Source organism: Eubalaena glacialis, chromosome 19 (assembly GCF_028564815.1).
Source record: "Eubalaena glacialis isolate mEubGla1 chromosome 19, mEubGla1.1.hap2.+ XY, whole genome shotgun sequence".
NCBI classification, from domain to species: Eukaryota; Metazoa; Chordata; class Mammalia; order Artiodactyla; family Balaenidae; genus Eubalaena; species Eubalaena glacialis.
In genome coordinates this window covers 50,304,189-50,376,277 of record NC_083734.1, presented here as the reverse complement: position 1 = coordinate 50,376,277, position 72,089 = coordinate 50,304,189, and the positions used below count along the sequence as shown (strand labels likewise).

The window sequence follows — 72,089 nt, the reverse complement described above, 5'->3', positions numbered from 1 at the left end:
TGGAGGGCTTGGGGTAAACCTTGGGCAGAAGGGCGCTGCCCCAGCTCTCCACATCCCATGCAGCCAGCTTTAACCTGGGGCGTGGACATGACCGGCCCACCAGGCTTCTGACCCCTCATCAGCCTGCTCTTGCTGAGGCAGACCCGCCCCACGTAAATCCCCCACCTCCACACATACAGGGAGGGGACATAGGGCTACCTGAGTGGGATCAGAGTGGTGGCCTGGCCTAGGCTGGCCTGCCCTGGGCCTCCCTTTGTTACCTTTGGGTCCCTCTGGGGTGAGACCTGACCCAGCGTCTGCAGCGTCAGTAAAGACTCTCACTGTGGACTTTCCTGAGACCACGTCCTCAGGATATTGGGACACAGCAGAATATATCCATTTGAGCATCTCCACCCAAGTGAACTGGGTAGGGGCTTCTCTGGAATGTGGGTGCCTAGTTACTCAGGTTCCAAGTTGTGTTGGGCTCTATTGCCAGGGAAGTGAGGTCGCTTCCTAGGGTCCCTTTACCCAGGCTTCTTCCTTACACAAAGCTCCCCAAGGGCACCTCTGGGCTGCTGACTGCTCACCCCCCACCCCATGCCATGTCCATGCACAGTGACACCAACACAGCCCACTCCACAGCCCTGGGGAGGCCAGGGTGCAGCCAGGACCCCGGCTGAGGACACAGCTGGTTTCAGACCTGGGTCCTCTTCCTCCCCAGTGATGTGACCCTGCACAAGCCATGTGCCTCTCAGGAACTCCCCAATCTCCCATCTGCACAGTGGAGGTCATTCTAGCAGCTACTTCCTAGGGAGTCCATCACGTGTATAGACCTATAAACACCTACAGTGCCTGTAAAACCCCCTGGGCTGGTATCACATGTAGCTCATGCAGAGACTTAGCAAAGGAAGGATTACATAAAGGGCTGGCGTAGCACAGAACATAACTGAAACAGGCCTGGGTCTGCTCTGGGACCTAGGGAAAGTCACTCCCCTTCCTGCCTGTTTCCCATCCCTCCTCCACCATGGGAGGGTTGAAATTAAATAAAATTCAGACATCGTCCCCTTTGGCATACAACCTTCCAGGTTCTCCTAGTATGGTTTTTTTTTAAATTTATTTATTTACTTATTTCTTTTTGGCTGTGTTGGGTCTTCGTTGCTGTGCGCCAGCTTTCTCTAGTTGTGGCGAGCAGAGGCTACTCTTCGTTGCGGTGCACGGGCTTCTCATCGTGGTGGCTTCTTGTTGCGGAGCACAGGCTCTAGGCGTGTGGGCTTCAGTAGTTGCAGCATGTGGGCTCCGTAGTTGTGGCATAGTTGCTCCGTGGCATGTGGGATCTTCCCGGACCAGGGATCAAACCCACGTCCCCTGCATTGGCAGGAGGATTCTTAACCACTGTGCCACCAGGGAAGCCCTCCTGTTATGTTTAGATTCAGGACCCAGTGTCTCATCTCGGCCTCTGTGGTGCCTCCTGGTCAAACGTCCTTGTGTAATCCCCACCCCTCCAGGGTGCATGGACATTGTGACTGGGTTCTAACATGAAGACTGATTTATGGAAAGTCTGTGACTTCTACTCGATCCCTCTCCCTTGTGTTCATTCTCTTTCTCTGTCTGTCAGTGCCTCTCTCTCTCTGTTTCTCTGTCTCTCTCTTTCTTGTATGTATGTATGTATATATTGTAAGGGCCCAGAGCAGGTCACTTCTAAATATGTCTTAATGACATATTAATTCTTTTGAATTAATGTTACTTAAGAAAAGACCCATGCAAGAGAGACACTTTCCATATTCTCTCTGTCTCCTGGAAAGCAGGAAATAAATCTCTCCTATGAAAGGTGCACCACCTGGGGACTGAGGGCTGAGGGCTGCAGGCATGCTGCCTCCTGCAAATCAGTTCATTCTGGGAATCATCTGTTGTGATTCCTGAGGTGTGAGTTAGCTTTGTGATAACAGTAGTCCTTATTTTTCTTTGTGGATTGCCTTTTTGTGTTGTGTGTTAAAACTCAAAGCTCATGATCTACATGACCAAACCCAAGCTCCTATTGATTTTCTTCTATGTTTTCTTCTATAATTTTGAATAGTTTTGCATTTTAAGTTTGTCTATGAATAATTTTGAATGAATTTGGTGTAAGTTGTGAAGTTTGCGTCATTTCATGCCATATGGTGTCCAATTAATTGTTCCTCAACTATTTTTAGAAAAGTTTTGGGACACTGTCTCCATTTCAGTTTGAATTTCCGCAGTTTAGTGGGTTCAGCAGTTCTGCCAGCAGGGAGCGCTGTCTCCAGTGAACTGTGAGTCAGGTGCAGCACGTCCCGCACTGACCACAGAGTGGGCTGAGCCCGCCTCTCTGACCCACAGCGCACGCGCGTTCCACCGGTCTTGGCTCTGCGCGCCGCTGACGGGAGTTCCGTCTCAGGCGCCGCCAGAGTTTGTGCTGGGATGCCCGGGTTAGCGTCTCTACTAACAGGAGCTGAGTCTCCTTTAGACTCGCCGGGGCTTGGACTTCAGGACAACACGGGGCTGTGTCCATACTGACAGGAGCTGGGTTTCCTGACGACCCAGGAGACGCCAGGAGGAAAAGGTGAAGAGAAGTGAGGAGAAGCTTCCTGTGTGTGTGTGACTTGACTGCTGAGGGAGGGGTGTTCGTCTTCATGCCACCCAGAAAGGGCTTGATGTGGAAAACTGTGATTTTAGTCAGTTTTGTGTGCAGTGTAACCGGCATGAGTTATGTGGTGTCCATTTTTCCCAGCACTACTTATTGTGGGGACTGGCCTTCCCCTTGGTGTGTCCTTGGCCCCTTTGTCGCAAAGTAACTGACCCCATCTGTGTGGGGTTAATTCTGGGTTCTGTTCTGTTCCTCTGGTCCCTGCGCCTGTTTTTGTGCCAGTTCCACACTCTTTTGGCCACTGTAGCTTCACAATATAGTGTGAAGTCAGGGAGCAAGATGCCTGCAGCCTGTTCTCCTTTCTCAGGGTCGCTTTGGCTATTTGGGGTCCTTTATGGTTCCACACAAATGTTAGGATGATTTGTTTTATTTCTGTGAAAAATACCATTGGAAATTTGGTAGGGATGGCATTCGCTGTGTACGTTGCTTTGGGCAGAATGGAAATTTTAACAATATTAATTCTTCCATTCCCTGAGAAGGGGATATCTTTCGATTTATTTGTGTCTTTTTCAATTTCTTCATCGATGTCTTAAAGTTTTCAGTGTGTAGGTCTTTCAAGTCCTTGGTTAAATTTATTCCTAGGTATTTTGTTCTTTTTGATGCAATTGTAATAGGGTTGTTTTCTTTCTCTTTCTGATGGTTCATTACTAGTGTTTAGAAATGCAATTGATTTCTGTGTATTGATTTTGTAACTTTACTGAATTCATGTATTAGTTCTAATAGTATTTTTTTGGTGTGATGATGTAGAAAATTGGAACTTGAAAATCCCACTGTTTCTATCGCATCCAGATCATCCACAACACCAAAGACATAGTGGCTCCTAATCTAATCTTCCCACAGTGCCTGTAAATTCCATGTGGACTTTGGGTGAACTGCATCTGGGTAAGTCTTGGCCTCTATATGGAAGTTTGATGTTTTCTCTGCTTTTCTGGCATGGTAATGACAGGGCGTTTTGAAAAGTAACTTACTTCCCAGTAATTTCGAACATACAAACAACTTTACATACATAAAAACAAGTCATATCTTGATCAAGTGTATTCCTAAATATTAACGTTGACATTATTTAAAATGGAATTGTTTTCATAAATTCTTTTTCAGATTATTTATTGCTAGTGTACACATATAAGATAGATTTTCGTGAATTGTTATTTTGTCCTGTAATTTTGCTGAATTAGTTGATAGCTCAAATAATTTTTTGTTGATATAGGAAGTTTTATATACAAGATGTGATCTGTGTTCTGTGAATAGACACAGCTTTAATTTTTCCATTCACACATGGATGCCTTTTATTTCTTACCTCAAGACTCTGGTTAGAACTTCCAGTACACTATGGAGTAACAGCAGTGAAGGCCAGCTTCCTGGCCTTGTTCCTGATTTCAGGAGTAAATCTTTCAGGCTTTAACACTGAGTATGATGTTTTCTGTGGCTTTGTGTACTACTCTTTTCCATATTGAACAAATTTCCTTTTATTACTACTTTTTAAAAAAAAAATTTATTGGAGTATAGTTGATTTTCAATGTTGTGTTACTTTCTGCTGTATAGCAAAGTGAATCAGTTATACATATACATATATTCACTCTTTTTTAGGTTCTTTTCACATGTAGGTCATTACTGAGTATTGAGTAGAGTTCCCTGTGCTATACAGTAGGTCCTTATTAGTTACCTGTTTTATATATAGTAGTGTGTATATGTCGATCCCAATCTCCCAATTTATCCTTGCCCCTCTTTCCCCCCTGGTAACCATAAGATTGTTTTCTATATACCAATACATCTGTGACTCTATTTATGTTTTGTAAATAAGTTCATTTGTACCATTTTTTTTGGATTCCACATATAAGCGATATCATACAATATTTGTCCTTCTCTGTCTGACTTACTTCACTCAGTATGACAATCTCTAGGTCCATCCATGTCGCTGCAAATGGCATTATTTCGTTCTCTTTTACAGGTGGGTAATATTCCATTGTTTATATGTACACATCTTCTTTATCCATTCCTCTGTCAATGGACATTTAGGTTGTTATTCCTACTTTGAGTGTTTGTATCATGAAATAGCACTGGATTTTGATTATAGCTTTTTCTGCAATAATTGATATGATCATGTGTTTTTACTTCACACCTTTATTGTGGTTTAATACATTGCTTAGTTTTAATATGTTGAACACGCTGAAATTTCTGGTGTAGAGCCGCTTATGGCATCATCCGTTTAATATTCTTTTGCTTTCATGTTGCTCTTCTTTTGTGGAGGATTCTTACATTCCTATTTATAAGTTATACTGATGTAGTTTTCTTTTTTATGATGTATTTGTATGATTTGATTAGATTTGGCTTGGTGTTAGTGGTTTGGAGGGTTAGTGTTAGGGCTGAGACTTGGGGGGCTGGGGCTGGGTTATGGTTTATGGTTATGACATATGTATGGTTAATGAATACATTTTATGGTTTCTGGTTTTGGTCACGGTTGTAGTTTTCTTTATTGGTTAAGGTTTATGGTTTTGGTCTCATTGTGTTAGGGTATGGGTTAGGATTAGGATACAGGTAGGATATGGGTATGAGTATGGGTTAGGTTTAGGGTATGGGCTAGGGTTAAGGTTAGGTCAGGGTTTAGGGTCAGGGTCCGAGTTTAGGATTAGGATCTGTGTCAGGATTAGGATCAAGGTTGAGCTAGGCCATTGTTTTTCTGCTCCTCCAGCCCTGGGATCTGATAGAAGGTGAATGTAATGTCTGCTCTGGTCACTCAACTGATTCAAATTGAACTCAACCTCAGTCAAGGGTACTTAGGGTCTCAGAGGTTATGCAGGGTTTCCCTCTACCCTCCCACCTGGGAAGGGATGCTGGCCCCACTCTGTCTGAGCAGCCACAGTCCAGCGCAGCCCTGACATGCAAGGTACTCTGTAGACACGTGTGGATTTATACAGGACTGGGTGCATCAAGCTGCTGGCCCATCGGTGCTTCTTGAGGGCTGGTAGGGCCCTCCTGGGACTGGATGGACCCTCTGTTCCATCTGCATGGGTGTAAAAAGAGTCAAGTCTCAGAACAGCCCTTGGCCTCTGAGCATCCAGGCAGGCATCCATGGTCCTCCAGCTCAGGTCAGCCTTTGCCCCTCAAGCCGCTGTGGCCAGTTGCTGAGCCGATTGTGCTGCTGGGTAATTGAACAGCTACCTGGGTATCCTAGACAGTTCCTTGGGATGTTTCAGTTCCCAATATCCATGTGGTTGAAACAAATGCCTCCTCCCTCATTGCCTCTTAGCCTGCCAAGAGAGGTAATAACCCTCCAAACATTGAGTGTGGCCCTGGTCATGACAACCATACACAGATTGTGGCCCCGCAATCCTTCAACCTTCTGGTTGTAACAAAGATTGACATTCATATCCACTGAGAATCAAAGGTATTGAAGCACCACCTAGAGGGGTGGGATAGGGAGGGTTGGAAGGAGACGCAAGAGGGAGGAGATATGGGGATATATGTATATGTATAGCTGATTGACTTTGTTACAAAGCAGAAACTAAAACACCATTGTAAAGCAATTATACTCCAATAAAGGTGTTTAAAAAAAAAAAGGGTATTGAAGCATCTGGGACTCCTAACAGACAGTTTCACATTGAGGCCATATTGTTGGGGAGATATGTGCTTCCCTGTCCCATACCCTGTGGTCTCTAGAAAGCCACCAACTGTGTTATCGTGGTATAGAATAATCCTTGAGACTCCCACTGTTTCATTGAGTAATAATTTCTCTACTTTTTGTAGAGAGAAGAGACTGGAAAATGAGCACATTTGTTCTTCGTGGGTGGGTAGTTAATGTGAACATGGGGCATGATGCCTGGGCTCCCACCTCCCAGGGACAGGAATGAGATCTCTGTGCCTTCCGAGGACACACAGGCTGTTCTTGACCAATCTCTGAGATGTGTGGACCCGATGCCCAAGGCAGGAACCCTGAGTTTCCCACCAACAACCAAGTTGCTTTTTCAGCAAGTGGAAGAGCTTCTTGCCATCCTGGGAGGACAGCAAGAGCACTGGAAGGGTGGCCACAGCCCCTGACCCTAAGTGAACTGTTTCCTTCCTTGGGCTTCAGATTCTGTGCTGTGCAGTGGGCTGTCAGTGCTGTGGATCTGCTGCTTCCCCCAGCCCAGCATCTGTTCTCAGCATCTCAGCTTTTGGGAATTACATCCCACCTGCTTCCAGTCCACACTTTTGCAGAGGGTTGATCCCATGTTCCGCTCACCTCAAAAGTGGGCATGTGATCCGTGTCTAGCCAGTCCCGTGTTCCATCCCCTTGTGGGTTCAGGGATGAGAATGGGACCCAAGCTGAGCAAAGGTCTTTAAAGCTGTGACTTTTCATGGAACCTAAAGAAGGAGAGACCCTTCCCAGTAGAATGGACATGAGTGGGTGTCAGCCTGGAGTTGCTGGAGGCCCCTGATGCAGAGATAGAGACTGTACCTATGGATGGGGCCACCACAAAGTCACTTAGTAGGACAAAGGGACCAGGTCACACTATGAGAGTGTGAGCCCCTGTCCCACCAGGCCCAAAACCACTGCTATAACTGCCTCTTGCAAGTACTATTTTATTTCTATCATTAAGAAATTTATTAGTTTACTTTTACATCAGTAAGTGTGTCCAGTCCCTTCGAATCAAAAAAGTCCTAGCTTACACATCAGAATCAGTAATCCCTGAGGCTCCCTCTCGCAGGGTGTTCTCATTCAGGGGGTCATGGTGGGTGGAGGTGAAGATACTGGGTGGGGTCAGATCGTAGGGGAGCCGCTGGACATCTCTGTTCCTGTTCCTTCCCTGTCCAGGAGAGGGAAACCCCAGCATAATGAGAGGAGAACCAGCAAGGGAAAGAGGTCCCTGGGTGGCTAATTGGTATGTTTGTATTTTCCTAATTTTAGAATCATTTTGTTAATGTGTTTTTATTACAAAATCACCCATTTCCTCTACATTTCCAGTTTGATACAATAGGTTTTTTCTTATTTGACTTTTAATTTTCCCTCCCTTTTAGCTTCCTACAGAACTGTCACAATTAATGAACACATATTAATACCTTTTTATTAACTGAAGTCCATATTTTATTCTGGTTCCCTTTGTTCTACCTTTTTTTGTTCCAGATCCCATCCAGGGCACCACATGACATATAGTCTTCATGTCTGTTTAGGTTCTTCTGGGTTTTGACAGTTTCTCAGACTATCCTTGTTTCTATGACCTCGACAGGGTTGAGGAAGACTAGTCAGGTATTTTGTAGACTGTTCCGCATGGGGATTTACTTGGTGTTTTTCTCATGATTAGACTGGGTTTATGGGTTTTGAGGAAGTTAGGTCAGAGAGGTCAAGTGCAGTCTCATCATTTTATGTCAAGGGAGCAGGCTCTCAAGGCAACTTATCACCTTTCACGTTAACTTTGGTCACACGGCTGAGGTCGTGTTTGTCAGTTTTCCATGTGAAGTTATTTTTCCCGTGTCCATACTGTATGTCTTATTTAGGAAGAACCCACACTTCAGAAGAGGGTTGGGTTACCTCCTTGATGGATGGCTGTGTATCTACATCAGTTATTTGGAATTCTTCTGCATAGGACATTTCTATTCAACCCAATTCATAAAAATGTTTGTAATCATTTATCTTACTAGTGTGGGCACCTGAATAGTTATTTTATACTTGTGGTTATAATTCAGCAGTACAGTATTTGGGTGCTTAATTCATTCTTGCTTTGGATATTGAGAGCTTTTTTCATTGTCTCGTGGAATTATGTCAAATGAAAACATCTTGTGGGGTTTTTTTTCTTGGTACTTCTTTACTTTCTGATAATTCAAGATTATCCTGGCTCATATATTTACTCTCTCAGTCCTAGTAGCAGCCATTTCTTCAAAGAGCCCTGATTCCTTTTATTAGAGGATGGTATTAAAAAACTTACTTTTGGGGACTTCCCTGGTGGTCCAGTGGGTAAGACTCTGCACTCCCAATGCAGGGGGCCCGGGTTCGATCCCTGGTCGGGGAACTAGATCCCACATGCATGCCGCAACTAAGAAGTCCTCAACCCGACGTGCCACAACTAAGACCCGGCACAGCCAAAATAAATAAATAAATATTTAACAACAACAAAAAAAGATCTCCCATTAAAAAAAAAAACAACTTACATTTGGAAGCTAAATGTACCCAGCTGACAATGCACTGAAATACGTATTCCAACTTACGCATATACACCTAATTATAAACTTTTTTTTTTTAATTTATTTTTGGCTGTGTTGGGTCTTCGTTGCTGCACGTGGGCTTTCTCTAGTTGCGGCAAGCAGGGGCTATTCTTCATTGCGGTGCACAGGCTTCTCATTGCAGAGGCTTCTCTTATTGCAGAGCACGAGCTCTAGAGCGCGCGGGCTTCAGTAGTTGCGGCACGCGGACTCAGTAGTTGTGGCTCACAGGCTCTAGAGCGCAGGCTCAGTAGTTGTGGCACACGGGCTTAGTTGCTCCACAGCATGTGGGATCTTCCTGGACCAGGGCTCGAACCTGTGTCCCCTGCATTGGCAGGCAGATTCTTAACCACTGCACCACCAGGGAAGTCCTATAAACATTTCTATGTGGAACTGTTTGTATCCATGTTAAGCTAAAGATGAGTTTACATAAATGCCACCAACCTGATCCATTATTACATGGATATTGTAACCTTCTTCCTTTGCTTATCTGTAACTTCCTACTCCAATGGTGAGAAACCTGGCTTTCACCATCTGTCATTTTTTGAATTCACCTCTTGCTCCATTCCAGATTACAAATACAGTGGTTTCAGCATTCTTAGCTCCTACCCCCAGGGAGAGAACTTTGTAACATAGAGTCCAGGGACTTCCCTAGTAGTGCAGTGGTTAAGAATCTGCCTGCCAATGCAGGAGACACGTGTTCGATCCCTGGTCGGGGAAGATCCCACATGCCGCGGAGCAACTAAGCCCGTGTGCCACAACTACTGAGCCTGCTCTCTACAGCCTGCAAGCCACAACTACTGAGCCCGCATGCTGCAACTACGGAAGCCCGCGCACCTAGAGCCCATGCTCTGCAACAAGAGAAGCCACTACAATGAGAAGCCCGTGCACTGCAATGAAGAGTAGCCCTCGCTCGCCGCAACTAGAGAAAGCCCGCGCACAGCAACAAAGACCCAACACAGCCAAAAATAAATAAAATTTTTTAAAAAAGAAACAAAAACATAAAATAGAGTCCACTGTTTAGGTAGAGTCCACTGTTGCCTTTAGTCTACAGATTCCATTTATTTCCAAAGTTACCGAGGTCAGCACTTTTTGTCCCACCACCAACAGTAAGGTTATTTTTTAATGCATTTCTAAATCAGTTTTTGTTAAATTCTGTAATGCATCCTGTGGCACTCCCATATCCTAAATAACTAAAATTAAATATATTATGATTTATTTGTTGGGCTGTAAAAATTTATGGGTTTAGACAAATGCATAGTGGCAGGTATTCATCACTAAAGTATCATATGGAATATTTCAGTCTCCCACCCATAACCCGTTTACCATCTCTCTCTGTTTTACTTGTTGCAGAATGTCATAAATGGGGTCATACAGTATGTAGCAATTCAGAATGGATTTTTTCACTTAGCAGTATATGTGTAAGACTCATGTTTTTTGCATGGGTTGATGGTTCATTCCTTTATATTTCTGAATGCTATTCCACTGCATGTATATGGGAGCGAAAATAATTTTCCCTCTACCTTTCTTTGTTCTTCATTGAGATCCCCTATAGAGTAATGAAAATGAAAGGCAGATGAACTGGAGAAAAACATTCAGAAGTTTAATAACGTGTGTACCTCCTATATGCAAGAGAGATATTCAGGAAAACTAAGTAACGCCCTGAAATGGCCCAAGCCATCACCTTAAATACCATCTTCATCTAAAGACAAAAAAAGGAAGGAAGGGTATGGTTGTTGTGCAGATTTAAGTCTTAGCTTCTCCATTGATAAGAGTTTCTTGAGATTTATTCATCCTTCCATTCTTGGTATGGAGAGAGAGAACCTTTCAAATGGAGACTTCCCTTATAAATGTCAACTTCCTTCACAAAAGGGCAATCTTGACTTGATTTTCAGAGATTCTTATGTGTCTTCTTTTTTTAAAAAAAGAAATCAGCTCAAAGTAATCCTTATGCCAACAGGCATATTTTGGGGTGGCATATTCTGCTCCACTTGAAATGAATGTACCCCAATTTGCTTATGCATTCTTCTACTGGAGGACATCCTGGTTTCTTTAAGTTTATAGCCATTATGAATAGAGTTGCTGTGCTTAATTACATCCTTGTTTGCATTTGGACATAGTTCTTAAAAGCAGTTGTCTAAATACTGGAGGCACGATGTTGGATCCTCAGGTGAGCCTTATTTAGCTTTGGAAAAAACTTCCAAAATGTCTTTTAAAGTAGCTGAATATGCATTTCACCAGCAGTGAAGGAGAGCTCTTGTTTTTCCTCACCCTCCATCAATCAGTAGTGTTTTTTTTTTCTTTTTCTTTTTTTCTTTTTTTTTTTTTGAGTTTATTAGTTCTAATAGGTGTACAGTGCTATCTCATTGTTGTTTTAATTTGCAATTCCCTAATGGTATATGATGTTATTTACTATCTGTATATCTTCTTTGGCCAGGTGTCTGTTCCAATCTTTACCCATTTTTAATGGGGTTTGTTCTAGAGTTCTTGGTGTAATTTGAGTACATATCTTTTATCAGTTATGTATTTTGCAAATATTTTTATTTCAGTTTGTAGCTTGTCTTTTGGTTTTCTGAATAAGATATTTCATAGAGTTTAAAGTTTAAAATTTTTTAAATCCATGTTCAAAATTTTATTTCTTAGGCTTTTGAGACTTTGTGTTAAAATTCATCACCAAACCCAAGGTTATGTAGATTTCCTTCTATGTTTTCACCTATAATTTTTACAGTTTTACATTTTAAATTTGTCTATGGACAATTTTGAGTGAAAGTTGTAAAGTCTGTGTCTACAGTCTTTTGATTGCATATGGTTTCCAATTTATTATTCTATAACTAACTATTTTTGGAGAAGTCATGGGATATTTGGCTCCATCTCAGTTTGAATTTCCAAATTTAGTGGTTCTGCAGGCTCGCCAGTTGTGAGCATAGGCTCCAGGGAACTGAGAGGTTGTGGCCTGCACTTCCCAGCTGGCCAGCAGGCGGCACCAAGCCCACCTCTCTGATCCTTGAGGTGCATGTGTGTTCCACTGGTAAACTTGGCTCATGAAGGAACTTGACTACTTGTGCCGCTGACAGAAGCTCGGTCTCTTCAGGCTCCGCCATGGTTTCAGCTTTGGGACAACACTTGGCTGAGTCCATGCAGACAGAAGCCCAGTGTCTTCAGGAACCACCAGGAGGCACCACCATGGGAGTAAAAGGTGAGGAAAAATGGGAGGAGAAGCTTCCTGTGTGCACCTTACTGCTGGGGGGGGGGGTCCATTTTCAGAGGACCCAGCAGAGGAAGGACTTGATGTGGAAAATTGTGGATTTTAGTTAGTTTTGTATGTGGTGTTGACAGTGTCCAGTTTTCTTGGCACCATTTATTGAGGGGACCGTCTTTTCCTCGTTTTGTGTTCTTAACTCCTTTGTCGTGAATTTACAGACGACATACAAATGGGTTTCTTTCTGTGCTCTCTATTCTGTTTCTCTGGCCCATGTGTTTGTTTTTGTGCCAGTACCATACTGTTTTGGTTACTGTAGCTTTGTAATGTAGTGTGAAGTCAGGGAGGGAGATGATTCCAGCTGTGCTCATCTTTCTCAGGATGGCTTAGGCTATTCAGAGTTCTTTGTTGTTCCACACAAGTGGTAGCATTGTTTGTTCTGTTTCCATGAAAAATACCATTTGAATATTGGAGGGATTGCATTGAACATGTACACTGCTTCTGTTGCTGAATTAAGTTGTATGGACCCCTCCTTGGAGGTCCATACGACTTGATTCTGTAGCAAGTTTTAGTGAGCCAGTCAGGAGGGTGGCCTTGGATCTGCCATTCTATCCAGTAACTCAGCCAGGACTTGCTTGCTGACCTAGGATTGACAAAGCTGGCTAAATAACTGGGTAGTTTGCCCCAATCCTTGACCTCTGGGCCAGTGAGGGCTACTGAATCCAGTCTGAGATCAAAAAGCAGCCAAGGGTTAGGTAGAGTGCTCCCTAGGTAAAGACCAGTTCCCCACCCTTGCGTATCTATAGCAAGGATGCTTGCTACACATTGGGGCAGTGTCCAGGGGACGGCTGGCACAGGGGGCCCTGACCCTACTTCAGCCAATAAAGCCAAGGTTGGTTGTAGGGGTTGGCTGGTTGAAGGAAAGAATCCTGGCCTGGCTAGAGCCAGACCTCTGTCTAGAGGACTGGACTGGGCAACTGGTTGTCTAAATATAGTCGATCCTCTAGTAGTGGGTGAGATTGGACAATAGGCTGTCTAAGTGGACTGGTTCCCAGCAAGGGGACTGGACTGGACGAGAAGCCCTCCAGAGGCCACCACATGATAAGAACATCGCTTTGTTTTCTGTGTGTATCGTAAGTCCTAGTCTCTGTTCTTGATACAATTGAAGCTTCAGTCTCTGTTCTGTGTGGTCTTATCTGTCCTAATGCTCTTGGAAACCCTTGCTGCAACTATGGGCACGGATCGAGCACATAAAAGCCACTAGGGCACTCACCACTGGAATACTCCTGTGAAAGGATAAGTAAGTCAGTCACAGGCCAGGGTAGATGAGCACTAGGCACGCTGCTGACTGGAAACAAATGTCCGTGTAAGTAGGCACACTGTAAAACGCTTAAGCTGCCCAGTCCCTGCTGTGTTCCCTCTATCCTTTAGGATATAGTCAAGAATCCAAGAGCACATCTTTTGTGTTGGTCTGTCTTACCCCAGTTTGCCATCCCAGGGCAGGGTACCTGTCTGTCAGGTAGGTCTCTCCCTACTACTGTCCATCACAGATCTCTTGGGATCCCTCCTCAGACGTGAACCCTTTAAAAATCTTATTTTTGTCAGGTTTCAGGAAAATCACTTTGCCTGGCTGGGAAAAGAAGAGGACCCCCAAATCGTCTGAAGTCCTTGGGTCCTTGTAGCTGGTTGTACAGAGAACTGGACACATGCCAAATGGGATTTGGCCTCCCTGCTCGATCACCTGTAACCAAGCAGGGACAAGCCCTCTTTGAACAGTCTCCTTGAATGCTGGAGAGGCCCTCTGGGTAATTTATTCGGCTAGAGAACCCTTATTTCCCACTCCACCTTCACCCTATCTATCTCCAGGGACTGCTTGCTGAAAGCACCCACCTACATCAGGTATCTCCTACAGCCCCACAGTGGATCTGGGAATGTCTAATTGCTGACTTAAGAGGGGATCTGGGGGCTTCCCTGGTGGCGCAGTGGTTGAGAATCTGCCTGCCAATGCAGGGTATACGGGTTCGAGCCCTGATCTGGGAAGATCCCACATGCCGCTGAGCGACTGGGCCCGTGAGCCACAATTGCTGAGCCTGCGCGTCTGGAGCCTGTGCTCCGCAACGAGAGGCCGCGACAGTGAGAGGCCCGCGCACCGCGATGAAGAGTGGCCCCCACTTGCCACAACTAGAGAAAGCCCTCGCACAGAAACGAAGACCCAACACAGCCATAAATAAATAAATAAAATTTAAAAAAAAAATTATCTTTTAAAAAAAAAAAAAGAGGGGATCTGGGACTTCCCTGGTGGCGCAGAGGTTAAGAATCTGCCTGCCAATGCAGGGGACATGGGTTCGAGCCCTGGTCTGGGAAGATCCCACATGCTGCGGAGCAACTAAGCCCGTGCGCCACAACTACTGAGCCTGCGCTCTAGAGCCCACACACCACAACTACTGAAGCCTGTGCGCCTAGAGCCCATGCTCCACAACAAGAGAAGCCACCGCGTTGAGAAGCTCGTGCACCGTAACGAAGCCCCAACTCGCCACAACTAGAGAAAGCCCGCGGGCAGCAACGAAGACCCAACGCAGCCAAAAAAAAAAAAAAAGAGAGGGGACCTCATAACTAAGGCCCTCTTAGACAGCATCTCCCCTCCCATCCCCCACAAAGATTGGTTCACGTTTCAGTTAGAGCACCTAGATCACTTGGTGTGGGCTAGATCTTGTGGGATCTGCATCGCCACCAACCCTAGGAGGACGCCACTGGAAAGTTGGAAACAGACTAGAAATAAGGACTCCCCAGTAGGGGTAACCAAGCCTCTATCCCAGCGAAATCGCCACTAGGGTGCATCCTCCATAACTAGAAATTACCGCCCACTAACAAACAGCTTGTTTTCTTTTGCAACATCACATGGCCCCAGTATTAACTGGTGGATGGAGAAAGTTGGCCAACTAATGGCTCTCTAAATTATAATATCATTTTTCAATTGGACTTCTATTGCCAGCATTTGAAAAATATGGGACAAGATCCCCTATGTCCAACTTTTCATGGTGCTTTGCGAAAACAAGCGCCTCCGTGAGAAATGCGAGGTTATCTCTCATCTCTCTCTCTCCTGGTATTGAATCTCAGCCTGAAGATTCTCTTGACTTCCTCTCTCTGCCAAGCGTAGCTTCTTCCCCTTCTGAGAGTTCACCCGAGACTCCTGAGTCATCTACCGCTACCTGACCTGGTTCCTGACACCTTCTACTCCCTCCAATTCACAACCACCCTACCTGTGCCCTTGCCACCTCCCCAACTCGCCCATCTCCATCTCTCGGCATGCCTCCCTTGGGGACTAGTCCAGTGCACACCCATAGCGGCATTCAGTACCAGCCCTCTGGAAGCAATAGGCTATTCCCCCTTTCGGAGGTCCCTAATGGAGAGGGCAGACTGACCACTGTACACGTACCCTTATCTTCCTCAGATCTGTGTAACTGGAAGGATCGATCCAAGGCCTTGAAGGAAGATACCAAGGGGGTCCTTAATTTAGTCTGGGGAATATTCCACACTCCTTTCCCCACTTGGGTGGATGTCCAAACCCTCCTGAACATCGTATTCTCTGTGGAAGAAAAGACACTGATTATAACTAATGCAAGTGAGGAAGCTGATAAGACCAATCAAAATAATTCAGGACACTCTCTATACCAGCCTTGAATCCAGGCCATTTCCTACATGGACCCTGGGTGGGACCATTAAGAGGAAAATGGTCAGCAGCACCTCACACATTTCAGGGATTTGATTCTTAAGGGCATTCAGTTGGCTGGGAAGAAACCCATAAATTGGAGTAGGGTTCAGGGAGTCATCCAGGGACTGAAGGAAAACCCCTTGGCTTTCCTGGAATGCCTAAGGGAGTTCCTTTGTGGGTACACGAAGGTGAACCTGGAGTCAGTGGAAGGGCAGGCCATTCTTAAGTCCCATTTCACTTCCCAGAGCGCCCCAGACATTAGGAGAAAATTACAGAAGTTGGAGATAGGCGCACTACGCCTTCTTCCTGGGGTGGAGTCAGCATTTCGGGTGTTCAACAACCAGGATCTGGAGGCAGATGCCAAGGAAGATAGACCAGCGGAACCAACTGCCAGTATTCTGGCTTCAGCAGTTCAGGGTCAGTCAACCTCCCAGTGATGATGGGGCCTCCCCCAAAGGGACCCTGTGACATCAATGAGGCACCCCAGGTTTTGAAGACCACACCCACAGTGGAGAGAAGGGCTCAAAGCCAGTCTGTGTGCATACTGCAGGGAGGAGGGCCACGGGGAGAGGGATGCCCCAAACGTCTCAGAAGGAAGCTAAAGGGACCACCGTGTCCTGGCCCATCCTTGCTGGTCGCACACATGAAAGGAGAAGAGGACTGAAGGGGCCCAGGGGCTCCTTGGAGAAGCCTTGGCTGACCCTGACTCTGGGGGTAAAACACACTTTCTAGTTCACTTTCTAGTCGACACAGGGGCCATCTACTCAGTCTTGAACACCCGACAAGGCAGAATGACCAAGAATAAATGTAAGATAATGGGAGTGGAAGGGAAGCCACAGGAACATAATTTTATAGAGCCCCTTGAGTGCGATTTGAAAGGGAGAATGTTATCTCACTCTTATATGTACCAGAATGCCCAATTCCCCTAGTAGGAAAAGACTTACTATACAAATTGGGAGCTACAATGTATCTCTGAGACAAAAACCTTACCACTGAAAAGCCCAGAATACCCAAGATGGATGATTAACAGTCATGGGCAGCTGTTCCTCCCATCAGCCACTGCACTGCAGGTCATCCTGGAAGCTCACCAGAGCACACATTATGGGCAGGAGGCCCTATATCAATGGCTCATCAGGGACTTCCCTGGTGGTCCACTGGCTAAGACTCTGTGCTCCCAATGCAGGGGGCCTGGGTTCCATCCCTGTCAGGGAACTAGATCCCACATGCTGCAACTAGGAGTTCGCATGCCACAACTAAAGATCCTGCACATTGCAATGAAGATCCCACGTGCCACAACTAAGACCCAGCACAGCCAAATAAGTATTTTTTTTAAAAATGGCTCATCAAATCCATGACTGCCCCCAATTTCCGTAGTCTCCTTAAACAGGTGGTTGAAGCTTGCCCTATCTGCCTCCAGAATAAGCCCAACACAAACCCCCAACCAAGGTCAAGGGAGTGACCCCCACCCAGTATATAGGCACATATCCAGGTTAAGACTGGCAACCTGATTTTACAGTAATGCCCTGGACATAAGGAAATTTTAGATAACTTGCTGGTTTTGACTGACACCTTCTCCGGCTGGATGGAGGCATTCCCCACCTGAACTGAGATTGCCTGGGAGGTCTCTAAGGCCCTGTTCAAGGAAATAATCCCTCGGTTTGGGCTCCCTAAGTCCATCCAGAATGACAGTGGGCCTGCCTTTGTTTCCCAAATTACTAAGGGAGTCGCTAGAGCTCTAGGAATTAAATGGGGTTTACACTCCACTTGGAGATGACAATCCTCAAGAAAAGCAGAATAAATCAAACCCTCAAAAGAAACTTAGCCAAACCATGTCAAGACAGTCATCAACCCTGGATCTCCCTTCTCCCCATAGCACTTTTGAGACTGCGAATAGCCCCTAAAGGAAAGCTCAGGTTAAGTCCATATGAGCCCATGTACAGGAGGACCCGGCTTCAAGACCAATCTTAGGGATATGGACCGGCAGAAATATACCTTACAGACAGGGGAAATAATCAAAGCTTTACATGCCTACGGGAATCCAGAACTGCCTTCCCCTTCGGACAGCGTTTTACATCCTTTCTCCCCTGAAAATTGGTTTATTTGAAAACCTGGAAGGCTGGAAATCCACAAGACCAGTTAGACCCCAAGTGGACAGGACCTTATCTAGTAATCTGGACTACTTATTCTGCTTTACAATTACAGGGCATAACTCCATGGGCCCACCATACCAGAGTGAAAACAGCACCTACACCTAAGGAAGAAGTTACTGAGCCGTCCACTCAAAGCACCTATGAACCTGTCACAGACCTTAAGTTACTTTTCAAAAGGACTAACTTACCAATAGATAAGTAATGTGGTGGGCAGGCTTAGTAGTTGGCCTTGTCATTGCTATTGCCTTACTTGGCTTCTGCTGTTCTGCCAAACTCCCTCCCTCTGGCAGACATCTCCTCTGTCCATGCTGGATATCGAGGATATTAACGTTGGAAGCAGGATGAGTAGCCATTATTGTTTATTCTTTCTTATCTTCTCTGCTCTCTTACAACTGTCCACATGGAATGGGAATTCAGTGCAATAGTAAATTTCTCACGGATTATAGCCCGTGGACAAAGTCTATCCCAATGCTGGTCTGTCACCCCCATCCACAAAGTGATGCCTATGGATTAAAGGTATTACATTTTACCCCTAAGAATGACAACCTCACTTTCACCTTGGCTAACGAGTCCCACTTGAAGTTCATATCCCATCCCTAATGCAGCTTCCCTGCTTGGACCTCACCCCTTACATTAACATCTCTAACAAATACAAAGCCCTCACTCTAAAGTGCCATCACTCTAACCAGTCTCTGTCTCGCTGCCACTGCCCCTGTCAGCAGCCCTTACCAAAGGGAGGGACGTGCAATAACACCCTGGGGCTGCTCTGGACCCTGTTCACTGCTTCTTCCATTACCCCACAATTTAAGTGCCCTGGGACTGACTCCTATGGAAATCTCACCCATCGGTGCCCTCTGCACTGACTCAATGAATACACACAGGGACCAGATGGGACATGTACTTATTGGGGAGGGAAGACACCGGTTGTCTGGGGTTTAGTAAGTGGCCCTCCTGAGGTCTGGGGAAAAGCCACTAGTCCAGAATCCCCCAGTGACCCCTGCTATGCAGGTGGGCTTCTCTCCCCACACTGCAAGGGCACCCCCTCTTGGGCTAGCCACTTACAGAGGTGGTTCAATTCCTCAGAGGTGCACCAGGCATGCACACCCCCTGGGTACCTGTTCCTTTGTGGCCTGAGAGTAAACCGACTGCCGCATCAGAACAACCCCAACGCCTTCCCTTTTCCAGGGTGGGCTCTAGCCTACCCTTGCTTAGATAATGCCGAATTTGTGCACAATGCATGCTAGGCCAGCTAAGTTCAAGGAACCTAGGTATAACCATTCATAATATCACCCAGCCCCAAGATACAAGGGCAATAGAACTCACTCTGGCAGGAGTAGGGATTGCTCTTGGACTGGCGGCCTCCGGAGGAGGTTTCGCATACGATGAAATCACGCTGCAAAATCTCACACGGGCCCTTGAAGACTTGTCTAAAAATACAGGGGATGCCTTACAAGGACTCTGTACTTCTCTGGACTCGCTAGCAAATGTTGTTCTCGACAATAGGCTAGCCTTTGACGACCTCCTGTCTGAGCAAGGGGGAGTCTGTGCAGTTATGAATGAAACCTGCTGCATGTATGTCAGTAACTCTGGTCAGGTTGAGGTCAACATAAAAGAGATATATGAGCAAGCTCAATGGTAACATAGATATAACACACAAAGTCCAGATCCAAGCTCCATCTGGAATATGGTCAAACAGAGCCTCCCCAGCTTCACCTGGTTTCCTCCATTTCCTGGCCCACTATGCTATTATCCTCTGCTCATCTTCGGGCCTTGCCTCCTTAACTGCCTTGTCAACTTCGTTAGCAGATGGCTTGAAGCCATCAAACTGCAGATGACACAAACACAAGGGTACAAGCAACTGGGACTACAGCCTGGTGACCATCAGACATTTTAGGCAACACAGGGAACAGTTCTGCTCCTCTAATCCAGGGGAAAACTATGCCCACGTTCAGCAGGAAGCAGCTTCAGAAGGCAGAGCATTGCCCTTCAGCGCCCCTCAAGAATGAGGAGCAGTAACAGAAAAGGGGGGATTTTGTTGCCAGAGCTGTGCCAGTTCTTTGCTCAAAACCCACCAGCCCCCGCTTGAACAAGAATTAACGTGTATCTTTAAGTCACAGGGTCTGGAGACAAAAGAAGGAAGCTATAGGAAGAGATAAACACCAGATAGAACCAGCTGGAACAAAGGTGGCAACGAATCTGACCTCCAACAGACCCTCAGTCTCATTCTACTGAGTTTACTACATTGGCTGCTAGATGACACACCTACTGGTGGCCCTGACTGGAAGATATGGACCAAGAAAGGATAAAAAGGGTGTGGCTCCCCTTTCCAGGAAAGTCCTGCCCCTTTCCTAGACTAATGCATGTGCCTCCCCATCATTAGCCTCACTCCTCCTGCATTTGTCTTTACTCTTTAAGATCAAATCCCTCTTACCACATGGGCAAGATGATCTGTGAACTAAGTTCCCAATTCTCCATTCTTTGGCCACAGAATAAAACTTGAGCTGCATCAATCTCAGCTTCGGTTTCATTCTTTGGCTATACAAACCCGAACTAGCATCTATTCTATACTTTCTTTTAATTCTTTTCCTTATACCAATAACAAGCATTATTGAAAACAGTCTCCTAAAAAGAAGACTCTTTGGGGAGTTCCCCGGTGGCCTAGTGGTTAGGAGTCCCAGCTTTCACTGCCGTGGCCCCGGGTTCAATCCCTGGTCAGGGAGCTGAGATCCCGCAAGCCACATGGTGCAGCCAAAAGAAAAAAAAGACTCTTTGCAGTCTATTTATTACCCTGGTTTTGTAAATCAGAGAAGGAGAGGGAATTCCCTGGCAGTCCAGTGGTTAGGACTCAGTGCTTTCACTGCCAGGGCCCAGGTTCAATCCCTGGTTGGGGAACTAAGATCCTGCAAGTTGTGCAGTGTGGGAAAGAAGGAAAGAAAGAAAGGAAGGAAGAAAGAAAGTTTTTAAAAATAAAATACAATAAGGAAGGAAGGAATTGAATCCTTGTCAACTGGTGTCAAGCCAATACCACAACCATTATGTCTTTCTCAATAAGTGAGATACCAGTAAAAAAAAATTACATAATGTTGTAAAAGTTAAGTCATAGGCAAAAATCCTGTATAGCACTATGGCGTATCCATTTCATCTAGGCTCTCAGGATGCAACATCACCTATTACGGAAGAACTTTTACATCTTCATGATCACACATTAATAATCAGTTTTTGGATAAGTTCTCTAGTCCTCTATATTATTTTACTAATATTGACAACTAAACTGACTCATACACGTACGCTAGATGCACAAGTAGAGATAACCATTTACCAGCCACCATTCTAATCTTAACTGCCTTATCATCATTACGAATCCTTTACGTGATACATGAAATCAATAACTCTTCCCTAACATAAAATCTACAAGTCATGAATGATACTGAAGCTACAAATACACAGATTATGAAGATTTAAATTTAGACTCCTCAGGACTTCCCTGGTGGCGCAGTGGTTAAGAATCCACCTGCCAATGCAGGGAACGCGGATTTGATCCCTGGTCTGGGAAGATCCCACATGCCGCAGAGCAGCTAAGCCTGCGCACCACAACTACTGAGCCTGCGCACCACAACTGCTGAGCCCACGTGCTGCAACTACTGAAGCCCCCGTGCCTAGAGCCCATGCTCTGCAACAAGAGAAGCCACTGCAATGAGAAGCCTGTGCACCTCAACGAAGAGTAGCTCCCACTCCCCACAACTAGAGAAAGCCCGCGCGCAGCAACAAAGACCCAACGCAGCCAAAAAAATAAAATTTAAAAAAATTAAAAAAAATTTTTTTTTGACTCGTCTATAATCCCCACATCAGATCTAAAACCACAATTATGACTAAGAGAACTCAACAACTCAGTAGGATAGAGATAGTCATCGAACATTAGTTTCATCTGAAAATGTTTTACACTCATGAGTTGTTCCTTCTTTAGGCCTAAAAAGCTATGCCAGGACGCCGAAATTAAAGACCACTGATACTGACAGGACCAGGCCTATGTTGTAGACAACGATCAGTAGAAGTCATTTTCCTGCATTCAAAGACAGGACACAGGGAGATGGCTGAGGCTCGGGGTAGATCTGGAGCCTAAGGCGGACGCACTCTCTCAGCTCCACAATAGGAACTGGGCCGCTGGGGTCCCAGACCACCCACTACTCCCTCCTGAGCGGGATCTTGGGAACATCCCATGTCAGTGATGAGGCAACCCGAGCACCTGTCACGACCTCGACGCTGTGTTCTGTGAGGGCCCCTTGCTCTTGGGATCACACCCCACACTCTGCGGGTCGGCCCTGCAGGGTCCTTCTTGCCGCAGGAGCAGAGACCATCTAACAAGCAGCCCCCTCCCCAACCGGCAGGAAGAGGGGTGGGGAGCAGGGGCACCAGAGGAATCTCACTCAGACACCAGCATCCTAGGGGCGCCAGCAGGGACAGGGATGACACAGATAAGGTACAGCCCAAGAGATGGGACCAGAAGGCACCACGGGCAGCTGGTCAGGTCCTGGCTCATCTGCACCCCAGATGCGCTGTCCCTTGTACACCCTCTCCTGAAATGCAGGTTCTTCAGATGCAAACAGGCAGAGCTTCAGACTGAAAGTCAGCTCTTCCAAACTGACCTGTTCACAGCAAACTCTGCAGGATTGCACTCAAACAGGTGCCTTGGAGTCGACAACTCATGGACCAAAGTGGACGTCAGTGCCAGGGCTGTGGGAGGGGGTGCGGAGTGAAACTTCCATGGTCATGGGATTTTGGTTTTACAAGATGAAAAGTTCTAGGGATGGTGTGATGACCCGACGACAAGGTGAATGTACCTGATGCCTCGGAAATGTGCCCTTAAAATGGTGACTATGGTAAAGGGTATGTGATGTGTGTTTTATTTTTTATTCTTTCCTGATTCTTGACTTTTAAAAGTTCTTTGTATGTTTTTTTAAATTAATTAATTAATTAATTTGGTTGCGCTGGGTCTTAGTTGTGGCAGGCGGGCTCCTTAGTTGTGGCTCGTGGGTCCTTAGTTGCAGTATGCTTGTGGGATCTAGTTCCCTGACCAGGGATCGAATCCGGGCCCCCTGCACTGGGAGCGTGGAGTCTCAACCACTGTGCCACCAGGGAAGTCCCTGATGTGTGTTTTAGTTCACTTAAAATTAAAATAAATTTTTTAAATGATGTCTTGTTAATTGAGATTCCAATTCAACTCCCCTTTATCACTAATGTGCGAGGCCCAAGCACCATCCCCCACCTCGGGGGCCATCATGGTACCCTCCCATGGCACGTGAGGGACCATTCTTAGGGGGGCTCATCTGTGCTACCTGAGCTCTGTCCAGGGGAACCCAGACAGTGTGACCCCCATGGATTAGATATGCTATGTGATATGCTGTGATATTAATATGGTACCACCAAGGGTTACTGATCACTCAGCAGAACACAGAGCAGCAGCCGGCTCACAGGTGCCTGTCCTCATATGAACACAACAAGGTCAAGAGAAAAGGGACCACAGGTTAATCAGGGCAACACCCTCAATTCAGATGGTGGAAATCTCAGAGGGGACGGACACGCTGCAGGCAAAGAGCAGATATGGCATCTCCCCCTACACGTGAGCCTGACCCATGTAGATGGGGTGAGACCCACACAATCCCCAGACCCTCACCTGGGGTCACACATCCACACCCACCAGGGTGACCCCACCATCCAAGACCCCACACCCGGGGTCACACATCCACCTCGGTCAGGACACCATGGCTGTGCTGGGTGGACCCCCAATGTGTGAACAAGCCGGGTCCCCAGGACCTCCTAGGACTGTAGAAAGAAGTGTAGGGTCTGTCTCCTCTCCCGACACTTGTCCCAAGAAGTCAGTCCCCTCCTGTTTTAACTTTGGTCCTGTGCTATTTTAATTGTTTTTAAAACTTTCATGCTAAAGTTGAACACACTACGTTGGTTCTGGCAGGCTCGGCCTTTTCCTTTCTCACTGAGGTGTTGAGAAAACTCACAAGACAGCAGGGCTGAAAGAGGAGGGGCAGGTCCAGACTCTGCTGAGTCGGGATGGTCCACCAGAAGGAGATCACAGCAGCAACCTCACCTGCTGCCAGTCGGCCTTAAGCCCAGATCCATGTGCCCAGCAATCAATTCACCGGGTAAACCTGCCTCCCTACTGGCCTGTGCGTGCTGGTGAATTGGAATAATTACCAGGTATCCCACCTGAGGAGTCTCTACGAGCCCCAGGGAAGGTGACCCTCACAGGGGGGTAAGAACAAGGCCCCTACCACAGCACTGACCCCAGGGAGGGCCAGGTAACCACACTCAGAGCAGAGGCTGTTACCCAGACAAGCCCACCTCAGCTCCAGACCCCAGACGTCTGAGCACTGACGTTCAGATGCAGGTACAGAGCTTCCCAGTATTGAGTCCAGGCTGGGTCTCTACCCAGGACCCCACGTCCCCCCCTGTAGCTCCCAGGACTGAGGCCAGGTCTCTACCCAGGTCTCCACATCCATCTTGAAGTTCCCAGGACTGAGGCCGCGTCTCTACCCAGGTCTCCACGTTCTAGTGTACGCAGAACACAGTCAGGTCTAAATGTTCTCATTGTAGAGAGCATATGGTCAGGTTTAAACGTACTAAGTGTAGACAGGGCATGGAGACATCTAAATCTACTGTGTAGACAGAATTTGGCCAGGTTTAAACTACCTTAGGACTGCTAGGACGCACAGGTCACACACGTGGGGTCTCTCATCTCTGGATGAGACAGGGGGCTCACCGTCATGCGGGAACTGGGATGTACATTTCTTGGAGAATAAATCAACATCAGGCTCCACACTTCACCCACATCAGGAAACTGAACAAAATTTTTCTGTCATTAAACATTTCAGCATGCAAAACCAAAACGTTACCAATTTCTCTGGCCACGTGATGGTCAGGATCCAAGGGTAAGCCAGGAGTTTCTTGTAGTGCAGCCCAGTCTTCTGCAAGGACAGACCAGAAGTGGCCTGGTTCCAGCGCCCCAGGCTCCCCGCAGGAGGTGGCTGCACCGGAAGCCCAGGCAGGACAGTCCATCCCAGGGGTGATTCCGGGGAGCGCGCTCACAGCAGCCGAGAGCACCGCACTCAGGTCCTGCTTCCCGGCGGTGGGGGGGGGGGGGGTGGGGGCGCTGACAGCTCCTACAGCACCCAGCCAGGTGACTGCATGCACCAGTGCTGATGTCTGGGACAAGCACCACACCGTCTTCAAGGGGAGAACAAGGGGAGAGGTTGGGGCGCAGAAGCCATCCGGGCGGAGAACCCACGGGCCAAGCTCCTCCGGCACCAGCCCGTCTCCACCTGCCTGGCCACCCGGGGGCCCACATCCTCCACCCCCACCCCCACGTACAGGGTGCCTGCTCTGTCAAAAGCACAGGGTCTCACGTGAAGGAGACCCAGCGGGGGCTGTCACCCCCCCCCCACTCCTCATGCTGAGTCTGGGGAGAATGAACTCCCTTGACAGGGCGACGGGACCCTCCGAGGAAAGAGGTGGTGGCCCCATCCTAGTCGGGGCCTTGCTGAGCGATCGGAACACAGGAGCTAAGTTCAGGGCCTGGAGGCCAGGCAAACGGGAGGGGCACCCCCCAGCCCTGGCCAGGCTCTCCAACTGTGATGTTGTAGCTTAAAGGGGACCCAGGGCAGATGACTGAATGTAATGGGAGCCTAAGCTGGACCTTGAATGGGGCTTAAAGAAGGTATGAAGGATGTTACTGAGACAGTGCAGTGACTGGAAGACAGACTGCATTAGGACATCCTGCTCCATCCATTTAAATGCCCGAGATTTGTGACCTTCACATGGCTACGTAGGATTGTTTGAGCAGGTAGGTACTGACATATCTGGGGCCCAATGCAGCCTGCACCCAACTTGCAAGTGGTTCTGGCAAACACACAGGTGTGCGCACAGGCACGCACAGCACACACACTAACATATGCACGTGCACAGCACAAATACACGCACACACTAACAAATGAACACACATGCACATGCATGCATAGCACACATATGCACACGCACACACTAACGTGTACACGTGCAAATGCACACACGCACCTACACGTGCACATGCACAGCAAATGTATACACACAGGCACATGCACACGCACACGCACAGCACACACACACGGACTAAAGTGAATACTGTAAAGCGTTAATTCCTGAACACAAGTGGAGCTCATATATATTCTTCCCTTTTTCTTAGCTTTGATGTTTTTCAAAATAAAAAGTTTAAGAAAAAAGTTAATGGTAAATGATTTTTGATTCATAGGACTTTCTGAAGTTATTCCTTCAGATAATATCTATATTATAATTATAGAAAATTATATCTATATTATATTATTATAATAATAATATCTATATTAATGTAGATATTACATGTGTCCTTTGAGGGATGAATGGAGAAGCAAAACACGGTCCATCCATTCAATGGAATGTTATTCAGCCTAAAAAAGGAAGGCAATTCTGACACAGGCTACAGCATGGATGAACCTTGAGGGCATTATTCTCAGTGACATAAGCCAGACACAAAAGAACAAATAATGTTTGATCCACTCACACAAGGCCCCTAGAGCAGTCAGATCCATAGAGAGAGAAAGTAGGAGGGTGGGTGCCAGGGGTTGAGGGAGGGGGAATGGGGAGTAAGTGTTTAATGGGGACAGTTTCAGTTTTGCAAGATGAAAAAGTTCTGGAGGTAGATGGCAGTCGTGGTTGCACAACAGTGTGAATTACTTCATGACCCTGAAATGTGCATTTAAAAATGGTTAAGATGGTAAATTTTATGTTACGTGCATTTGACCACAATTTTTAAAACTTAAAAAAAAAACAGTAAATAGTCCATGAATGCAACAAGATGCACACTTTACTAATAACCCAGGGAATTAAAACCATGAGAAAAAATTATGCGTAGACCTACCAGACTGGCAGACATTAAAAACACGGTATCAAATATCAGCAGGATGTGGAGCAATGGGAAGCCTGGTACATGGCGGGCATGCAACCACTTCTGAAACAATCTGGCCTCAGATAGCGAAGTCCCTGCACACAGACCCACACTGCTGCTCCCAGTTAAACACAAACCCATGAGCACTGCACCAGGACACACAGTCATGGACTCTGCAGCCACAGGAGCCAAACCCAAAACGAACCTGAAGGACATCACAAGCGGATGTAGAAATGAACTATGCACACTCACACGAAGCATGCTCGTGTTCACCACAGTTTTCCAGCTGCCTTCCCGTAACTTACTCCCCTCAAAAGAAACCCAAAACCCTTGGCTTCGTACAGCCCCAGATGGGTGACAAGCCGGAGTTCTATTCACTCTTGGGGTGACCATCAGTGGGTGCCCCCCTGCATATGTGCGACATCATGAATGCATCTGTGAACTAACATGATCCTAATGAACTTGTGTGTGCCTTTCTCTTGTTGATCTGTCCTTGGCCCATCTTGTGTATGGGGCCCCCGCCAGAGAACCCAAGATGGGCAGAGAAAAAGATGTTCTCTCCTCTGCAGCGAGACCCTCCCTCGATATGTGGTCACCCCAGAAACCTGGTCAGCCCAGGTACCTGGTCACCCTGGATATCTGATTGGTTCCTCATCCTCCACCGCCCCCCCCCAGGTGATGTCTGATTGCAAGGATCCCGGTAGATCAGTTTAGCCAGAATCCCTGCTGACCCCCAATGTATACTCTTAGCAAGAGTCCATCTCTGCCCCCTCATTCTGCTCGTTGGCTGTAAACCCCTTGCCCACGCTGAATTCAGAATGGAGCCTGGTTCTATACAGAGGCTTCTTTTCCCCCATTGCAGTAGCTCCTGAATAAAATCTGTTTTTGCTGCCTTCATCACCATCTGGCTCTAGTTCTCTTTGAGAGAGGACACAGCAGGAAGAGAAGACAGCGGTCTACACACCAAAGAGGGAGGCCGCAGGAGAAACCAACCCTGCCAACACCTTGAACTCGGAGCTCCAGCCTCTGGGACCCATGAGACAATAAGTGCCTGTTGCTTAACCACCCAGTCTGTGGTGTTTGTTACAGCAGCCCCAGGAAACACAGACACCGTCCTCTGTGAGAGGTGGTGAAGAGCTGGGTTTGCACCTGAGCTCCACCACCAGCAAGCCACCCTTGGACCAGTTACCCCACCATCCGTGCCTTGGTTTCTCATCTGTAAAATAGGATTGGTAATAATGCCCATCTCAGAGTGTCGTAGGGTGGATTCCGTGAGCTAAAGTGTATGATGTACTCAGAACTGGGGCCCACAATAACCATGCAGCGTGTTGGCCATCACCCCAACATTCTGGACCCTCTCCTCTGGTGAGGAAGTGTTCCCTCTCGTCTGGGGGAGGCCCACCCACCGGTACCCTTTCCAGCTGTTAGAAACTCTTTGTTTACAGCTGTGGGGGATCAGAACTTGCCACCCCAAATATGCCACTTTGGCATAAGGGTTACTTTGAGTTGAGATGATTGAGAAGCAGCAAAAAGTCTGCCCTCGTCCATCTGCCTGATCCCTTTGTGAGGATGTCCCCCTCCCTTTCCTGTACCAGGAAGGGGAGAAAGAATCTTATCATCTGAGAAGGTACCGGCTTCAGTCTGCATAACCTCACTAAATCAGCTCTGTCTTCCATGATTTTCCCCTGTTTATTTACCTTCCCACAACTTCCTGTCCCTAGAAACTGAAACCTGTTTTCCTTTGTCTCGTCAGTTCTCCAGAAACTTATCACCCTTTGTTAACAGGCACACAAGTCCTTAAGTCCTTAAACTGTCTCTTTGTGTCTCTGCTTCTTTTTTGTGAAGGGCTCTGTAAACAGACATAATAAACCTTTTGCTCCTGTTAACCTGTTGTTTGTCAGTTTAATTTGCAGATCCCAGGTACAGAACATAAGAGGGTAGAGGAAAAGTTTTTCATGTCCTACACATCAAGTACACCAACAGCCAACCCCCCAATGTTCTTGTTCTGCCTCAGCAGCAACAGAGACCAACCCTCTACCCATCTATGAGACACTCAGCTAGCACCCCTGCCTACATCTTCTCTCACAGCCTGTCCCGAGGCTCTCTCAGCTCATGCCTTGTCTTATAAACGTCCCCCCAGGTGTGAGCGTGGGACCCCAGGCCACCTGGGGGGCATGTGACATTCAGGCTGCAAGTGTCCAGGTGGCTGGAGCTGTACTCTGCCACGCAGCACACACGGGAGTGATTCCATCCCTGTGCCATCAGCTACGATGGCGCACCCATCCCCCACGCAGATTTCTGAAACGCTTGTGGATCAGGGCCAGGGCTCAGACCCCAAAACCCCACCCTCAGGACTCTGCAGTGTGGGATGGCTGCATCCTAGGGACCCTAAGTAGGAGTGTGGTCAGCCCCGATGCAGGGACACACACCTCTGCTGTCCTTATTAGGAGAACAGGGGCAGGTCTGCACCCCTCTAGACCACCCACCCCACTGGGTCCCCTTCACAGCCAACTGGAGTATTGACTGGCATCTGTGTCCTTCTGTATCCTGAGTTGGGCCAGGTCTCAGTGATCCCAGACGCAGGGGCTCAGGTAACTCCCGGGATCTCATGGGGATTCCCCATTTGCTTTTAAGGGAAAACCACTAGGTTTCAAATGAAGGGAACCAGAACTCACCAACCCAAAATGTGCCCGTTTGGCATAAGGATTATTGTGAGGGGAAGGCCACTGAGAACCAGGAGACTCAGGAAACGCTCTAAGAACAGGGCACAAGCATTCTGTATGTAAAGGAAATTCACATTGATAAAGAAAATGCTCGGGCTTCCCTGGCAGCACAGTGGTTAAGAATCTGCCTGCCAACGCAGGGGACTCAGGTTCGAGCCCTGGTCCGGGAAGATCCCACATGCCGCTGAGCAACTAAGCCTGTGAGCCACAACTACTGAGCCCACACACCACAACTACTGAAGCCTGCGCACCTAGAGCCCGTGCTCCGCAACAAGAGAATCCACCGCAATGAGAAGCCCACACACCACAACAAAGAGTAGCCCCCGCTCGCCGCAACTAGAGAAAGCCCGCGCACAGCAACAAAGACCCAACGCAGCCAAAAATAAAGAAAGAAAGAAAAGAAAAAGAAAATGCCCATTTGTAGGGCCCTCTCCTTCTCCCATACCTGGACGAGGAGGCCGCTTAACAACTCTCATCAATAAAAAAGTCACCAACTTGAATCTGCATCACAAACCCCACTAAACACCCTTGTTCACTGTGCTTTCCTGGCCACCTTCCCATTAAATACTCCCCCCCAAACCCCTTCCTTCTGTCCAGCCCATGATAGTATTTAACTCCCCAGTTCTCACTGCCTCCTTGAGTAACATTGCTTTATAAACTCCCGCACCTACATACGTCATTCAAAAATTTTTTTTCTCTTGTTAGTCTGTCTTTTCTCATTTTAACTTCTGGGTTCCAGGTACTGGACCTGGAAGGGGAGAGGGCACCGGAGATGGCTGCCATCCATTGTGAAAGCCATACTGGCATCTTCAGGAATGGCGTGCGCCATTGGTAACCACAGCTACTGTTAGAAGTTAACTTACAACCTTACACTGCATAAACTATATTCACAATAAAGGCAGCAAATTCTCAAAACTCACCACTACTACTGTAGACCTCACTGGTTATCGTACTGCATGTACCACCATCCCTGCTTGCTCTTACCCCCTCCCACCCATAGTGTGTGTGGTGGAAACGCTCTCTGGGGTTCTTCCTGACTCCAAGTTCAGGAACATCACGTTGGAAACCTGAAACTGGCCACTGTGGAAATACTTGGGAACATCTACACCACAGAAACGGCAAATGCCACAACCCAGCCTCGGGTGACTGTTTTGTTGATGGTCTAGACTTAGAAAGTGATGGGGAAAGTGTGACTCGTGCAGACCAGGTGCACAGGTACGTGTCTGCGGTGCTGCACTGTAAAGACCGAGAGAACACTCTTCCGCCTCCGAAACACAGGACGCGATTCCACAGAGGCTGCTGACGTCAAGGAGGAAGGAGTGAGGTTCTACACACGTGGAGTTCTCCTTAATTACAAGAAAATACCAGGCAATGTCAGAACCACTCTCGTGTATCGACTACGGGACCATGGGTGATGGGGAAACAGGAGCCGGGCAAACATCCACAAAAGCATCCCATGAGGCCCTGGGCTCTCTGGAATCTATACCAGAGTCCTGTCCATGAGTATTTTTTGTGAATTGTGTGCTACACATCCTGTATATCAGTTTAGCTAATAAACGTATGTGCCCATATGTGCACCTTTTTGGGGAAGACCATTGATAATAGAGGATTGTGTGTTACCTGTTATTACATGATATCAGCATATTATCATCTCTGTTATCTGTGTACCACTCTCCTTCACATCAACTTATTTCATAAACTGTGCACGCATGCTGCCTCCTCTTTCCTTGGAGAGCGGGGTCCTGAGCATTGGCCAGCACGCTCCTGCCCCCGACCCCGTCACCAGCCCCTGGCAGAACCCGGACCCTGAAACATCGGCTGGACTCACACCCAAAACTCAGGTGTCCAGGGGTTTGGATTTTCCAGACCTTTACCTCAATTCCACAACTTGCCAAATTGGATAAACACGGCCACTTCGAACACTCAGATGTCAGCGAGGGCAGTGGGCAGAGCTCCTGTGAGATGGAGGAAGAGGAACACAGTGTGTCCGACCAGCAGGTCCACAGTTACGACCATGGTGAAGCTGGGCACCCTCACGTGAGAACAAGACAAGGATGCTGTTACTCCAGGATGTCTGCATCCGGGCACTGTCACCACAGGAGAAAGGGTCACCCCAACAGACCTCAGCCTCACTCATGCCTGAGTAAAGGAAGGAATAAAGGAAGGAAGGAAGGAAGGAAGGAATGGGTGGTGACCCGGCAGGGTGTCCACAGGGACCCAAGCCCTTCCCCCAGAGAAATTCCAGAGTCCCTCCCAACAGGGAGCTTGCCTGACACCTGCATTGCAGGCCCTCGGCACACTCCTTGACCCCAAACACAGGTTTGTTGAGTGAATGAACAAACGTCACCCCCACGTACAGTCACTAGAGCCCCTACGTTTTAAGACTGCCCCTGCACCTTAGAGGCACACAGACATTTCTGTCTACAGGGTCCAGTGTTCCTCCAGGAGAATCCAGCTAAAATGTGAACTTGAAAGTGGAAAGATCACCCCTTCCCTGTACCTACCTTGTACCTCCCTTAGGCCTGCCCACCTGCTCAGCATCCTCAAGTGCACACACCTGATTGATCTGCCTGTGACTAATATTAGCGGCAGTTGTTCCAGAAGTTGGGGGGTGGGGGTGACTGTTCTATCACTACACGTTGCTTTGCAATTTTAATCCTCAACTGAGTGAAATAATTCCTGGGGCCTCATCTATCTTGAGACAGAACAGAAAACATCCATCCACAGTGCAGACGGATTTGCAAAGCGGGCAGGAGAGCTCGGTTTCTACACAGCCCACCTGGGACTCACACTGGGCAGTGTAAGGGCAAATCTAAATTCAAACCTCCGGGCTTCATTCTCCGAGAATAAAGGACGACTTCCCCCTTTCCTTTCCTTAGGACACTTACTTTAGAAAACGTGGGAATTCCTTCTCTGTCTCTTTGAAGTGTGTGCACATCTTTTAAAGACGGACATGCCTCTGACACTCTCACATCTCAGAATGTTTCCTGCAGAACTGGGCGTGTCTCAGAAATGTAATGGAGGAAAAAACCCTGACTCCCAGCTCCAGGGAGGAGAATCTGATTCCAGCGGGGCCTGGCTCCAAACACAAACTCGCCTCCATCATGAAGAAATCAGGGATTGTTTTATCTGGAAACATGGATGGAGCAGGTGGTCTCCGCTCAGCTGCATAGAGGGTAAGACTCTTCCTTCTCTGCAGCCTCTCAGCGGGTCTGCCCCTGATGCCACCTGTGAGGCGCGCCCCACTGTGGTTTCATGCTGGTTCCAGAATAAACAGGGTCTTCTCTCCTATGTTTGTGGAATGTCCTCTCCCTCCTGGCACAGGTCAGGGTCTGAGTGACCCTCCCCCTCCTGTCACAGCCTAGGATCTGAGTGTCCCCTTCCTCCTGTCACAGCCCATTGCCTTTCGACAATGTTGAAGCTGACCTGAAGGTCCAGAAATCCCCTCACCCTCTGTGTCCGGGAAACAGCTTCCCGCAAAGACCCTTCCCCACAAAGACTCAGCTGAGACTCAGGGTCTCCCCTTTCCTGACCAGCCACACAGACCCAGTCCCTCCCTGGGCTCATCAGCCATCAGCCAGGAACTGACCCACTCCTTCCGAGGGTCAGTCAGAACAAGGGCTGGTTACACACACAATTCCATCCTCCCCGTCCCAGACTGCAGCCAACCACTGTCCTCTGCCTGGCAGAAGCCCTTCTCAGAGCACCTCCTGAGTCGGGGTCTCTGATCCACGTGCCGTCAGGCTACCTTTCAAGCCAACCTCACACCCGGGCCTTTATACTTGTGTTTGCACCCCTCCATGGAGAAATCTCCTTTGTCCCAACTATCCAGATGCTTGCAAACCTTGTTGGGAGTTATCCCTATTGTCATAGTGCCTGCTCGACAGCAACAGTCCTTCTCTATTCTTATATCCCCCCTCTACAGTAATAATCCTCCTCTATTGTTATATCCCACCTCTATGATAACAACCCCTCCCCAGAGAGTAATAATCCTCCTCTATTGCCATAGTCCCCCCTCTACAGTAACAGTCCCCCCTCTAGACTAACAGTCCCCCCTCTAGAGTAATAGTCTTCCTCTACTGTAATAGTCCCCCTCTACTGCCATAGTCCCCCCCTACAGTAACAGTCCCCCCTCTAGACTAACAGTCCCCCCTCTAGAGTAATAGTCTTCCTCTACTGTAATAGTCCCCCTCTATTGCCATAGTCCCCCCTCTACACTAATAGCTCCACTCTAGTGTCACAGTCCTCACTCTACAGTAATAGTCCTCTCTGTACTGTCATAGTTCCCCCTCTGCAGTCCTCTATTGTAAAAGTCCCGCTTCTTTTGTAATAGTCCCCTCTGTACAGTAATAGTCCCCCCTCTACAGCAATAGACCTCCATCTATTGTGACAGTCTCACCATACTATAATAGTCCCCTCTCAACAGGAATAGTTCTCCACTAGTGTAATAGTAAAAGTCCACTCTGGTAAAAGTCCACTCTCTACCGAAACAGTGTTGCCTCTACTGTAATAGTCGCCCTCTACAGAATGGTCCCCCTCTATGTAACAGTCCCCTTTATTATAAGTCCCCCCTCTATTGTCACAGTCCCTCCTCTACTGTAACAGCTCCCCACGTTATCATAGTCCCACCCATTGTAGAATCCCCCCTCTACAGTAAGAGTCCCCCCACGACAGTAGTAGTCTTTATTGTAAGAGTCCCCTCTTCACAGTAATATCCCCCCACATGGTCATAGCCCCCATTGATTGTCATATTCCCCCCTCTATCATATTAGTCACCTCTTTACAGTAATATTGCCCCTTGCACAGATACAGTCCTTCCTCTGCAGTAAGAGTCCCCCCTCTATTGGAATAGTCCCTCCCCCACTCTCATCCCCTTGTAATGGTCCCCCCTCCTCCTCACAATAATCCTCTTGAAATAAAAGTCTCCTTTCTAGCCCGGATTTGATTTTATTTCATAGGCCTCAAGGGACTGCAAGGGTGACATACAGCAAGACACTTATTGCAGGGTCCAGGCGTGGGTGGTGTAGAGGCACCTGTGGATGTATGTCCCCCATCATGTAGGGCACCTGTTGGTATGCCTGTGTCACCATCGCGGGGGCACCTGTGTGTGTGTCTGTCACCATTGTGGGGACACCTGTGGGTGTGTGTCTGCATCCCCATCACAGAGGAGACCTCTCCCCAAACACAAGTCACATGACACTAAGCGTGTCCTGTCTACTCCTGTCCCCATGTCCCCAGGCCTCTCCCCATAACTCAGGTCACCTGACCACTGAGTGTCCTGTCCTGTCCCACATCCCCCAGACCTCTGTTTCATCAGAATCTGGGTCACTTTGTAACAAGTCCCTCATCCTCCTATTTGCTCCCTCCCGAGGTCATGGGTTTGTCCATGGTGGGAGGAAAATCATCCCATCCCCGGGGACACCAATCCTGCACTTGCCAGGCACTCACCACCTCCCAGGTACACGGGTGTGGGTCACCCGTCCACTCCCTTGACTGCAGACCCCAGCTCTCTGGTTTCCAAGTACAGATTCAGGTGTGCTCAGCACTAGTGTAAACCCAGAACCGCCCAGGCGATCCCCACTCCCCAGTTGCAGCTCAACCTCCAGCCCTGGGCCAGTACCCCTGGGAGTAAGCTGGGTGCACCTGTGCACCCCGATGCCTTCCCCACCCAGCGCTTCCTCAGCTGTATCCACTCCATTCTTTGCCTTCTCCGTCAACATGGGACTCAGAGGGGCACTAGGAGAGGATTTCACAAAATGCAGCAGCTGCCAGAGGAGTTAAGGTTCCAGTCCCAACGACCCGCCTGGATGCTCCCAGGTGAAGGAGCGCATGGACGTGCACACAGCCGGCAAACCCACCCGACGTTCCCGTCCTCCTCCTCACCCGGCCTCCCGGCGAACGCTCAGCGGGCTCCTCAAACGCTTGCCAGGCTCCCCAAATGCTCACGGGGCCTCCTGAACGCTCACCGGGGACGCCAACTGCTCGCCAGTCTCCCCAAACGCTCAGCGGGCTCCCCCAATGTTCACTGGACCCCCCTGAACGCTCAGTGGGCTCCCCAAATGCTCACCCACACCGACCTGCCCGATGGCCCTGTCCCCGCAGCATAAGGACAGGACAGGAGACGACAGCCAACAAGTTCTTCCCCGACCCCGACCTGACCTACCGACTCGGCTGGCGGCACAGGAGACGGTGGACTTGTCACAGACCCAGTGAGCCGCAGCCCCGGGGCTCCTGCGGGCTTAGCGGCTCTGACCCAGCAAGGCGCCCACCTGCCCACCCGACCCCAGCCCCGACTCCCCCGCCACCCCGGCGCTGGCCAACAACGGAGCCGGCGAGTGGACGCCTCCCCCCGGGGGCCCCAGCCCTCCAGCCCCTCCTGCTGCCCCTCCAGCCCCCGCGTCCCAGGAAAGAAGGAGGAGCCGAGGCCTGAGGGGAGCGCGGACCACCCTCGACCCCCGCCCAACCTCGAGACTCTGAGTTCAGCCGTGCAGGCGGTAGCCACCGCGCGGTCCAGCTGCAGCTCCAGCCTCCTCGCTCAGTCTCTCACCGCGGGAGCCTCTGGCGCTTCCGCAAACGCTCTGGGCCGTGATTGGATGTGAAACACCCACTCCTGTGAGGGTGTGGGCGGGGCTGCCTCCCGCAGCTGACCTGCCCCAACCCCCCAACTCCGGAGGGGACCCCGCTGTGGGCACAGCACTGCCCCAGCTGGGGGGGAGTGTCCCCAGATCCTCACGCCAGACAGTCTGGAGGGACCAGACCCTCACAAGGGACGTGAGGGCTTTCTGAGTGTGACCATGGCATCCAGTAGTCAGATGGCGGCGTGTGAGGACGTCCTGGGTGTGACCTCGGGGTCCAATGGAATGTTCCCAAGATTATAGTTGATTATGTTGGTAAATAATATTCAATTTAAGCTCAGCTACAAGTTGCTTGACTTGTGTTCAGGCCTCTGATGGCCATAGCTGACTTACAGCATCCCCCAGAATTAAAAAATACCAAATGCATGAAACCAGTTATGTGTGAGCATAAGCTGATCTGATAGTCCATCCAGATGTCTTATTTAAGGGGAAAGAGTGGGCAATTTTGGGTGAGATGACCCTGAAGTAAGAACCAGATGCCAGATATCATTCATTTATAGAAATCCCCATGGTTCTTGGGCCCAGAAAAGGGGAGAGGCACGTTTGTGGACGGGTTGATGGTTTATCAAAGTTTTCTGATTAAGCTCTCTGGTTATCGGTTATGATAAGCATGTTGACCGGAAACGTTTGGACAAATTGTGGTATGTACAATTAATAAACATATGTTGGGAATTCCCTGGCAGTCCAGGGGTTAGGACTCCACGTTTTCACTGCTGAGGACCAGGTTTCAAGCCCTGGTTAGGGAAGTAAGATCCCACAAGCTGCACAGCGCGGCCAAAAAATAATAATAATAATTTTAAAAATAGGGACTTCCCTGGCGGCACAGTGGTTAAGAATCCGTCTGCCAATGCAGGGGACGTGGGTTCGAGCCCTGGTCCGGGAAGATCCCACATGCCACGGAGCAACTAAGCCCCTGTGCCACAACTAATGAGCCTGCGTGCCACAACTACTGAAGCCAGCGCACCTAGAGCCCGTGCTCCGCAAAGAGAAGCCACCACAAGGAGGGGCCCATGCACCAACAATATGGTATATCTCAAAAGCCAGAGAAGTATATAAATGGTTGAATATTCGATTTCAAGATTTAAAAAAAAAATGCTTCAGGCCCAAAATGAAGTTGTTAAAGTTCAAGATAAGAAAAGGACACTCTTCTCTCTTTGACCAGGGAGAGTACAAAAACTGTCTATCAAGAAAGACTTCACTGGATCACATTTATTACCTTGGTGAATTTTCTACAGGCCAAGTCTGACCTCTGAACTTGTAGACACAGAAACCTAGTGTTTCCAGCTCAAAGAGCAGATCCATCTTTCAGAGAAAAATATACACCATCTATCCATTGCATTCTGGTGTATAACACCAGAATGATCACTTACTTATCACTAATGAGAATTTAACTGTCATCCACATGATCAACTCTTCCTCTCCTGGTAGGCAAATATATATGATATCAGAAAAAGTATGTATGTATGTATTATTTCTCATTTGATTTTTATTATAGTAATATATAATAACATAAAATGTACCATTTAAACCACTTCTAAGTATAGAAAAAGTATTTAAACCTTGGAAATAGGTAAAAGAGATTGCTGGGTTTTCTTTCAGTGCAGTGCTGATCTTGACTTTGGGCTATTTTAAAATTCTGTAGGAGCAGAGATTAATTTACAGATTTCTGTCCATTAGTGATGCAAACAAAGTGTCTGGCAAAATAGAAAACCTCAAAACATTACAATGCATGGCCTTGTTGGACATTAACCAATTTTGTACCTAGCAGTTTTATTCTTATATAAATATCCCTTTGAACTGGTTTTAACATCTTACTGGTTCCCTTATTAATTAATTGTAAGTTGAATAAAATCTTTTTTTTAAACATCTTTATTAGAGTATAATTGCTTTACAATGGTGTGTCAGTTTCTGCTTTATAACACAGTGAATCAGTTATACATATACATATGTCCCCATATCTCCTCCCTCTTGCATCTCCCTCACTCCCACCCTCCCTATCCCACCCCTCTAGGTGGTCACAAAGCACTGAGCTGATCTCCCTGTGCTATGCGGCTGCTTCCCACTAGCTATCTATTTTACGTTTGGTAGCGTATATACACCCATGCCACTCTCTCACTTTGTCCCAGCTTACCCTTCCCCCTCCCCATATCCTCAAGTCCATTCTCTAGTAGGTCTGCATCTTTAGTCCCGTCTTGGCCCTAGGTTCTTCCGACCTTTTTTTTTTTTTTTTAGATTCCATATATATATGTGTTAGCATACGGTATTTGTTTTTCTCTTTCTGACTTACTTCACTCTGTATGACAGTCTCTAGGTCCATCCACCTCACTACAGATAACTCAGTTTCATTCCTTTTTATGGCTGAGTGATATTCCATTGAATAAAATCTTTGATAAGCATATTTTATATTTACATGAGTCATGATCTTACCTTGTTAAAAAAAAAAACCTAAGGTGAAATTCACATAAAATTAACCATTTTAAAGTGAAAAATTCAGTGGAAAATAGTATATTCACAATGTTGTACAACCATCACATGGATCTAGTTCCATAACTTTTTTTTTTTTTTTAATTTGGCTGCCTTGGGTCTTCATTGCTGCACGTGGGCTTTCACTAGTTGTGGCGAGCAGGGGCTACTCTTCGTTGTGGTGGCTTCTCTTGTTGGGGAGCACGGGCTCTAGGTGCGCGGGCTTCAGTAGTTGTGGCACGTGGGCTCAGTAGCTGTAGCTTCCGGGCTCTAGAGCACAGGCTCAGTAGTTGTGGCACACGGGCTTAGTTTCTCCGCAGCATGTGGGATCTTCCCGGACCAGGGCTCAAACCCCTGCATTGTCCCCTGCATTGGCAGGCGGATTCTTAACCACTGCACCACCAGGGAAGTCCCTCCATAACATTTTTATCACCGCAAAATAAAATGCCTTATCCAGTCAACAGTAACTTTCACTCCCTCCTCCCCCAAGTCCCTGGCAAGCACCAATCTGCTTTTTTCTCTTGGATTTACCTATTCTGGATGTTTCATAGAAATGGAATCACACAATATGTGGTCTTTTGTGTCTGACTTCTTTATATTTGGCATGTTTCAGGATTCATCATCACCATAGCATATATCAGCATTCCTGACTTTCCTTTTCCTGGCTAAATAATATTCTATTGTATGGACATACCACAATGTACCCATTCATCCTCTGATGACCATTTGGGTAGTTTCTGTCTTTTGCTTATTTTGAAAAGTGCTGTTGTGAACATTTATGTACAAGTATTTGTTTGAATTGAATACTGTTTTCAGTTCTCTTCGGTATATACCTAGGAGTGGAATTGCTGGGTCATATGGTAATTCTAAGTTTATGTTTCTGAGAATCCACTAAACATGTTTTCCACATGACTGAATCATTTTACAGTAGGTTTTATCTTTTTGAAAATAATACTTGGTAAGTTATCAAATAATACTTCGTAAGTTATCATGAACTTAATGATAAGTTAAATCATTACCTTAAGTTTGCTTATTGAGCATTAAGTCAGATCAGGTGAGCTTATTATACAACTTTAGGCTATTTTTGCATGCTGCCTCAATTTCTTGAGAAATGTTTCCAAAAATGGGACTATGGGCTTTGGGCTGTAATTCCTGTACCCATTTCCATGGTTAGGATGGCCCAGCCTAAAATAAAAGTCCAGAACACTTGGATTTGGTGAGGTAAGGATGTCTCTCCCCCACACACCCCCCCATGTGCTTCTGTGACTAATTTTTCTAGCTTGCATGGCCACCTCCTTGATTGACATTTTAGATATAAATCTTTTTTCTAAAGTCTTTTATTTATTTATTTATTATTTTTGGCTGTGTTGGGTCTTCGTTTCTGTGCGAGGGCTTTCTCTAGCTGTGGCAAGTGGGGGCCACTCTTCGTCGCGGTGCGCAGGCCTCTCACTATCGCGGCCTCTCTCGTTGCGGAGCACAGGCTCCAGACGCGCAGGCTCAGTAGTTGTGGCTCACGGGCCTAGTTGCTCCGCGGCATGTGGGATCTTCCCAGACCAGGGCTCGAACCCATGTCCCCTGCATTAGCAGGCAGATTCTCAACCACTGCGCCACCAGGGAAGCCCCTAGATATAAATCTTAAAGCTAGTCAAGTTAGTTATCTAGTTATTCTTCGAAGTCCATGCATTTTGCAACTATGTGCTAGGCACTATTCCAGATGTTGAGAATTTAGTTGTCAACTAGTTGTGAAAGTTGGTCTCTAGAAGCTTACCTCCTTAGTGTCAGATTTTTTCAGCCAGGGAGCCATTATGTATCTGCTTCTCTGCTTTGGTCCAGAATATGTTGCTATTATAATCTAAATCTTAGAGGAAGAGTTTACTTCCAAACTCTTACTACAATCCCTAAGTACTGATGGCAGAAGAAAATTACATTATCCTTCTCTTTCAAGATTTGCATGCTAAAAGGTGAAGGGGATGTGGTCTTGTATAGCATTTCCATTAAGTGGGAACACTTTGAATAAAATAATGGCCCTGCATTCTACACACAATGGAAATCGATGTGGAAGCACCAGGAAGCCAGCTGTTTAGTATTCTGTAGCGAGGCATCACATTGTACATTTGGCAGCAGCAGACATGATACGCATTTTAAGAAACATCTATTCTTTCCCAGCATTATCTTTGCTATTTCTTGAAAGTTAGCTCTTTTAAACTTATCTAATTCTTCAAAATCCTTAAATGAATACGAAAATCTTGATCAAGTAAAATTAGTTTACATCATATTTAACCTTTTTACTTTCTGTGCTTTTAAGTGACATTTAAACATTAAAAAAAAAAAAAAAAAAAAGGCATTATGAAACCAGAAAGTTTTCTTTCACCATTTCAAGGAAAATGTCCAAAGTTCAAATTAAGATATGAAATTAAACAGGGCACTAAATTTAGAAATATTAAAGACGAAGAAGATTTTTACTGCAGGTTTGGTACTCATTACGTATTAAATAATGAGGCTGTATGTTTGGGAATATAGAAAAATTAAGAAAAGGTGTTATGTGTGACACCTACTTTCTTCCTTGTAGATAAAGCTTCTTGCGTTGAGAACACTGTTTCTACAGCCTGAAGTTTCTGAAAACTTGGCCCAGATTTTTCGTGTCTGTGTGAATGTGTAAATAATATTTAGCAACTTTTATTATTCATATTAAATAATGCTTTTATTTGTCCCAGCGATGCAAAATATGCTTTAGACTTTTTGGTTCTAAAACCCTAAAACATCCTTAATGGGTTTCAGATACAAGACCACGTATTATAAAGATAGGAGGGCCCTATTTGATGCTAATTGCTCTACTGGGCCTTATACACATGATACACATCCAACATGGCTAACACTTGGTCTTATAACTCTGATGTGGTTCCTATTCCATTGACCCCCTTGAGAGTAGGTCCAACAACACAGTTCTTTTGGAATTTGTCTTTATGGTTAGTGAGATAAGATTTAAATAGTAACAGCTTTACCGGGAATTGGTCCCTCTGGTCTACCACTTCATTCCCTTGTACATAAACATTCTTTTGGTTTTAAAAGCCAATGTGCAAATTGAGTGAAGGGTACAAAGGACCTCTTTGCACTATCTTTACAACTTCCTCTGAATCATTTTTTGTTGTTGTTTTTAAGCCAATATACCTAAAAGAACTGAAAACAGGACTTCAGATAGTTGTATACCCATGTTCACAGCAGCACTAGTCACAATAGCCAAAAGGTAGAAAAAATCCAAGTGACCATCAAAAGATGAAGACACAGAAGTGGTCTAGCCATACAATGGAAATCTATTCAGCCATAAAATGGAATGAAGTCCTGAAACATGCTACAACATGGATGAACCTTGAAAACATTATGCTAAGCAAAATAATCCAGTCACGAAATGGAAAAATATTGCATGATCCCACTTACACGAAATATCTGGAGTAGGCAAAGTCATAGAAACAGAAAGGAGATCAGAAGTTACCAGGGGCTGGGGAAGGGGGCAGGTGGGGAACTACTGCTAATGGTTACAGAGCTTCTGTTTGGGATAACGAAGTTTTGGAAATAGTGGTGATGGTTGTACAATACTGTGCATGTAATTAATACCACTGAATTGCACACTTACAGGGTAATTAGAAGTTGGAAGCTGAGGATCAAAATTCCAGTGATATGCTAGTGAAGGGTTAAAAAAGATTAATTGGTTAAAACAATTTAACTCAACAAGTGTTTTGGTTTCTAGTATGTAACAAAATGATGGATACAAAGATAAACATGGTTCCCAATCTTATATAGAGAAAATAGCAAGATGATGAAACTTTTGCAATCTTCAAAGAGATGTCATTCAATTCTTTCAACATAGGAAATATTAAGCTCCAAGTTAGGGACATTATTTTATATCCACTCAAAAAGTGAGAACATTACATCTCAGGGGGCAGGATAAAACTAGACTTTCCAATCGCTAGACTCAAAAACAAATGAAAATGGGTAAGCATCACCCTGTAGCACAATCCTAACTTTACTGATATTCATGTTCACTATTTTTTTCTCACAAAAATACCTTTTAAAAACTTAACATGGTTCTTTTCCTGCATTTACTGCAAGTATCGTCAAGGAGTGGTTCTCAAAGTGTAGTGCATAGATCAGCAGCATCCGTATCACCTGAGAACTTGTTAGAAATTAAAATTATTGGATCAGAAACTCTGGGGGTGGGGCCAGTAATCCGTGTTGGAACAAGCCCTGCAGGTGATTCGCATGTGTGCTAAGTGAGAGAACCATTGGTCAAAGCACAATAAGGCAGAGCCTGTCACCAACCCCAAATCAGAAAGAATCCAGGGGAAAAAGCCAACCTGTTGCAATGTACAAAATGTTTTCTCACTGCTTAAAAACAGGATTAGAGAGGTAACATGACGTAGAAAGAAAAATGAAAAGTATCTGTGGCTTTTTGTTATAAACAGTAAAAGAACTGAAAAAAGTGATCTTTTAAAGTATGAGTTTATTCTCCAGGTTTTCTTAAATATCCACAAATTAGTGCTTTTATTGCAGCTACATCCAGAAGCTGGAAACAATTTAAAATATGTTCTTTTATCATACATTTAACACTTATAAGAGATAGAATGGAACAGTATGAATTTTAGAGATGTTTTTCAATGATTCAACAAAAAGCATATGGAAATTGATAATTACAGAAATAATGATTGAACTCTAAAATAAAAACATAAATTATATAGAAATGAAAGGGTAAAAGGTGTTTCATTAAAAACAAACAAAAAAACAGTGGCTCATCACCTCTCCTGCTGGTTAGTAACCTAATGAAAACAATGAGTCAAGTATTCTCTTCTCCATATTAAAACAAAGTGGTTCTAACCTTTTCATGCATGCCAGCTTTAGGTCAGAAATGCAAGCCAGGATTTTAGGTTCACAACATCTCAAATATTTTACTGCCTTAAGCTAATGGATTCTTCTTTGTAACACGAGAAATTGGTAACAACTCTTTAAGTTTTCTTGGACAGAAAAAACAATGGATGAGCATTTAATCAAGTCAAGTGGGATTTGGTCACTGGGACACAGTTACAAATGGCACCAAATCAGAACACACAAAAAGCTTAGTTTGAGGGTGAGCATGTTAAAATAAAATACAAAGAAGAGGAGCATTTGAGATCTTTACAGCAACATATTTGGCCAAACAGTCTAGGTTTGGCAAGTACAAGGGGAATGAGTCCCTAGAAAGATGAAGTTAATGAGAAGCTATATCCAAATTAGTTCCAACTCAATTTACAAATTAACAATGCAAAATGATTTTATTTTCCATCCTTTTCATTCAAAAGAAAATTAAAAACTATATTCTTACTGCTAATGTAAACTTCTGATGTTTCTTACCTTGCCATATTTTTCGTTAGTTTTTAAAGATAAGTGATAGCAGATATTGTTATTAATGTGACCAATACATTAAATTTCCAAAGAATAAAATTAGATTAATACTATGTTATTATTCACAATAGAGGTTCTACAACTGTCCCCAGCCCTGGGATCACGAAATAGGACGATTTAGTGATCATTAAATGGAAAATGAATTGTGAAAACTGTTGTTTCCAGAATGCCTTTCCCTCTCTATTTGTATTTTTAAAAAAAGACCTTATACTTTCTTCATTTAAACATATTTTAAATAACCTAACATTGTTTCCTTTTTCCATTTTCTCTGAAATCAAATTTTAAAACTTCTAAAATTTGCTCATAGTAAGTGATCTCAGATGTTTCTTTTAACAGTAAAACTACTTTTGTTTAATTCTGTTAAAAAAAAAAGTGTCAACACTATACCATTTGCCAAGAGGGTGGCCTGAAGTCTTTTTGGTCATTTTTAACGCATTTTAGGTTGTTATCTAGCATGCATATAATGGAACTAAAGTTCCTATAGTAGAGAATGAATTTGGAGCATTAATGATGTAATTTACACATGGAAGTTAAAGCCACAAAGGAGTTATAAAAATGACCTTGTGTATTAACCTCTGTCAACACAATTAGTTCAACAACTGGTCAAGTCAGGGAAAGGGGGTAAAAATAGGCTACTGTGATTGAAACTAGCTTGACTCAAAAAAAAAAAAAAAAGTCTATAGCCTACCAGATAGCTCTGTACACACTCAATCTAGAGACTTTCTGCCACAATACTAAAATACAAATTCTTCACAAATCACAACTTTATCCCAAATGTTCTTATAGGTTCTATGTTGCTTTTTAAATTCTACTAAATAATCAATAGCTTTACAACAAAATTAATTTTATTTAAAAAACACTTAAATCACTATCCCACAAAATGTTTAGAAACACAGGTAACCATGGAAGGTAAACGTGCATATACTGCTTTTATTATTATAGTTATGGTTGTTAGCTGAATGAAAACAAATAGTAGCTAAAAAGGTTTCAAATGATAGAATAACGTATTTAGGTAAGTTATGACAATTTTTTGAGTACTCACAATAGAAATGTATTATATATTTTTGCACCAACTGCAAATGCAAAGTTAACAATGAAATCGAGGAACTGAAGATCAAAAGCGGCCTCAAACATATTCACTAGCTTTTAAACTTTAGACAAAAGAGCTGAGAATAGAATAAAAAAACAAAAAACCCAACATATACACCATAAAAGTCTTTTTCTTTTTTAATGACTTCCAATTTTAACTCTTTTCTAAAAGCATTAAGGGCATGGAGACGCTTATTGTAGATTATGTATCATCTCCTCTTTGGCTATGAGGTGTGTGGTTTTGTTAACTAGAGACATCAATGAGTTCAGTTTCTGAGACCAGTCATTTAATAAATTATTTGGATCCTTGGGTCTCTGGAAGTTGATAATTCCTGCCAACCTGTCTACTTTAGCAAAGATGGTCTTGTTAACTACTAGATTCGAGAGAAAAGCCTCTGACTCCTGCAAGAGAGAGACAAATTGGATTAAGACAAGATAATTTTAATTATCAATAAACAAAATTTAAGGAAAGCATTTTCTAAACTCTTCACTCAAGAATATGCTAAAATTCAATAATAGTTAGAAACTGCTGATTTCCTGCAATGATGTACTTATTTTACTAAGCGTCTAGGGAATGATTAGAATGAGTACATTCAAAGTCAGCGTTCAGTTTGAACCTCCCTGCAAACTTAATGCTGTGGGTACTGCCCAAGAGCCTGTTGCCAACAGCAACTTGGTCTACCTTCTACGTTTCCCCCTAAAAGGCAGTATTATACAGTTAGTTTGTTTCCAGAAATGCTGGGTTAGAATATATGCTCTGCCACTTGCCAACTCTGTAGCCAAAGAGAAGCACTTTACTTCTAAGGACCCCGGCACCCTCGGCCAGAAATGAGAAGAGCTAATGAACTAACCGAGGATCAAGCCCTCTAACCCCAACATTCCACGATTCTCCCTTTTCAGCTAAGCTGTCAGACTCCTTCTGGTGACAGAAATGGCTTTTCAGACCATTACTATACACTTTGCTTAACTCCTATCTCTTTGTTATTGTACATTTTACCAACATGAAACCCTGACCTGAAGATGATATTCCTCTAACATGTCCTGGGTCCTCTTCAGGTGAACTGCAATGAAGTCTCCCTCATATGTTTTATTTCTACAGTTCACTTTTCGGAACCTAGACATATTTATTATAGAAATATATACTTTACCTTCAAATTAATCACTGTAAAACTACCATATTTAAGTGAAGATTTGAACTAGTATAAATAATATTAATGTAGCTATAAACTTGATATTTAGGCTACTCTTTGGTATTCAAGATAGCTTGGGGAAACTTTCTATCACCTAACCTTAAGTAATAAAACAAAATTGATTTTCTTGCTCAATTTTTACAAGTCAATTGATTTTCAAAATGAATGGTTACAAACAACGTTTACTACTTACATCAACAGATAGATCCAGAAGTTGTGCCATCCTCTTCATTGTTATCCTCGTGTAATACTTGGCCATTATTCTAATATTCTGAGGAGAGAATAGAGGGCACGGAGGACACAGCCGTCAGTAAGGCCAAAAGCCCATTTGTTTTCATATCCAAATAAGTTTAGTTAAAATGTCAATACTCAGAGCTTTTATTTTGCTATAGTCCACCACTGGGATGAAGCTGGTTCTAAATGTCAATAACGAAACTAAATATTTAGATATTTTGGCTTCTGTGGTTATTTTTAGTTATTCTGAGTACACTCTACAACTATTCTAAAATATATATAGTCAAAATATAGGCTTAACTAAATTAGTTGTTAAAAGTTGTAACCGTACTAAAATATTTTTGCTAAATGCAAGAATCTAAAGTTAAGTTTTTCTAATTACGACACAAATGTTTAAAAGGCTAAAATTTTAAAAAGATCAATATCATCTCAAAACGCTACCTTATCATCATTATAACTATGTAAAGATAACTCAAAATTAAACTCTTAATTTTCACTGGAAGTGGTGCTGAAGTTAGAGAGACGCCCCTTTGTTATTCTTAATGTTAATGTTACTAACAAAGCAGCAGCACTCACAAGGAAAAAGGGGGATGGTGGGGAGAAAAAATGAGCTCATCTTTGAAGAAGCTGCACCTCCTCCCATCTCTAATCAGGGCTGATGGCAACACCAACCTCTCAGAAAGCATGAGAATCACTCAAGACTTCCCGCTTTTCCTTCATCCTTTAAATTTAACCAATGACCAAATTCTATTACTTTTCTTCTTTAAAACAGTTAATTCCATTCAGCCCACTCTTCCTCAATACCTTGGCTACTGCCTTAATTCAAGCCCATAAGGCCACTTAGCTAGTCTCACCTCCAGTCTTCTCTCTCTCCAAATCCACTCTTCACACTTCCTCCCAGAGCACTCTTTATAAAATACAAGCCTGGTCATTATCCTCTCAGCTTTGTTACGACCCAGACCTTTTCCGTACCTCCAACTTCCTTTCTCACTGAGCCCTTTCCTTGGAGGTCCCCAAGTTCCCCTGTTGGTTTGCTGCCTCCAGGCCCCAGCGCAGACCATCCCATCTGCCTACGGGGACTGCCCTCCCTTGTCTGCCTGCTGACTACATACTCTTCTCACAAATCTTACCTCCCACATCGATTCCTATGTATCCAGCCTGACCATTCTTCCTGGTGGAACCAATCAACTCTCTCCTTATGCTCCCCTCTAGTACATGTATACTTGTACCATAATACATAATTTATAAATGTATCTTCCACTGTGATTTATTTTTAAGCATTTTGAAGGTAGGGACCATGTCTTATTCTCCCATGTGTCCCAGCACTTTCTACAGTGTGTGGCATATAGAAGGCTCACAATAAATGTTTGTTGATGAATGAATGTTGACATAATTCAATTTGTAGTGACACCAAGAAGATCAAAGGTCAGGTTTAAGACATGTTACCCATTTCCAAAACTACCCAGCGAGTACCAGAAAGAAAACACTCCCTCTACCCCCATCCATCCCTCACATTCTTAAGAAATTCCTTCTGATTTATATGCTATAAAACTTTGGATTCTTGAGAGGTCCTCTCAAAATGCAGCATGCTAACACAGTTATCTTTTCGAAAAGCTAAAAGGAGGTGGGGGAAAAAAAGACAAGAGGGGTAAGATAAATTCTGATATGCTTTGGGAAATAAGACAATAAATATCTGAACAACAAATTTACATCACTACTACATCGGGCACAGAAAAAAAAATCCTAAAGTGAAGAATTAAAGACATAACATCCAAAAGAAACATTTGAGGAATAAAAGTTTATGCTCAAATTTGCCAAAGTTTACTTCTAAATTGTCATCTCCATCATGCCAGATCCTTACATGTTCAACAACTCTGTTTTTCAAGTCTTTCCACCTTTTTTCACCTTCCTCTGTATAACCAAAAACATCAGTTGCAGGACTCTCCAGAGAACCTTTTCTTAATTCCATTCCATAGTCTTCAACAAGTGTGGACCAACGCATCAACTCCATTGTGGTAAAAAGCTTTAAAAGATCCCTATAAATTAAATAAAACTTAATATATTCCAAATCTGTAAAAATTAAGTTGCATCTAATATAATAGCAAATTTTAAAATATCAACAAAGATGATTTTTACAAAGTTTTGTCTGTAGAACAAGATACAAGTTATTACTTATTTTACCAACTTTACTATCATTTTTTCCACAGTAATTGTGAAAAGCACATTCCCCTACTTACCATTCTGCTCTCTCCTCTATTGTATTTGCCAATCTCTGGACTAATTGACTGTAAACTTACTAATGAAACAGATAAAAGAAAAACAGCTTAAAAAAAAAAGCACAGTGTGCTTATGATAAAGCCTATGTCTGTTTTATTTACTTGCTTTTTATTTATTTATTTATTTTTGGCTGCATTGGGTCTTCGTTGCTGCGCGCGGGCTTTCTCTACTTGTGGCGAGCGGGGGCTACTCTTTGTTGCGGTGCGTGGGTTTCTCATTGCAGTGGCTTCTCTTGTTGTGGAGCACAGGCTTTAGGCGCGTGGGCTTCAGTAATTGTGGCACGCGGGCTCAGGAGTTGTGGCTCGCGGGCTCTAGAGCGCAGGCTCAGTAGTTGTGGCACATGGGCTTAGTTGCTCTGCGTCATGTGGGATCTTCCCGGACCAGGGCTCGAACCCGTGTCCCCTGCACTGGCAGACGGATTCTTAACCACTGTGCCACCAGGGAAGCCCATGTTTTATATAATGGATTTTCAGAAGCATCTACTTCTGAAAATCACAAAGCCCCAAACATTTACAAATGATAAAATTTATCAAATGATTAATTAAACAAAAGTGAGCTTGAAATAAGACTTCTACTTGATAAGTGGCTTAGAATGGAGTGTGTTATAATCTCACTGCATTAATTTCAAATGTAGTCCTAAAAAAACACTTTATTTTCTCTAGTTTTATTCTCTAATACAATCTATCAGCAACCAATTAAGAAGTATACACTTAGGTTAACCAATTTTCTTTCAAAACGTTGCTTCTACTGAGACATACTATACTAATTACAAAAGTACTTACTTGTATTTAGGAATTTCTTCTAACTTCTTGTCACCACTTATTCGGTGAACCAAATCTGACTGTTCATTGTCAAAAGGAGCCAAGATAACATAAAGGACAACACTTTTCAGGGCCTAAAAAGGTTGTACAATGCAACAGTTTACATACAAGACTAGAAACAAAATGGAAACTTTGGCAGAAAGTGAAAATTCATGGAATAATTGTATATACTCATTTTTAATACTGTATTCAAAAGTCTTAGGGGAAAAACCTTATCAGATTGCTCTTCATAGTGTTTTTCTTTAATGTTTACTTTTCATAAAACTATTATAAAACAAATGCAGCGAATCTTTGCTAATTTTTTTTCCTTTCTGGCTGCGCTGCACGGCTTGTGGAAATCTTAGTTCCCCGACCAGGGATCGAACCTGCACGCTCGGCAGTGAAAGCACAAAGTCCTAACCACTGGACCACCAGGGAATTCCCGAGTCTTTGCTAATTTGAATTACTACCTGGGTTGGCTTTTTTTTTAAATTGAAGTATAGTTGATTTACTTAGTGTTAGCTTCAGGTGTACAGCAAAGTGACTCAGTTTTATATATATATATATATATATATATATATGTATATATATATATATATATATATGTATATATATTCTTTTTCAGATTCCTTTCCATTACAGGTTATTACAAGATATTGAATATAGTTCCCTGTGCTATAGGGTAAATCCTTGCTGTTTATTTTATATAATACATAGTGGTATGTATCTGTTAATCCCATACTCCTAATTTATCCCTCCCCCAAACATTTTTTTAAAATAAATGTATAAAAAAAGGTTCTTATAACAAGTTAGCAGCAAAAATGTGGACTCCACATATAATCTATTCACAAACTTTGCAAAATAATTTTCCAAAGTAATGCTAGGTCTTTATCTGTGACCTTTGTTAGAAGGTAACCTGCTGTACATGTCTTAAATAGTAAGCCTACATTTCTTCAAAGGCCGTAAATAATTCATCTGAATCAGTAAGGATAAAGTGAACTATCAACAGACTGAACAGAAAGCAGTACCACACAATTGCATGTAATTACTGAAGTTAAAATTATTTCAAAAAATGCAAATTCTTCCTAATAAGTATCAATGTCAAGTTTAAGACTATATTCTTACCTGTTGCCACTTTTCACTTTCTGCCTGTATACAGGGAGTATCATAGATTGCTCTGTAGTGTTTACAAATAGACAAATAAGATCCTTCATGTTGATCCAGCTGAATCATTAAGTTATAGTATTTCAACTTCAATTTCTGAAAAAAATTGACAAAATAAATTGGGGTTTACGGGGTTTCCCCCCAACATTTTCAAAGTAAACTTATAGTAAGAGATAGGCTTACCTCTGTATTTTCTTCCTGGAAAAATTTGGTGTTAATTTTCTTGCTGATGATTTGTGTACGAATGTAATCCTTCACAGCTAGGCAGAGCCGCATTTGCTCCAAAATAAACTCCACTCGCTCTTTCTTTTCCATTGACCCATACGTTTCCACCTAGCAGAGTAAGCCCCCAAATAAGATTATAATCTTTAGTAATGTTTTTTAATTGCAACAAAATTAAATAGACATTAAAAATTCACACTTGATAAATAATATAAACCTTCACGCATATTGAGAGAGTGTTGATGGTGATATAAAAAGCTAGTTTCCTCCAGGAAATTACAATTTAAAAAAATTATTATACAGTAAAATGGATTTTTTTCTTTTGGTGTAAAGTTCTATGAATTTTAACACATGCACAGATTTCTGCAACCACCATCACAATCAAGACACAGAACAGTTCCATCACCCGCATATCTCCCTCACATGCCCCCTTTACAGTCACACTCATAACCCCTGAAAACCAATGATCTGTCCTCCAATACCACAGAACCGTGTTTTCTTTATTATTTATTTATTTATTTATTTATTCATTCATTCATTTTTGGCTGCATTGGGTCTTAGTTGTGGCACCCTGGACCTTCCGTTGCAGCACGCGGGCTTCTCTCTAGTTGAGACGCACAGGCTCCAGAGCGTGTGGGCTCTGTAGTTGCAGCACGCAGGCTTAGTTGCCCCACAGCATGTGGGATCTTAGTTCCCTGACCAGGGATCAAACCCGCATCCCCTGCATTGGAAGGTGGATTCTTAACCACTGGACCACCGGGGAAGTCCCCCAGAATTGTCTTTTCAAGAATGTCGAATATAATATGCAACCTTTTGAGACTGTGTTTACTCAGCATAATGCTTTGAATAATAAGATTCAATCAAGTTGTTGTATAAATCAAACAGTTCGTTCCTTTTTATGGCTAAGTAGTATTCCACGCATGGATGAACCCCAGTTTATCCATTCACCTGCTGAAGAACAACTGGGTTGATTCAATCTTTTGCCTATCACAAATAAAGCTACTCTGAACATTAGTGGACAAGTTTTGTGTGAACATAAATTTTCCTTTCTCTTGGGTACCCAGGGATGGGATTGCTGGGTTATACAGTAAGCGTATGTTTAACTTTATAAGAAACTGCCAACCTGTTTTCCAGAGTGGCTGCACCATTTTGCATACCGCTCAGCAATCTATGACAGTTCCAGCTGCTTTGCATCCCTGCCAGCTCTTGGTATTGTCAGTATTTAAAAAAAAATTTTAGGTATTCTAAGAGGCATGTAGTAGTATCTCATCATGGTTTTAATTTGCATTTTCCTAATGGCTAATAAGGAAATGACAATTCTAAAAATGAAAAAAGATATCAGTTGCAAGCTAACTATATAATAGTTGAAACCATTATACAAAAAAGAGGCACAGGTCTTTTTAAAATTCAGATGACAAGGCTGATATGACCCTTTATGGATGCAGAATGTAGAGTTACAGTAGATACCCACAAATATAACAGAGAATCAATTATCTCAAATACTATGAAAAAGTTTCTAATATAATATTTGGCATACATATATTATAAATGATATATAACATCTAGAATGACACTTTTACAAAGTAGAATGAAGTAAGGCTATTATTACTACAATTTGGTCTGAAAATGTTTTTATTTCACTGTCCTGTCCTTCGTAATTTTTTTTAATAGTTATTCAACATATTGTGTGCCAGGCACTGTGCTAAGCACTCTACGTACACTAATTCTCCTTTGTAATTTCTTAAGGAAAACAGAAACACACACAATGAACCATCAGTGTTTCATTTTGACATGTTCACTCACTCTCCATGTGTCAATTACTTTGAAGCAAATCTCAGACAAGATATTATAAATAAATATTTCAATATGTATCTCTGGGCTTCCCTGGTGGCGCAGTGGTTGAGAGTCTGCCTGCCAATGCAGGGGACACGGGTTCGAGCCCTGGTCTGGGAAGATCCCACATGCCGCGGAGCAACTGGGCCCGTGAGCCACAACTACTGAGCCTGCGCGTCTGGAGCCTGTGCTCCGCAACAAGAGAGGCCATGATAGTGAGAGGCCCGCGCACCGCGATGAAGAGTGGCCCCCACTTGCCGCAACTGGAGAAAGCCCTCACACAGAAACGAGGACCCAACACAGCCATAAATAAATAAAATTAAGAAAAAAAAAAAAAAAAGCTTGCCTTCAATTAAAAAAAAAAAAAAAAAAAGTATCTTCTCTACAAGATAAACTGAAAAAAATATCATACCTAAAAGTTCTTTATATGACTAAATATCTAGTCACTCCTCAATAGTCTCATTTATTTTTTTAATCAACTCAGAATCCAAATAAGGCTCATACTTTGCAATCTGTAGATATGTTTCTTACGTCTCTTTTTTCCTTGCCATTTATTCATTGCAGAAATCAAGCCAATCACCCTACAGTTTTCTAGAGTCTGAAGTTTGCAGACTGCGTCCCTGTGGTATCCTTTAACAGCCTCCTCTGTCCCTGGTATACCTTAAAAACTGGTAGTTAAACCTAGAGGCGTTATATAACTGAGATTAATTTTTTTGGCAAGAATACTTCACAGGGGATGTTGAATCATGAGGCATAAAGTCCTCCTGGTTGGCAAATAGAGTTGGGAGGCAAAACTATGGAGCGAATAAAAAGATCAGTGGTTGCCAAGGGTTAGGGAGAGGAAGGGATAAATAGGCAGAGCACAAAGGGTTTTCACAAGCAGTGAAACTACTCTTTATGATACTACAATGCTGGAGACACGTCATCATAGGTTTGTCAAAATCCGTAGAGTGTACAACACCGCAAGTGAACCCTAATGTAAAACTCTGTACTTTGGGTGATAACAATGTGTCAATGCAGGCTCACTGACTGTAACTAATGCACCATGCTGGTTCGGGATGCTGATAGTAGGGGAGGTTGTGTGTGTGTGGCAGCAGTGGGTATATGGGGTATCTCTGTATTTCCCACTCAATTTGCTGTGAACCTAAAAATACTCTAAAGAAAAAAAAAAAGGTGTGTGTTTGGCAGGGTGGGGAGCCTGAAGCCAAACAGAACTAGTGGTAATCCAACAAGTTACTTAATTCCTTTGAGTCACAATTTCCTTGGCTGAAAAGTGGGGATAAAAATAGTGTTGCATGTGAACATTAAATGAGATCAAGTATATAGAGAACACGTTTTAAAAAATGACAACAAACACAATGCATGCCATACAAGTTCCTTCCAGTATTATTTTTTTCCTTTCCTTTATCTAAAATGGATAAGGTACATGATTGAAAAGTTAAAATAATCGATTTAACTTAACGGGGAGCCTTTGATGGACTAAAATTATAAGCAAAAATTTGAGCATAGGGCTTCCGTGGTGGCGCAGTGGTTGAGAATCGCCTGCCAATGCAGGGGACACGGGTTCAAGCCCTGGTCTGGGAAGATCCCACATGCCGCGGAGCAACTAGGCCAGTGAGCCACAACTACTGAGCCTGTGCGTCTGGAGCCTGTGCTCCGCAACGAGAGGCCGCAATAGTGAGAGGCCCGCGCACCGCGATGAAGAATGGCCCCCGCTTGCCGCAACTAGAGAAAGCCCTCGCACAGAAACGAAGACCCAACACAGCTGAAAATTTAAAAATAAATAAATAAATAAATTTATTAAAAAAAAAAAAAAAAAGAATCCGCCTGCCAACGCAGGGGACACAGGTTCGAGCCCTGGTCCGGGAAGATCCCACATGATGCAGAGCAACTAACCCCACGAGCCACAGCTACTGAGCCTGTGCTCTAGAGCCCGTGAACCACAACTACTGAGCCCACGTGCCACAAATACTGAAGCCTGCGCGCCTAGAGCCCGTGCTCCGCAACAAAAGAAGCCACCGCAGTGAGAAGCCAGCACACCACAATGAAGAGTAGCCCCCGCTCGCCGCTACTAGAGAAAGCCTGTGTGCAGCAACGAAGACCCAACGCAGCCAAAAATAAATAAATAAATAAATTTATTTAAAAAAAAAATTTGAGCACAGTTTATGTACATTTTTCTGATAGGAGAAATGGCTTTTCTCAGATTTCTTAGCACTCTGCTATCTCATTTTAAGGCCTCTCTTAAAAACTGTTCTGAAACACAGCAAACTATGAAGGAGTTTTTCTTTGTTAAACCAATATAGCCTAGTAGTTGACCACCAATCAAATATTCATTAAGAATGAAGCCAATGATGAACAGTAAATTCCTAAGGCATAAGTAAATGAACGTGAATTACTGGTTTTATTTAAATTCTAAAGAGAATTAAAATGTTCAAATAAGGGCAGAAAGTTAAGACTAATTTGTTGATCCTACTTTTCTTCAAAACTTTTTTAGCAGTTAAATTTGGTTGGGACCATAATTACACAACTTCCAGCTACTTAAATAACCTCACGCTCTATAGTACTCACTCTTAATCTTGGTGGTTCAGAAGAAAGTGATAAGGTGCCCAAATAAGCAATTACAAGAAAATATTGCTGACTGTTTTTTTTTTTTTGCTGCGCCACACGGCTTGTGGGATCTTAGTTCCCCAACCAGGGACTGAACCTGAGCCTTCGGCAGTGAAAGAGCCAAGACCTAACCACTGGACTGCCAGGGAATCCCCAAAATACTGCTGACTGAATGTAAAATTTTACATACTCTAAAACACAGCACCTTACCTGTAACTCTTGTAAAATGGAGGCTGCCTCTTTGACGTCACCGTTTTGCTCTTTTATAGTTGCTAATGTTTTAGTCAGCCGAGCACGCTCAATTTCAACGTAAATCTACAAAATACGAGAGGTTTATATTATCTAAATTCCTACAGAAACGTGTTAAAATTGAAAAGGTAGAACTGAACTATTATTCAAACAAGGTATTTCTCTTGCAGCTGTCATGCACTTTATCCTCCACGTACAAACAGCACTGTGTGACATTTTACATTTCACAATCACATAATTTTAAAGAAAATATCTCTATAAAACGTTATCCATATTTTGCAGCTTTGCTTTGAGAACCTAAGTATGAAATCACTGTGCTTAACAACTAACAGGACCAAAAACTAAATAAATGGCACAGAAAGAGCCTTTAAAAGAACTGATTATTTGAAAAATAACACTTTGCAAAGAGCGTATACAGTCTATTATCTATAATTCAACCAATACTCTCATTCTGATTTCTCTTTAAATGCAAGGCTACTACTTTCTCTAAAAACATCTGATCTTGCTAAGTTAAAGTTACTAGCATTTTTTGTAGCCATTTGTAACGTTAGTAGATTTATAATTTCCAACAAATTAAACATTAAAAATATAACTACAGCCTAACAAAGTCTAGGGAACTAATTTTCACGCTTGGGCTTGCTGACCCATTTAGCCTTTGCTCTGCAGCAACCCCTTTTCCCCACTCCAGTCCCGAATCCTTAATCTCCAACGATAACAAACTGCTTACACTTTCCTAAATGTACTAAGTGTTTCTCACTCTAATATCTCTGCATATAATTTCCCCTATGTCTTAAATGCCCTTCTCCCTATGCTCTGGCCCAGTAGAATTTCTATTCATTCTTAAAAAGCCAGCTGAGCCACCATAAACTCTCTGAGGCTTTCCTGGGGTCCTCAGCCAGTCAACCCCTACCTCTGTGCTGCAGGGAACAGCAGGTACATTGCTACTGTCATGACCAGCACAGTAACTATTTCCATGATTGATCTCTTTTGAGGTTAAAAATAGCGTCCTGCCCATTTTGGACCTCACACAACACAGGTAGGTGCTCAATAAACGTTTAATGAACTAAACTATCAAAAGAGGCAGTAAGTTATATATAAACTAAGTTTTTGTCTTCAAACCACAAAAATCTACCTAGAAAGAAACGTATCTACCATAGCCACCATTTCATACTTGCCCTTTTTAGAGAAACACTAGATTGGGGGTGGGGGATGGGGCACAGGCATCGAAAGAAATACAGATAGATTCTGGCAAGACAGTGAAAGTCTGAAAGCTAACCTCACACTGTAAACACTCTAAGAAACCTTAGCTATCCCAAACATTACATTACACATGACATTCTGTGTATTCCATCTTAAAAACACATACATATGTACTTATATAAAATGTTTAAACACATAAGTATCTCTGAATACAGGTAAGACAGTACTTACTGTGAGTTCTGCTAACAGAAAACTCACCTTTCCTTCTGTAACCATTCGTAGAGTATCAATTAATCGAAGTTTGATTGGAAGGTCTGTGATTTCCTCAACGTAAGTACAGCACTGCTGGACCATTTTTGCAACAGCCTAAAATAATAAAAACCATTCATAAGTTAAATTCATTCCTCGTACAGGAAAAGGAAGTATTTTATTGATGGAAGTGCTGTGGTCAAATCTGGTCTTCCCAAGCAACTCTACATACTGAATTGCCGATTAAAAAAAAAAAAAAAATCAACCCCCTCTGTGGCAACTATTCATTTTTATTTTTTATTTTATAAATAAATTTATTTATTTATTTATTTTTGTCTGCGCTGGGTCTTCGTTGCTGCACGCAGGCTTTCTCTAGTTGCGGCGAGCGGGGGCTACTCTTCGTTGTGGTGCGCAGGCTTCTCATTGCGGTGGCTTCTCTTGCTGCAGAGCATGGGCTCTAGGTGCGCGGGTTTCCCTAGTTGTGGCTCACGGGCTCTAGAGCACAGGCTCAGTAGTTGTGGCGCACGGGCTTAGTTGCTCCATGGCATGTGGGATCTTCCCAGACCAGGGCTCGAACCCGTGTTCCCTGCATTGGCAGGTGGATTCTTAACCACTGCGCCACCAGGGAAGTCCTGTGGCAACTATCCAGCTCTGCCTCTGTAACTCCACAGATATGCCATATGTGACAAATGGGTGTGGCTCTGTCCCCCCAAAATTTTATTTAAAAAGGTGGCAGGTAGGATTTGGTCCTTGGCCCATAGTTTGCCAACCCCTAATCTAGATTCCAAACAGCTTATCATAATCATTGATAATAATAATTAGGACTCTGTCATCAGGAAAATGTTAAATTACATTAAGCATATTTTAAGATAGCAGAAAAGTAAACAAAATATCTTGCTGTCAATTATATCTCAGTAAAGCTTTAAAAATAAATCCCATGGTATATCTTGCACAGATTTCCTTGAAAGACATTTAATGTTCACATAGCTCAGATCAGACTTAATATCTGAAAATTAGCTGTTTAGAGACTCCCAGGAGTTCCAGACGGCGAAGGTTTTATTGTAAAATATAACTCTTTCAGTAAGTGCAAAGCTCTGGAACACCCAGTCTCTCACAAAACAGATGATACCTCTAAAACTAATTATAATAATGATTTCTAGAAGGGCATACAACTTGATCATTCTAAAAGCTGTGCAAAAAATACATTAACAGAAACTGGATGGGGAAAAGAAAAGGAAACAAATCAATATTCTAACGATAAGTGAACATCCTGCTGCTCCCTGAGAAAACTGTAGGGAAGTCATTAGGGAAGCTACAGTTGGCGTGATGCTGACCCTCCGTGCTGAAGTGATAGTGAGTTAGAAAACGTTAATCTTAAGCAATCTAGAAAAGGTTATTTTAAGAAGATTACTACTTTCTAACCCTGATAAAGCAAAAACGAAAAGTTTGAGGTAAAAAGTAATTATGAGGCCTTCCCTGGTGGCGCAGCGGTTGAGAATCTGCCTGCCAATGCAGGAGACACGGGTTCGAGCCCTGGTCTGGGAAGATCCCACATGCCGCGGAGCAAGTAGGCCCGTGAGCCACAACTACTGAGCCGGCGCGTCTGGAGCCTGTGCTCCGCAACAAGAGAGGCCGCGATAGTGAGAGGCCCGCGCACCGCGATTAAGAGTGGCCCCCGCTTGCCACAACTAGAGAAAGCCCTCGCACAGAAACAAAGACCCAACACAGCCAAAAATAAATAAATAAATAAGTAAATTAAAAAAAAAAAAAAAAGAGGAGGTTAGAATTAGATTAATCAGCCCTCCGTTAAAAAAAAAAAAGTAATTATGAAAAAAGGAAAGAGATATTTGGAGTCCCTAGGTACTTTCCAGCTGTGAAGACATAACATGTTAAGGCACAAAGAGCAGCTCCGGTTCCAGTTCTGGGGATGTCACTAGCCGGCTGTAACACTGACTCCAACTCCTCTTTCCCCAAGAAGCCTTCCCTAATAAACCTAATTAAAACCTTTCTCTTCCTCTTTTCATACATCTTAGCATTTTTACTATTCTAATGTCACTTACTATATGTTGCCATGGATGCAAGTAATTTTTTTTAATTTTAAAAATCAATCTTGGGACATGTTAAAGATTGCTATGATTACTTGCGATTTATGTTCTGTACTAAGCTATAGGTTACTTACACATTTCTTCACATTCCAAGAGCCTTACATATAAAATTCAGTTTCTCTATCAGAAAAGTAACAGAGTAAACAGTCCCTCTACTAGTTCTAAAATTTTATGACTCTATGAAATTAAATCTGTGTTTTAGGATATGTGCTTTGAACTTTATATTAATACCATATAAAACACATATTTTTGTTTATTTTAACCCAGGTTGCCCCAAGATTTCTAATTAAGTAGACCTTTCAAAATTGTCCTATAGAAAGCAAGTCTCTTAGAAAATCAGAAGAAGATGATGGCTTATCCATGTTAGTCTCTCAAACCACAGAAATGAGCAGCAAAAAGCATATTTAAATGAATTTCACATTCACATGTACTAGAGAGCCTCAATTAAATCTATGTTAATTCTTAACAGTGAATTTTATATGCATGTAAACTTATCTAAGAAAAAGGAAAAAAACCAATCACAGTAACTTTGCTTTTTGCAAAAAATAATTTAACCCACTCTAATATCAAGCTCAGTCTCGCAGCAGACTAATTAATAAAATAAGGGCTTTGGACAAGAACCGTGTACTTCTATTTTTTGGTTCCACTACTACCTTGTTTTACAACGTCATTACCTTTACCATTTGAAAGCAAAAAATAAAAACCCATAAGCTACTCGGAACAGCATTTTAAAGATAAAATATAAATGTAAAAAGTGGAGTCTACTTCTATAGAGGATCATTTAAATATATCTCAAGCAGAACAGGAAAGCAGTAAAGAAAATCAGCTTCACAAAAACACCAAAAGAGAACATATATAACCTTAAACAAAATGAGTAGTCTGAAATTTTAAACAAAATGATGTCTGAAAATGGCCTCAAAAATAAGTTAAACAGGGGCTTCCCTGGTGGCTCAGTGGTTGAAAATCTGCCTGTCAATGCAGGGGACATGGGTTCGATCCCTGGTCCGGGAAGATCCCACATGCCGCGGAGCAACTAAGCCCGTGCACCACAACTACTGAGCCTGTGCTCTACAGCCCGCAAGCCACAACTACTGAGCCCACGTGCCACAACTACTGAAGCCCGTGGGCCTAGAGCCCGTGCTCCACAACAAGAGAAGTCACCGCACTAGAAAGCCCGCGTGCAGCAACGAAGACCCAACGCAGCAATCAATCAATCAATAAATAAGAGAGAGTAGTCCCCGCTCACCACAACTATAGAAAGCCCGCGCGCAGCAACTAAGACCCAACGCAGCCAAAAAAAAAAAAAAGTTAAATATTAAGTGTTTAATAAAGGCATGATTAAGTAAATTACGGATTATCGACTTGACTGATTATAACACAACCATTTAAAATAATAAATACGAAGGAGCGACATGAAAATAGAAGAAAGTTGCATCAACACTCTCAGAACAATTTTGTAAAAATATGCAAATATATAAAGACTAGAAGACAAAAATAAAAGCAGTTGTCATGAGAATATGGATAGAATTTTAAAAAACTCTCTAAATGTTGTGATGTTGATTTAACAGATTTAAAACAGATTCATAAAAAGGTTTTTTTCTGAAAGTCCTTATTTAAATTTGAATGTATTTGTTTTTGATCAATCATGAACTCACTTGTTTTAACTGACTCCGTCTTTTTGACAAAAGGATAATATTTTCATTAAGTAAATCCCATTCTTTAGCCTCATAGCACATCTTCACTACTGCAACTAAGATACGGGATGTAGACACCATATCAGAAGCCTGTAAGAATGAAAATATATTGAAAGTTAATGGAAACAGTGTCAAATGAAATTAATGGCAATTGAGGTTTTCAATATAATCTACTCACAGTTCGGGTCTGTTTTTCCAAAGAGAGAAGGGTTTCAATGACTTCTTGAAGTCTTCCTTCCTAAAACAAAAGGTAAATGAACAATGAAAACACCAACAACACAAAACCAAATAACTTAGTCTAACATGAGATGTTTCTGACACAGAAAGACAAAATCAATAGCCTATTTTAGAGGAAAGAGACTACTGTTGTCTTTTTCTCCTTTTCATGATACTGCCTGCTTCTCCAGAGGATTCCAGAAGTCAGTGGTTCCCAACTTGGGGCCCACAAGCTACTTTTTTTTTTTTAATAGATCTTTATTGGAGTATAATTGCTTCACAATGCTGTGTTAGTTTCTGTTGTACAACAAAGCGAATCAGCCATGTGCATACATATATCCCCATATCCCCTCCCTCTTGAGCCTCCCTCCCACCCTCCCTATCCCACCCCTCTAGGTCATCGCAAAGCACTGAGCTGATCTCCCTGTGCTATGCTGCTGCTTCCCATTAGCTATTTTACATTCAGTAGTGTATATATGTCGATGCCCTAACCCACTGCTGGGCATATACCCTGAGAAAACCATAATTCAAAAAGAGACATGTACCCACAATGTTCAGTGCAGCACTATTTACAATAGCCAGGACATGGAAGCAACCTAAGTGTCCATCAACAGATGAATGGATAAAGAAGATGTGGCACATATATACAATGGAATATTACTCAGCCATAAAAAGAAATGAAATTGAGTTATTTGTAGTGAGGTGGATGGGCCTATTTGTAGTGAGGTGGATGGGCCTAGAGTCTGTCATACAGAGTGAAGTAAGTCAGAAAGAGAAAAACAAATACCACAAGCTATTTTTAACATTTCAAAATGCCTAGGAGAAACTGACTCTAGAACAATAATGATTTAACACTCAAGAAAAACATCAAGTCTTTGTTTTGGATTCTAATTCATCACCTCAGTGTGGTAACACCTGTTTATCTTGTTCTGAAGAGACTCTTAACTGGCTGTCACCCGTGTCTTTGAAGAATAAAAATGGGAAAATGATGATTTCTTTATAAATTCACCAAAAGTATTTTAAAACATGAAGTTCTGAGGAGAAATAAAAAGGATATTTGGTGGTAAAAAGATAGGAAACCCTGGTTTAATTTTTCAATGACTTTAGAAATAAATTATAATTGTGCTTAAAGAAAACAAAGCCTACCTGAGATTACCCACGCATGCTATACCAAGTCATCAATTGACAATAATCTCTATCTCATATGTAAAAACAAAACATTCTCCCTTGGGCATACATTAAGAAATGGGAAAAACAAAATTCAAATAATATAAATCTAGATGATAATACACCAGGACTAAAATAAGCCATCATATTAGGAACCACACATTTTGATAAAAACAAAACCAACCCACAGCACAAAGACTGCATTAATTTAAGATATTGATATTACTAACACTGAATGAATTGGAAGTGATGAGGAGGGTTTCATTTATAAATTGCTTTTCTAACCGTAAAGGAAATTTATTTTTATTTTAATGACATTCATAGACGGTACACGAGTACTACTCTTTTACTGATGAGAGAAACTAAACAGCTTTTGAATTAAGGGCACAAATAATGTTTAGACTTTTCAAAATACTGTTCCCATATTTTCCAAGATAACTTTTAAACTATGAATTTTCTAGGCAGCACAGAAAATGTACTGTATAGGCATCGTCTGAATTTATTTTAATTAAATCTAAAACATACAATTACTAACATTTTAACAATGTTTCCCATGCAAAGGGGAGCACCAGTTCTGAAAGCTGTATAGGTTTACGTGTACAATAAATGTTGACTAAATGTCCATCAGAGCAGAAGAACAAAGAACAAATCTATAAATTCTCCAAAGTTAAAGGTTAATAAATCATAAAAATCAAAGAATCGAAACCTGTGTTGTTCAAAGGTCAACTGTAATTTCCATAGGGAAATGGTTACTACTTGGCAACAAAATATAGCGCAAAAATAGCTAAAATGCAAAATACTGTTTACTGATGGTCCCCTCTTGTCACTTTTGTAATTACTATTAGTCACATGATTGTGATCAACAGCATGTAGTTTACTGTATGGTATTTTAATTCAGAAATATGGATTTTAAAGAACTGCACCCTACAATGGAGGAATCACACACCACTCTAGAGCTGGGGTCTACCAGTATCAACAAAACATTAAACGTCACCGTCACCTTCTCAGAAAGGCATTCTTGGATAATGCTCTCTAAAGTCAGTAGTCACTCAGCACCTCCTTTAACACTCCAGCCCACTGACTTTCTGCTTTGCAATGACCCTGTGGACAAAGAATGTCACCTGCCGTTTCAGTAAACAAAGGATGTTGCGGCCGTAAAACAGGATACTGGCCCTAGATAGTTAAGATGCATATCAAAGAAATGATTTCAATAAGCCCAGGCTCCTGCATCTTCCCCTACAGAGAAAAACACTAAAATCATTAACTTGAGATGTCTGTTTTTGTGATTAGCAGTAATCTTTTTATGTTCAACTACATGTTTGTTTTTTTTCAGCCAAAACTCCTATGTATTCTGGCTCCTCCATCACCTCTTTGGAACAGTCCCTCAGAGCTATCTGAGTGGCTGCCTTCCTGGGCTATAGTTCTCAGTAATGCCCCAAGTAAGACATAATTCTCCACTTTTATTTAGGTTGTGCATTTTTTTCAGTCAACAACCCCAAACTCTCTCCCATTTTAATGTTCACTGTCTTTCTAATCTCACTAGAATGTACTCTGTAAGAGCAGGGGCCATGTCTATGCTGTTCACCACTGTAGCTCAGTGCTCCGCACCTGCCCAAGCATATAATGGTGTTTTTGTAGATATTCTGGAGTATCCCTTTATACCTTGTACCACAGTTATTAATGTGCATGTCTTGCCTCCTAAGTGGTCTATAAGTTCTTTAGGGCTGGACATTGTTTGATTGTTTCCCTTACACCAACCTGCACACAGTATGTGTTCAGTGGATTGACACTGACCTGAACTATTCACTTGATCTTGGCTTACAATTCCTGATTCTTACTGTTACAGTAAGTAGGATGTGACAAATTATATGGCTGACAATTCAGTGCTATCTGAGAAACGTTACCATCAATTTCATTAAATACAACTCCCAATTCTCTAATCATCCCACTTTTCCACTCAATCTTCCATGTTCAAGCTTATGGCTAAACACCTTCCTCGTTCCTTTCCTATCTATTCACATATCTTCCTTGAAATTCTACCTCCTCAATGCTGCCTTTCAACTCAGAGGAACAAGGTGGTCAGAGCTATCAAAACCAACTTGTTAGAACGTGTGACTTTTGTGACTCCTTTTTCTCATTAAAATAATCCTTGTCAATGAGGTGAATGACTAAGGAGTTTATTCAACATCAATACATGTTGGGTATCTGTATATTCTGTATGTTTGTGTCCTTTAACTCCTAAATGATCCAATCTTTTAATGATTTCTTAAACAACCTCAACAAGTAAGAAAAGGCCCATAAAAAGTTAACCACAAATAGTTGAAATGTAATGCCAATCCAATACTTTTAAATGACCTATTTCTTGAAGGGGTCTTTTGTCCAAGCTACTAACAATCAGTAAACTGTTTTACATTTCACCTCCTCTTTATTTTTAGTGTTAACCATGAGAAGAGGTTGCAGGTGACCAAATGAAATGAAAAGACATTAAGAGGAGGGAGAGGGACCTCCCTGGTGGTGCAGTGGTTAAGAATCCTCCTGCCAATGCAGGGAACACGGGTTCGAGCCCTGGTCCAGGAAGATCCCACATGCCGCGGAGCAATTAAGCCCGTGCACCACAACTACTGAAGCCCGCGCGCCTAGAGCCCGTGCTCTGCAACAAGAGAAGCCACCACAATGAGAAGCCCGCACACCGCAACAAAGAGTAGCCCCCGCTCGCCACAACTAGAGAGAGCCCGCCTGCAGCAATGAAGACCCAACGCAGCCAAAGATAAATAAATAAAATAAATTTAAAAAAAAAAAAAAAAAGAGAAGGGAGAAACGAAGGATATATTCGATTTAAGAATGCAAGTAGTCCCTAAATAACCATGTGCCAAATACACACGGTAATCCAAAAGCAGGCGGTGGGGGTAGGGGTTGGAGGGGAACCTTCTGTGCATTAGAACTGTTAAATACTACATCTTTACCGTTCAGAAAAGGCCCTCATTAGATTAATTTTTAACTCCCTAATGCAAGGGTGAAATAACAACTATTATCTAGAACTAGTATCACTTTTATTATCTCACCAATCTGATACAGGGTCCTCAAATACCAATCACAGAGGCAGTAGAATGCAATGGTTAAAAACAGGCTCTGCAGCCAGACTGCTTGAGTCTAAATTCCAGATCTACCACTGTGTTAGTTTAAGAAAGACACTTACCCTCTCTGACCCTCAATTTTCTCTTCAGTGATATGAGCATAATAATATCTATAGTTCCTACTTCATAGAGTTGGCGTTAGGATTAAGGCAATACCTATGAAGTTATGCCTGGAACATAGTATGTACTTTACCATCATCATAATAGCTAACATTATTAGTCACTGTTGTTATTTGCTAGGTGAGTGTTAGGACACAGAAACAGAATTGTACTAGGTCAGGGACTTCCCTGGTGGTCCAGTGGGTAGGGCTCTGCGCTCCCAATGCGGGAGGCCCAGGTTTGATCCCTGGTAGGGGAACTAGATCCCGCTTGCATGCCACAACTAAGAAGTCCTCATGCTGCAATGAAAAGATCCCGCATGCCGCAACTAAGACCCGGAGCAGCATGCATGCATGCATAAATAAATAAAGAAATAGATAGATACACAGATAGATAGAATTGTACTAGGTCACAATTGTAGGAGATTCAAATGGCCTAGATTTGGCAAATATACCACCTGGGTTTAGACTTCGGTCTGACTTTTGAAGGCTTCTGCTACATGTGGTATTCTCACCTGATACATTCTTATTAATTCTCTATACACATAATTTTTATCTTCGAATGTCTTTCACATTAAAAATAAAAAATGTCTTAAGGAAAGTAAGCATAGAAGTGATAGTCTCTTAAAGAAGCCATGGGATGTAGCAAAAAAGAACACTATACCTATTGCTAGGAGACCTCAGCTTGATCTGATTCTTCTATAGACCTTGGATAACTACTGAAGCTGCCTGAACCTTAGTTTTCCCACAAGCAAAGTGAAGATAACAAAACTTCCTTCAGTTTTACTGACGGGCTCAAAATAAAAAACAAAAGAATGTATGCTAAAGTGTTCCATGCATTCCAATGTAGAAATGCAATGCTTTAAGTATTTTTTTATGATTGGCAGAATGGCTAGAAAATAATATAAAATGAGGGATAGAAAGCAAAACAGGGAAACATACCCTAAAAAACACTAAGACAACTATCTAATCCAGAAGTTGAAAACTGTGGGTCTGTATTAAAAAAACCTTCTACCTTCCCATGCCCCAGCCCTCTTCCCCTGTCCCACCTTCCCACAAAGACAATCCATATCTACACCTTGTTTTGTTCGACAGGCACAGTGGCTTAAAAGAAAAATCAAATGGCTTTAATTTTACATAGTTTAACAGGCCCCAACATTCCCTGCTTCAAACATTTCCATCACCCACTTGACACCTAAAAAATCATTTGGCATTTGAGTTTGCAAATCTTCTCAACGGTCTTGAACATAACAGCGATGTTCTAAATAAATGCCATACATTGACTGCTAGAACAACTGTAGCAGCGAAATATGTTTTTCTTCCTGGCCTATAAGCTATTTGAAAGCAAGAGCTCTGTCCACTAATCTTTATATCCCCATAAAGTCTAGCACTGACTGGGTCTTGCACACAGCAGGCTATCAGAAGAAATTGGTAAGGGGAAGATTTTTTTTCACCCTAGTCTCAGTTCTTGGGACAACTGTACTCCTTTAAAGCAATTAGTTTCTTCTTTTTGGAAACTATCAATCTATTAATTCCAAAGAGGTGGTTTGGGGCTGACTTTGACCTGTACATATGTTTTGTTTGATCTACATGGTATTGGCTCAAACAGTGCTTTAAAACAGATTAGTGTCCAGTTTCTAAATATAAAGGCAATTCATATAAAAATCCATATTCCTGGGGCTTCCCTGGTGGCGCAGTGGTTGAGAGTCTGCCTGCCAACGCAGGGGACACGGGTTCGAGCCCTGGTCTGGGAAGATCCCACATGCCACGGAGCAATTAGGCCCGTGAGCCACAACTACTGAGCCTGCGCATCTGGAGCTTGTGCTCCGCAACAAGAGAGGCCGCGACAGTGAGAGGCCCGCGCACCGCGATGAAGAGTGGCCCCCGCTCGCCGCAACTACAGAAAGCCCTCGCACAGAAACGAAGACCCAACACAGCCAAAATAAATAAATAAATAAATAGCGTTCCCTTAAAAAAAAAAAAAGAAAAAAGAAAAAAATCCATATTCCTGGTCTCTCCCTCAAATTAGAGGAGTTCATAAAGCATGGCCTTCATGCACAATTGGCAAAGATTAACCTGAGGTGCAGAGTTCCTACTCTCTTTCCTTGAGCAGGTGCTCAGAAGTTCAGGTTTCATTACACTTTGCTCACTAGGCAGGACACTCGGTGAGAGCAGAAGCTCTAGAATCAGTATGCCTCGGTTTGCAACCAGGCTCCACCAGTTTACTAGCTGTATGATTTTGGAGCATGTGACTCAACTTCTCTTAGACTGTTTTCCTATCGTAAAATAAGAATGATAATAATACCTACCTCACAGGGCTAAGGTGAGGATCAAATAAGTTAATACATGAGTGCCTGGCACTGCAGAAAGCACTCAATAAATGTCAGTGATTGTTTATCTGCCCCGCGATGGAGGTGTTTGAGTTTTCCAACCTCTGTGTAACTGGTGATGTTTCTTTTATGTAACTGGTGATGTTTCTTTATAGTAGCAGCTAGAAAGCTCAAAGATGAATTGATGGCTACCCTCCACTTAGGGTACTGAACCTAAGAAATATAAGTGTATCAACTTCATCATCTTTCCCTAACCTTGTCTTTTGTAAAGCCCCACTAAATTCTTTTTTGGAAAAAAGGGAAGCATTAAAAGGGTTCTTTCTGAGAATTAAATGTGAAGTATTACTTGACACTCCTCCTGCCCCTGAATTTATTATGTTTTAATGTACTTAGGTAGTAAGCTCCTTAAGAGACAAAAACAACCCTATTAGTGAATGTATCCCATATGAATAGCAATACATGTTTGTGGCTGGATTGATCAAGGAATTTAAAGAGGCCTGAGCACAACCCTTAACAACATTCCCTGATGAAAGTGATGCAACAACCATCCAAACCCTAATCAGGCAAACCTAGGTTTAAATCCCTGGTTCTACCTATTACTAACTGTTAGGATGGACAGACAACTCTAAGCCTTGGTTCCTTTACATGTAAAATGATACACAAAGTTGCCTGACACACAGCATCCCATGTTGCATGATAAATGTTCGTATCAAGTAAAATTTCTATTTCATGGGAGATATGCAGCTGGGCTAAACTACTGTTAACGACCTCCATTAATTATGTTACTTTGTACTTCTGTGCCTGTTTGTCTTTACTTGTGCAGTTCCCGCTCCAGGGATGACTCCTCCCCATCCCAATCTTATTCTTCAAGGACTGATACAAACGTCAGCTTCTCTGTAAAACCCTCCCTTAACCGACCAGTAAGAACGAACGGCTTCCTTCTGTGTTCCAGTAAGACTTTCATACTTGTATGGCACTCACTACCACGCGTAACTTGCGTAATTTGTTGTGTACACGGACTCCTTAGGGACAGGGGTCCTGTGTTAATCACCTTCGTCCCTGTCCTCTCCCCTGGCCCAAGGCCAAGCACATCGCCACGATGCGTACGCAACTTAACCAGAGAAACTGATTCGACAAGAGCAACAGAACTAAACTCTCTGATCTAGCGTGAATGCTGAAGCGGCCTTAACCCCTGAGAAACTACTAAAGTAAACGTGAAACAGTATCCAAGAAAAGGTAAAAAGTACTAATGGAGCCCCAACTCCTAAGGGAATGAAGTGACCATCCGTCCTGGGGAGGTTCTGGGAAGCTGTATGCACTAGCGTACTCTGGCTGCGGGGTCTCCCTGGTCAGGCAGACCTGGGATCGCCTACTTCTGCAGGCCTAGCTCGGGCCGGGCAGGCAACAGGGGGATGCGCGCTCCAGCCCGCAGGCCCCCTGAGGCCTAAGCAAGCTCGGCGCCGTGACTCAGCCCCTGGCGCCCGCCAACAGCCAGCCGGCCTCCCCTCACCTTGGCCAGCTTCTCGCACTCCGGCAGCCGCTGATCCACCGTGGCGCTGTAGTCCACCTCCATCTTGACGATGCGCCCATCTGCCCGCTCCGAGCCGTCTTCCGCCATGGTCCCTGCCTGAGCGTCCCTTGATGTCCCCCTGCTTCGGCACCACTCGTCACCCACACCGGAAGCCGCCGGCGCCCCCGCTCAGGCAGTGCGTCGGCAGCCCGCGCGAAGGACCCCACGAGGCCCCCTGCGCTGGCCGCCAGGCAGGCAGCGCCGCGGACAGCCCTGGGGGCGGAGCTGGGTCGTGGGGCTCTCTAGTGCACCCTACGTCCGGTTCTGTCTTTGATGACAGACTTCTCATCTACAGTTTGCGGTGAGAAAAGCTAGTGTAATCGAATAGGCTATGATACATATTCTTACACCTCTGCTTTGAAATATTATGATTTCTCAGAGCCGTGGGCAAGTCGCTTAACTTTTCTTGGATCTCGGTTTTCTCCTGTCTATAGGAGCAGGCTGAAATAAACCCCGAAGAAAAGAGTTCTCAGGTTTCATCTGGTTGAGAATCTTGGTGGCTTAATCTGTGGAATCTCTTAAAGTTAATAAGAGAAGGTATGGCAGTGGCTCAGTAGTATAATAGGTAAATATTATGTTGGTAAGAAGAATCTTTAGAAAGACGTTTTATTTGCTCTCCCTTTCCCTCTTGTGAGCATCAAAAGAGATCACGTATATCCGAGCCGATTTTCCAATTAAGGACCATACAAGTTTTCTTTATTATCATTCACACCATCTGGGTCCCTTTTTTTTTTTAAAAAAAAGCTTAAGATCCTTGAAAGTGAGAATGAGGCTGTGTATGGTGTGGTCCAAGTGTCAATAGTAGCCTGGGAAGCAAACGGGAAATCATGGAGAGGTCTACTGTTATGTTAGTGATTCTCAGTTTAATCAGCACCAACCTCCCTTTATATATGCTGAATAGACCTTTTTAAAAAAAAAAAAAACTGTTCTGGGGACTTCCCTGGTGGTCCAGTGGTTAAGACTCTGTGCTTCCCATACAGGGGGTGTGGGTTCGATCCCTGGTCAGGGAACTAATATTCCACATGCTGCAAGGCTTGGACAAAAAAATTAAAAAGAAAAAACAAACAAACAAACTATTCTGGAATAAAAATCATGGATAATATAACCCATCTACACACATAACTAAAAAACAAACACTAAACAAGAAAACATCCTAGCTGTAAAGGAGAAACATTGCAAAATAGCAAAGTAATACTATATTTCAAAATATAAAGGCTGAAACATGTCTACAGTAGAAATACAAAGAAGTAGCCATTTGCTTGTACACATATACAATACAATAACTATAAATGCAAACGTTACAGCTGCCACAGGTGTGTTCTTTTGGTTCCTCGAGCATAAGGGTGGCACGATTTTTCCAATATGGTGTACAACTTCTTGGTAAAGTTCTGACTATATCGAAGTATAATCTTCCATTGTTTTTCACATAGAAGAAGTCTTAGAAAATTTAGTGCGTATTAAAACTTCAAAAAAAAAAAGCTTGGCATATGTATAATGGAGTTAGGCCTCAGACACATAAGGAGGTGTCTGGCAGGACATTGAAAAGTCTGATGGAATGTGAGACGGTATTTTATTGTGTAGGTTTGTTGCATTGCAGTTGTTCAGCATCCCAATTACATGTTGATACCTTCCTCATCCACCGTGACTGTGACAACCCCAAATTCCCTTACAAATTTCAAAAGCACACTCTAACAGCTCGTTGAGACACACCAGGGTAAGATGTTTTCTGGCTCTACATATGGTGGGCAGTTGGTTTGACTAGAGTAGACAAAAGGATTTGGAGTTCTACACTTTGTGTGAAAAGTTTGAAAAACAAAAAGTAACGAAGGTGTGATGGACTAAACAGATTTATAGTTTATGGAACTCAAAAAATAAGAGTGTAAAGAAGGCAAATAGGTGGAGAAAAGTCAGTTGGCTCCACACCAAACTGAAGCCCTTCCTCGCTAGGCTTGGAGGTAACAATAATGAAAGCCAATTGAAATCTAAGGAAAAGCTTGCAAAGGAAACAAAAAGTTAAAGTGAAGTAAATAAAGAAGGAAACCAGTAAAAGTCTGAGCAATGGGCAGAGAAAATAGGTAGAAGTACTGTATTATAGACAGACTCTTTATAAATCTATTATTTGAGTGAGTCTGAGATTAAATTTGTGGCTTTGTAAGAAAGAAATTGGTTTCAGAAGAGAAAATTTGGCAGTGGAAGAATAAGGAATCTAGGAATTCCCTGGCGGCCCAGTGGTTAGGACTCCAAGCTTCCACTGCAGGGGGCACAGATTCCGTCCCTGGTTAGGGAACCCGCATGCCACGCAGCATGGCCAAAAAAAAAAAAAGAATAAGGAATCTAAAATGAAGGGAGAAATACTGATTGGAAAAAGTTTATTCAGAAAGAACCATGGTAATATATATTATGATACTAATTATTGAAAATAGTGTGCCTATATATTAATTACTACATTGGTATATATATTTTTTCATATTTGGCATTTCTGGCACTTTCAGCTTATTGGCTGTGCACATATCTGACCCAAAGTTCCTGCCTTTGTGAAGTGAACATTCTAATGGGGAGGAAGACA

The 72,089-nt window shown here is 43.4% G+C and overlaps 1 protein-coding gene and 1 long non-coding RNA gene across 3 annotated transcripts; one reads left to right on the top strand and one right to left on the bottom strand.

Annotated features, from left to right (window-relative positions):
• Nucleotides 1–2,329: 2,329 nt before the first annotated feature.
• Nucleotides 2,330–17,971, top strand: LOC133079637 (uncharacterized). Of its 2 annotated transcripts, XR_009698262.1 has the most exons (5): nt 2,331–2,554; nt 3,386–3,520; nt 11,904–12,008; nt 13,617–13,910; nt 14,022–17,971. It is a non-coding gene; the product is annotated as an uncharacterized LOC133079637 (long non-coding RNA). The 2 variants fall into 2 exon arrangements; XR_009698261.1 differs by having other exon boundaries at nt 2,330–2,554; nt 13,617–17,971.
• Nucleotides 17,972–43,181: 25,210 nt separating this feature from the next.
• On the bottom strand, nt 43,182–69,643 carry PSMD12 (proteasome 26S subunit, non-ATPase 12). The gene is made up of 11 exons (XM_061175059.1): nt 69,464–69,643; nt 61,187–61,246; nt 60,970–61,098; nt 57,219–57,326; nt 55,722–55,826; nt 51,033–51,182; nt 50,811–50,945; nt 49,668–49,780; nt 48,470–48,644; nt 46,568–46,645; nt 43,182–45,586 (listed from the first exon to the last, which is right to left on the bottom strand). Exons 1-11 carry the CDS (start codon nt 69,569–69,571, stop codon nt 45,377–45,379), a joined length of 1,371 nt encoding a protein of 456 aa, XP_061031042.1. The 5' UTR covers nt 69,572–69,643; the 3' UTR covers nt 43,182–45,376.
• Between the last annotated feature and the right edge of the window lie 2,446 nt (nt 69,644–72,089).

Bases quoted from the DNA above. Each gene is read 5' to 3' on its own strand.
- PSMD12 (XM_061175059.1), bottom strand. From the start codon at position 69,571: ATGGCGGAAGACGGCTCGGAGCGGGCAGATGGGCGCATCGTCAAGATG. The intron at 61,099-61,186 runs GTGAGTAGATTA...TCATTCTTACAG, and splicing joins TGGAAAAACAGACCCGAACT to GCTTCTGATATGGTGTCTAC. The intron at 51,183-55,721 runs GTAAGGTGCTGT...TTACTCTGCTAG, and splicing joins CCATTTTACAAGAGTTACAG to GTGGAAACGTATGGGTCAAT.